Source organism: Cinclus cinclus, chromosome 3 (genome assembly GCF_963662255.1).
Source record: "Cinclus cinclus chromosome 3, bCinCin1.1, whole genome shotgun sequence".
NCBI lineage: Eukaryota > Metazoa > Chordata > Aves > Passeriformes > Cinclidae > Cinclus > Cinclus cinclus.
Window position 1 is genome coordinate 19814311 of NC_085048.1, and position 66354 is coordinate 19880664.

The following is a 66354-nucleotide window of genomic DNA, read 5'->3' on the forward strand; positions in this document are numbered from 1 at the left end:
ATATATGGATGCTTTCTCTGAGAGCTTGAAAGAAAGGGTTTAAGACGAGCATTTGGTTTAATGCTGCTGTGAGCTCTTCCCCCTTGTGCTGAAGGCCTCTGCTGAGGGACTGTGCAGACCCATCTCTGCTGCAAACAGAGAGAAGTTCTTGCACTGTGACCTGAGAGCTGCCCAGTGCTGAAAAGACAAATAAGGTGACAGCTGGGGAAAGGTATTAAGAGAGCTGAGAGGAAGCCTCTCTCCTAGCCACTGAATTGAGGCGGGAGAGAAATTACTTTAAGATCTTATAAGCCATTTTAAGGCAGGTTTGGATAAAATTGGTATCTGTAGTAACTAATTTTCTGTTAGAAATGTCAGGTGACAAAAGTCAGGCTTACTCCCCCTTTTCCTTTCACTACTTGTCTTGCTCTTTCTTCAATAGAAGAAAAGCCTTTGACAGGCTACAGGTTAAGTTCAGAAGTGTGTGGGTATCCATTTAGGATTACCAGGGTGTCCCATTGGGCTGAGGTAGCAGGAGCTAAGATGACAAGAAGCAGGACTCTGCCTTGTATTTAAGAGGCTTCATTCCATTCTCACAGGTTGGTTGAAGGTGGAAGGGATGCAGCTGAAGCAGGGTTAGCTAGAGCTGATTGTCTAGGACTTTGTCCAGAACTGTGTCCAAATGGCCTTTGGCTATCTCCAAGGAATAAGACTCCACAGCCTCTCCGGGCAACTTGTGCCGGTGTTTGGTTACCCTCACAGTAACAGAGCATTTCCTGATGTTCAGATAACACCTCCTCTGTTCCAATCTGTGCCTCTTGCCTCTGGTCCTTTCAGTGCCCACTGAGAAGAAGGAGTCTGGCTCCCTTCTCTTCAAGTATTGCTAGATGGTGAAATCCCCCTGAGCCTTATCTTCTCCAGGTTGAGCAGTTCCAGTTCAGCTTTTTCTCACGGGACAGATGCTCCAGTCATCTCCTTTTCTATGCACCTTTTATCATCTTCATGACCCTTTACTGGACTCCCTGCAGTAGTTTTATGTAGCCCACTAACCTTATTTGTGTCAAGGGCACAGGGCTTGGTTCATGTTCAGGCTGGTGCCCAAAGCCATTTTTAAATATTTCTTCTGAGGGAAAGTTTAAAAAAAAAAAGGAAGCAGGAGAAGAGATGTGCACAGATGTGCAGAGAAGCATTTCAGTTCAGGTCTCTTTTAAGAAATCTTAAATGTGCAGAAGCACATTGTCATGAGCAGTGCTATAAGCTTTTAACACTGACCAAACTGAGCCTTGGGAACATTTCCACAAACTTAGTAAGTGCTTAGACCAGGCAAATAAGAGCTTGATCAAGAGTGACTTTGCAAAGTCATTGGATGGGTAAGAAAATAACTTTCAACTGTGTTACTTAAGCAAAAAAGCTAAGGCAGTGATTTTGGCAATAGGGGTGGTGGTGGTTGGGTTTGTGTTGGTGTGTTGAGATTTTTTTATTCAATCACATAAAGAGCGGGGAAAGGATTTCATCTTTAGGATAGCAGTCCTGTTAATACCTCACCTGAAGCACAGAACATATTTTGACAGCCTGAATTACTTCAGCACATTCTCATGTAACCTAAAGCACTGTAACCATGAGAAGGGCTATGCCTTAACATGAAATCTCTGCTCTTTGGGGTCCTGTGTGCTGCTGTCCCAGGAGGAACACCTTCAGCAGAAAGGGTGCCTTGAAATGTGTTCTAAATCTCTGCAGCAGAGGTTTCTTTTGCTCCACAGCTTTTGTCCCCAAACCTGGATCTTCCTATAGACAGATTGTGCAGTGGCAATGGTAGGAAATCGTTTTAACTGTGGCCCCTCCATGATGGCTTCCCAATCCTCGGTGATTCTAGGCCTGAGAATACCAGTTCAAAGGCAATCACAACATTCTCAGCCATTGTCCACATGGAGCTTGAAATTACAATTTTGAAAAACAAGGTCTCTTCCAGCTCCCCAGTCACTGCCTCCCAAACCTGTTTCTGAGAGACTCCTGGCATTTTTTATTACATTCTCTCCCAACAGTTTTGTTCACCTATTTCTGGGAAAAGACACTCTGCCACGGACCTGAGCACTATGTCAGCCTTTCTCCTTGGATGTCAGACAGGACTGAGGCTTTTATCTGGAAGAAAGAGAGGTGTGGGACCTTCCCCCCGTTCCCCATCCCTGAGAAATGCATTAAGTTGCTTGAGGTAAGGAGGAAGCTGAATTTTAAGAAAATACCAAGCTCAAACCAAAAGTTCTCCACTAGGACTAGTGGCCTTTTTGCAGTCTAGAAGGCAGGAGCAATGAGGGCTAGCAGGAAGGAGGGGGTGGGATGGGGGACAGTAGCACAACATTTTGGATTTCATGGTGCACAAATTAGCATATTTGCAGCTCTGTCACTGGCAAAGAACTTAAAGGAAGGCTAGACCCTTAATATCCAAGTAAAGTTGCTGGAATTGGCAAATAGATAGATAACTGCATTAAGTAAATAAATAACAAATGTTTGAAGACAGTTTTTAAATTAGAGTTCATAATATTGAAACGTTAGCTAATTCTGCTATTTGCTTGTCTTGTTTTTATACTTTCATCTGCAAGGCTCAGGTCCAACTTCTCAAAGACACTGGAACATAATTCCTAGCAAATATTCCTTCAAAGTTCAGTAGGATGAGGGTTACCTTTAATGCTTAAAATGTCTCTGTTGAAGGACATGACAGATAAGTGGATCAGAACATGAGAGATGAGAGTAAGGCTGGTTTGGGTTTCTTTTTCTTGATTCCCATGGGTTGTTCTGTGCTACACACAGACCTGTCCTTTTACCTGCCAGGCATGCTGGTAATGCTTATTGCCTGCAAGGTTATGTGCACATTCTTCTACAAGTATGAATAAAACATGTTCAATTTTGGTATTTGTTGCACTTTATAGTCGTTGTGCCTTCAGCTGAAAGTTTTTCTAACAATTTTCAAGGCCTACACCAACAGCTGCCACTGAATTCTAAAGTTTACTTACTTGATTTTTATATGCTCTTCCCACTTGAGTGCTATTTTTCTGTACTAAAACAGAAAAATTTATAGCAAAACAATAATGGAAGAATAATTTGTTTGCTAAAGTCAGTTATCATTCCCACATAATGCTCAGATGTAGAATAAAGTTCTGCATGCTGAGAGCACCTCTTCCCAATATTTTGAGCCCCATTATTCTGCTAGGCAGACCCATTATTTTTAGCCCTATTCCTACTGGAAACTTTTAAAGCTACAAACCTGCACTCCCTTCTGAACTCAATGGTATCCCTTTAAACTTGGTGAATTTATAAAAGCAATACTTTGGCAACATTTTCACATTTTATGCTTAATGCATAATGCAGCAGCTTCTGCAGTTGCATGTCCCAGGTTGCAGCTCTGCTTTATTTCCTTACATGGCTGCACAGTGCACAGCCTGGTCCTGTGCCCTTCGCCTGCTCTTATGCTGAAGCCTGACCATGTTTAAGCAGCCATTGGGCAGAAGTGAGACTACCAGTAACGAGGAGAACTTGCTGTTTCTACCTGTGCATAGGGTTTTTTTTTTTTTTTTTCCAGTTGCTCATCAAAAGCCAAAACTCCTGGTCCTAAATAGGAACACCATTAAAAAACACCAGGAAAAAAGACTAGACGTGGGTTAGTTCTGATTCTCTAAGACCAAAACCCTGGCCTAACAGTAAATATCGGTACAAACAGCTATAGGAACATTCCCAGATGTTCTGGACTCTTACTTTTCTTTAGAGTGTGCTTCATTCTTCTGGATCATCAGCTCCTTCCCTAGTTTTGCAAACCCTTTCCAGGGCATCCAGTCCTCACTACACAGCTCAGGAGCTCAGATCCTGCATTGTGGCCACAGCTGCTGCTCACCCAGGCCACAATGGTTTGGCTCTTGGGCAGGGAGCAATGAGACAGCCATGCTGTGCAGATGGGTTACTGCACTTCAGGATTAGTTTATAAAATGAAAGAAAGAGCATTTATATTTTTCATTAAGTGTCTAACTTTCAAAATAACCATCTGTGCAGATTTACTCTATCTGTAGTATGACTTCTGGGAATCTTGTGCTTCATCCCATCAAACAATGGTTTACTTCCTAATAGGAAGTGATGCTTGACTTGTTTTCCTTTTTTTGTCCTATCAAATGTTGGTTGCCAAGTTTCTGTCCAAATGTTCAAAAGATAAACTGTTTATAGGCACTACCTAAACTGAAGGCATTTCAGCCTAAAAGGGGGGTGTTGGTCATGAGAGAAACACCAAAGAGTAGGTCTTCATGTCATCAGGATGTCTTTGCATGTTGTGACCCCTCCTAAAAAGCTAACAGACTACAAGTACAAACATAAAACAAATCAAAGAATAATTAATATTAATCATCTTGCATATTAGAAAGCTTAAGCAGAAACAAAAATACGCCAGGTACAGTACTTGGTGTCAGGAGACATTGGTCTCCTCTCCTTTCTCTAGCACAAACACACACACCACAGTGTTTCCTCCATCCCTCAAATATCAGAAGAATTTAGCAGTGCAACCTTGTAGAGAATCCAAGACTCCTGGACGAACAAGATCATCAAGACCACAGCATTTGAGGGTTTCAAGGAAAAAGGTACAAGATAAAAAAGGCTAAAAGACATTGGCCTTTATAGGAATATTTCTGTATCAAATCTGATGTATTTTACTATACAAACTCAATTAAACCAGCCAATTCTTTGAAAAATTACTTAAAACTCAACTGTTCAGTCTCCTCAGTACAAGGGGCTGGAGCAAAAATCAGAGAAAGCAAAATATCACAGGATTATTTTCAGAAGTGGGCAAACAAATCTCAGAAAACACAACTGTGAACTTTTCTATGCAAAGAATAATCACTTTCCTTTTCCAGTAGCGAACTCGCAGTTCAAAATGTGTTATTAAGCTTTCCAGCAGTGTTATTTCAGTCTCAAAAGCAAAAAAATTTAAATGCCACCCAAGCTTTTACCACATTGTTATGGCCTTGTAAAGACAATTTTTACTTTCTTGCATCTTTCAGTAACTGCTTGACACAGGACAGGAAAACTTTCTTCCCAGGTACAGAGCAGGTGTTTTTTTCATTACCAGTGATAACACTCAGTAGATAGCATGTGAAAAACCAGTGTCTCCCTACACTTTGTTTACTATTTTATATATATATATATATATATATATATATATGAAATATAAATTCCTAATATTCAGGTTATTTTTTATTGTTTTCATACTTTTTATTTCTTTGTAACTATAGAAGCAGCATTATTTTTGCTATGATGCTGGTGGCACTTACAATAAATATCATTATCTCCTTTTCATCTCTAAACTGGCTTTTTTGCCTATGATTCCCTGTCCTGTAAGGTACAAACCAGTCATGCTACAAGAAATTTTTGAGACTGACAGTTAACGATACACACCTTTGCCAACTGTCGCTGGTGATAAGCCTTTTAGGAAATGACTTTTCTTCTTCACAGCACTGGTTTTACTTCCCAGATACATCAGAAACAAAGTAGCAGGCATACAGGAAAAGAATCAAACAAACCAACACAAATAGCCTGGATATACAAGAAACAGCTAAATAACATGCACATTCATGGTTTCAGGTTGCACATGACCTCCAGTTCTGTTATCTAAGATTCTCATACAATAACAAGCAGTTTGAAAAGTTTCAGAAATTGAGACAGATGTCAGGCCAAATTCACCTGGACTATAGGAACACCTATGCTCAGAATTTGACAGGGTCTTTGTCTGCTCAGGGTCTGGAAATGCAGGTCCTTCCACTTCCTTTCACCTGCCTAGCTATGCATCTGACCCCCCTGTGTCTAGTTAAAGGCTTGTCAATACAGCCTGGTATTTCTCTAACTTGTATGAATGAAATTTTCTGGTTCAGCTATTTCACACACTATGGCAAGAAACATCTTGCCTAAATGTTCCCTGCTGAGTCTGCGTAGACAACCACAAAGCCAGCAGACTGGAGTGGAGGAATGAGAGACTGACAACAAACTTCCTTCTGCAGCTGCTCCACTGAAGCAGTGGCTGCTGCTCACGTCACAGAGCAGGCAGGTCTCACCTTGTTATAGGGCCAGTGTGTGCAAACGTATTTCAGGTCCTCCACTCTACACCTAGCTGGGAAACATTGCCATCACTTCCTTGGTCATGCTCTACAACGATGCAACTAACATCACAGAATCAGCTGAGTTGGAAGGGACCCACAAGGATCATCGAGTCCAACTCCTAGCCCTGCACACACCAATCCCCAAGACTCTCACGCCTGAGAGCACTGTCCAAATGCTTCTTGCACTCTGTCAGGCTGGGGCTGTGACCACTGTCCTGGGGAGCCTGTTCCAGTGCCCAGCCACCCTCTGGGTGAAGAACCTTTTCCTGATATCCAGCTAAACCTCCCCTGACACAACTTCAGGCCATTCCCTCAGGTCCTGTCACTGTCACCACAGAGAAGAGATCAGGGTCTGTCCCTCCTCTTCCCCTCACCAGAAGCTGGAACTGCAGTGAGGTCTCCCCTCAGTCTCCTCCAGGCTGAACAGACCCAGTGACCTCAGCTGCTCTTCACACTTGAGCTTCCCCTCAAGGCCCTTCACCATCTTTGTCACCCTCCTTTCGACATTTTCTAATAGCTTAATTATCTTTCTTATATTGTGGTGGCCAAAACTGTCCAAGCAAATGTAAACATATTCACATGACAAATAAAGTAGGACCAAATAAAGTCAAAGAATAAGGCATTTCAGTTCAAACTAAATCTTTATTCATATGGAAAATACTAGTTTTCTTTTTGCAAATGATGCTAATAAATAAAAATACTCAGAAAGAACTTTGCTCAGAGCTAAGTGACTAGTAACAGCCACGCAAAGCTTTTAATTCCCGTTAAAACCACGCCAACGATCATGCAGATTGGCTACGAGAAAGCAATATAAACTGTATTTTATTTTGTGCAATCTTATCATACAATCTTAATGCTACCTTCTTCTAAAACATTTCACATAGATTGAAATGCAATTTCAAAACAAATATTAAGGGACATATTCTACACTTATTCCACATATGGAGCTGTGTATAGCTTAAGCTCATGGCATTTAATGTAGTTAAGCATCTAACAAAGGTAAAAGTTGAAAAGACCCCATTCTGAAAATTCAGACACATTTATAAACATGAGAAGGAAAGCTCACACCAGTGAGTTCTCAACAGACAAACACATTATTAAAGCATAACAATAAATTATATTAAATTTAATAATGTTGATCCTTGAAACTATTTTTTCTGACGAAATATCACTTAAAAAGCGCACCAAAACTTTCATCACTAGGAGTGAAACTGGAATTTTACATATCTCAAATTCCCACTTTTGTTTTGTAATAGGCTTCAGATTTGTGAGCATATTCTTTACCATACATCTAAAAAGAAATTGAAAAAGGTTGCAGTTAAGCTGTGCATCAAACACATCATCAAGGTGAGAAACAGGCACTTGACAGTATAATGTGCAAGGCAAAACCCTTACTGGTCACAGTATGAATAGCTTCTTCAGGAGTGAAATTAGAAGTTCTCAGTCCACCTTTGAGAGCAAAATATTAAGGGCTGCTAACAGATCTTTTTCTGTTCTTTCAGATCGGCATCAACAACCAAATTAAATACTAGCTCATGCCTTACAGGGTATTCCATAAACTATAAAATGCAGCATACTTTACCCAAGAACACTAATCCTTTCTATAATTAACCTCAGCATACATACTTGCCCAAGGCAGAAACAGAGTTTACTCACAGACTAAACAATGCAATATAAATGCTAACTTTTTCTCCCCATTAATACTTTTTAATATCTAATGCAAATTTTACAAGTGTATTTGCCAGTTGCAAGGTTCTGTTTTGTACACAAAACATCACTGTTCTTTCTTGTAAACTCAAGAAAAATGTCTTTTAGCATCCTATCAATATTAGGTAAAAAAACCCCAACCAAATAAAACCATTTTGCTACAGTTTCCCTCCAGGCACATCTCAGCAGGAATCTCCAAAAAATAGTTATGCAGGAACTGCAAGCCAGAAAACTATACATGAATTGGAGGAGAGAGAAGAAACAGAGAGCTAAGGGAGGAGTAATGTGGCAGTAAGAGAAACAAGCTTAGAAAAACAATTGCATGCATCCCTTTTCATCAGCATAAGCTTCTTGCAAAAACATGTTTACAAGACATCTGTTATATAAAGGTCTATACTTTCTTGTAAAAATGCTGATTTTCATGCTAGCTTCATCTTCCAACTGCACTGGCCATATTTCTAGACAGTAAAATTTCAGTTCTATTCCACCAGTTTAACAAACGGGAGAGAAAAGGCCTACTGTTCATTTCTTTTGAAACTTTTGGTTTGATTTTTACTCATGAATGTTAAAGTAGTCTTTGTGTTGGTCATATAAACTAAACAGAAACTAACTTTGGATCTGACATCAGCTGCACCACTAGTGAGAGACAATATGCTAAAAAGAGGCACTTTTATTAGTCATATATACATTTCAATTCTCAAGTTTAACATTTCACCTTCTTTTACCAAAAAAAAAAAAAAAAATCAAAGTATCAGTAGCTAATAATATGGAACTTTTCAACAAAAATGCTTCAGAAATCACATGCATGCACATACTTGCAATGGCTCAGTTACTCTGAAAATGTCAGAGTATAATTCAATCATTGCTTATGCAGTGGGAAGGAAGGAAGGAAGGGAGGCAGGGAGGAAGGCAGGGAGGAAGGAAGGGAGGAAGGAACACAGTCAAAATCAAAAAAAGTTGGTTGTAGAACAAGGATCAGCTATTGTAAAAAAATTAAAACCTATGCCCATCCATAAAAAGCAACTTATTCCAATATCCAGATTCAATATTTCCTCAGAATACCGAGATCACTTTACACTTTACTCAGTGCTGTTTTCCAAATTTTCAATCATTTCTATTTTTGGCATAATATGCATCTTTAAAACTGAGACGCTTAGCTTTGTCAAACAAAGTTCAAAAACAAAACAACCAAATAAAACAAAAGTTAAAAAAGAAAACCCACAAAAAAAAAAAAACCACAGGAGAAAAAAATATCCAAAACACAGAAAGACCCCAGCTCTGGAAGCCCCATTTGACCTGACTATTGGTGACAATCCTGTACTGGAAGGAATTACATCAGATTAGTATTTCCTCATGTCACACAGAGTACAGCACAATGTGACAGTAAGCATCTTGTATGCACAAGCTGAAGCATATGCTGGGCTGAAGATTTGGAAAACAGTACCAAGTACAAGCATTCTCCCTGCAAGCAGCAGATTGGTATTCTTAGTTAGAAAGGGACAGAATCAAAATGAAAATTTTGAATGGCCCTCAAATACCAGAAAAGAAGCAGGACCTCAAGCTAGGGGAAGTTCCTTCATAAGGCAGTCAAATTTACAACCAGTGTATACATTCACTAAGGAATTACTTTTTTTTGGTAAAACCAATGATCTGACATACTGCAGAGTCTGAATGTGAAATATAGGCACAAAATAGATTCTCTGCTTTTTTTCAGTGTGGAAAACGTAGCTATTAACAATGTAATAAGAAAATTTACTATCAGGTGAGCAAAACTTGTAACAATTAAAACAAAGTACTGTATAAAGGTGCAATATTGAGCAGTTTTGATTTTGGTTTAAACATATGAGTAAATCATGGAACTGTTCTCTTCTTACGTATAAAGTATTTCACATTGCCAGTATCATTCTAGTTCTTCCCAGTTGTCAGTAAGGTTACCTTTGCTTTGACGTCTAATACTAACCAGCTTTCCAGCTGATTTGATACTCCACCTGGAACTGTTTCCTGAGCTGGCCAGGTTTGTGTATTTTGTGGAGCCTTTGGTTTCATCTTCCCAGCCTGACCAGGCTGTATAGTCACTTAAAGGAGTTGCTGCATCACTGGTAGAGTCAGCAGTGGTAATCTGTGGTGGTTCCCATCCCTCAATCTCATCTGGTTTCCTTGATGGAACATTCTGCTTTATCACCAAACTGTCCCAAAAACCTGGCTTCTTTTCAGACTTCATCTCTTCCTTTAATTTTAGGTTTGTTCTAGAAAACAACAATGATGTAGTGATTAATTCCTTCATTTAACAATGTATGTAGTAGTTATTAATAAACATTCAATTAAATTATGTTTTACAGTAAGGAGTACTAATCATTGTCAGCCTGTGGCAGCACATCCATTGCTGTCAACTCCAAGAAAAATACCCTCACATAAACCTAAACACAGCGGAATCTTGCAGTGATAAATCAGAAGAGGATTAAGTATGGTCATTTTCTATTACAAGAGAATTGACACAGCACTATCCCCACCCTACTCCTGTGGGATTAATTCCACAGAGCAGCCTCTGGAAGAGTATGAAGTATTTTAGGATGCATTTGAACAATTTATGACTTTAAACACACCAAACAAACAAACAAACAAACAAAACTTAAAAAAACCTAAGAGTACGATAGTAGAAGGAATATGAAAGTCTTCTGACACCAGATTAAACACTCACTATGTTACCCAGTTTCATATACCTGTTACCACCTTGCCAGTTAAACCTCATACCCTAAAATAGTTGATGTACACAGTATTCGGACTTTAAAGACAACAGGTTTTTTATTAATATTTTCATAAAGATCCAATAATGTGAAAACAGCTGTTTTGTATTTCTGGTATGAACTCTCAAAATCCCCCTCCCAAACCCAAAAAGTAACTGTAACTTCTCTCTCAGACATTTGAAAGGCTACTCATATTATTACTTTTCTTATCCCATTAACAACATTCAACCTGAAAAATTCTGCAGCATGAAATATTTAAATTAAAGAATGTCAAATGTTTATGCATAACTTTATATGCAGGATTATGTATATAATCAAATAATGGGCCACAATGAAAGGTTGAGCACCAGGGGTGAAAGACACAACATTTAGGGATTAATGAGCTAAAAAGCAAATTGAAAACATTATCTGTAGTAGTGTATCAATTCCTTAGCAACAACTAAACCCATCACTGAATCTCTTTAACACATTTGTATTACAGAAAGCTTTGTTCCATTAACAAAAGCTTAGCGCTGACATATTTAAACAGAAGCAACTCAACCAATACCTTTAAAAAGCATTTTCCCTTTACTGGATTTCAAATTTATGACTCCTCAGAATTTTCATCTTCCTAAAACCAGCCACAGACTCCAAAGACTTTTCTTGTATTTTGTTAACAGTACACTTAAAATTTGCACGTGTCTTTAAAAGCAAAGTAAAAATCATTGTATATAATTAAAGAAAAGTATCTTGAACTTAAAAACAGGCAGTTCTCATCATAATACCAAAATAGCTTTCTACATAGGTGGTAACTCTGTTACCATACTTCTGCTCGCTTCACTGTATTACTTGATTCTTATATTCAGCATCAATTGCAAAGCATTATTACAGGTACCTAGCATCTTAATTACACCCATAAAATTGCACAGGGATAGTAGCTGGGAACTTTTGGGAAGTTTTATGGAACAGGCTCCAATGGAAATAAAATATATGGATTTATATCCTAAATTGTTTATTTATAGTCATACACCCCCTACGTGTGTGTGTGTGTATATACACACATACATACACAGTTACATTCTGAAACACATTTATTTCAAAGTAAACTGGAAACAAGCCTGCTACAGCAAGTCTTATCACAGCTAATATTTGGCAGGAACAGATCTACTTCTATGTGGTATATTTGATTTGCAAACAAGGCAGTGAGGTAGCACATGTAGGTAAAGCCTACAGACACTTGTAACAGGAAGATGGTCAGTGCTGGAAGCGTGTTCTGTCCAGGGAGCTGCTCTCACAGTACCTGCACACAACTGTGCCAAAACACAGCTCAGTGCCAGGGGAACACTTGCAGATCCTAATACAACTAGTCCACCTAACCTTTCTAGGTGCAATAAGACTTCAAAAGAGAGAGTAAGGCAAGTAAAAAAGGGAATTGGTAAACTCAACTACAATTAATCCCCAAGAAGAAAGTGAAAGTATGAGAATGACCCGTTTATCCACAAGCCTTTTCTATAGTAAAAAAATTACTATGCAGTTAAATTCCTTTTTCTTCCTGGCAAACCTAAAAACATCAAAAACATCATCTGTCCTTTCCTAATACAGCAGGGCTTATTCACTGTAACCTTAATGTATATATAGCTGTGCCCATAAACCTGTGTCAATTTGACTTCCATCAGTTGGGTACTGCTATTTCTCATCGTCCAGCTCCGTTACTTTGCTCAGCTATTTTCTGTTCCAGTGAGTGTATTTTAATAGCAGATAGACCCAATGGTTTTACTCACCCTTTGGATTTTGGAGACTTGCATCCTGCTAGCAATTGCTGCTCATCATCTTTATTGAACATGGACGTCACGTCCTTCCAACCCCGGAAACTTGCACCTTGAACCTGCACAGAGAAGTAAACGTTCATCAGTGTGAGTGACAGACTTACCAGGACAGAGTGAGAGGTGGGACTGCCACTGCAGGCACTGGGGCTGATTGCTGTCTCCTGCCCTGGCAGTGAGTGACTCCACACACTGCTGAGGACAGCCGTGCTTGGGAAAAGAGCTGATTGCGTTACTGCAGCAAGAGCCCTTCCTTGCTGAGAAAACAATGCAAATCCTTGGTGGTTTTATGATGTCATTGAGTCCAGCTGGGCTCCATTTTCATGTATCACAGTAAGAAGGGAATCCAGGCTTTTCTGGGAAAGAACCTTTGCTACTGTAGGCAAAAACACAGCTACAAGCTGCACTTAAAAACTCTTTTTCCCTTTAAAATGGATGATGCAATTCATAGATAATTTGTCTTCTTTCAAAAACAATGTTCCATCAAGTCCTTTCCACCTAATGAATTTGTTGATTATAAAAAAATAGAACCACCTAGTTACTAATTTTCAGATAGCAATTTAAGACATAGAACAAGCTTAATTGAAATTATATGTTCCTTTAAAGAACAACATTGATGAAATGCTTAGAGAAAAGCATTTATACACATTCAATGTAACAAAAAGGATATACCTGTACATACACCTTCTTTAATACAGAACATCATACATACTTTGCCAATGCAATCACAACCTTTGCTGCACTGTTTGGATACCCAAGCAATCCTACAAACAAACAAAGTACTTATACCTAGCCAGAAGCTTTTCATCCTTTTAACATTAGATTTTTTAAAATTCCATTTCATTTGTCCAATTCTGATTCACAGACATCTTTAAGAACAATAATGAGAATTTTTTTATTAGCTGACAAGTAGATAGCATGTGCAGATCTTTGGATAAACTTTACAAGCTCTGCACTCTTTCTACCTGTACATAAATCACTACCTACATACACATTGTATCATTCCTTCCATACTTTCATGTCCATGGCATTTGGTAAGTACATAAAAGACTAACAACCAGATTGCAACTGATACATTCTTCTCTCAACTAGTCCTTAGGAGAAATCTACACTAAACATTTAAAGATACACTTCCACTACTTACTTATTTGGGGTTTCCAAAGGAAACACTCTCAGGATAATCTGCATAAGAACACCAATGTCCAAGTAAACCATATTTTGCCAATATGTGCTATAACTCGTTGCACAAAGCCTACTACATATTAAACAGTCTAGGCTGAAAGTAACCTGGAATTGCAATAGTAAAACCAGAACCTCTGCCTGCCACACCTAAGCCTCCTCGTCTACACCTGCCTGCACCAGCACCGACCTCCCAAAACATCTTTTCACTCCACTGACCAGGAGCAAAGAGCTCCCCCTTGACTGTCTCCTCAGTGGTAGCATACTCCAGAATTTAAACCTTAGTGAAGGAGGAGGTTAAATACATACACACATGCAAATACATACATAAATACACACTTCCAGAAAGTTTTTTGTAACTACTGAACTGTTTTTAAGACAACAATCTTGTTTTTTTGACTACTGCTGTCATGTAGCTGACACATAATAACAAAATTCCCCAGAACATCTTGCTGCATTTCCATGTTTCTTTTCAGTGTTCTTTAAACACTTTTAACCAACTGACAAATGCAGCTGGAACAGCTACAGGTAGGTACAGCTCTGGAAGATCTTGAAGTTACCATACCCTGGAATCATCACTTGACATGGAGCAGCTGCATGGCCAAAATTGCTGGGAACCATCATAAGAAGAATTAGATGAATTCAGACAGGAGATCTATAAATGAATACTTCCTATTTCAAGGGACGTACCCTCTAATAACTTCAAACAATGATTCTTGATGTTAGGGGAAGAGGCCCTAGACACCAGCCGTGTTCTCCCTGAACACCACCTCTTGTTGCTACGGTCCCAGACTGCCAGAATCTAAATCAGCTGGGAATCACTCACAATCTTACAGAGCAGCTGGAGAAAGACCCATATCCCAGAACAGTTAGCTTCCTTGCAATGCATGGCAAAGGAAGGTCAGTAAGTAAAGATGACACTTCAGTAAGCTGACTCCTCACCACACTGGAGACTTGTTTATGTAAAACTATTAAAGTTATGCAAAGTATGAAAACACAGTACTGATATGGTCTTAAAGCATCAATCCACCAGCAGAAGCTCTGTATTTTTTTATGATGTAACTCTCTACACAAAAATAGTACTCCTAAAATTTTCTAGAAGGTTTATAAATGTAACTGAGCTGATTATATTCTCAAATCTTTAAACTACTTTTTCCTGTGTAATTGGAAAAAGAAATAATTCAACATCCAGAATTACACAGCCTTTACAGCTAGAAACGACCTCTGGAGACCATCTAGTCCAACCCCACTGCTCAAAGCAGGGTCACCCTCAGCAGCTTACTAAGGATGATGGACAGCCAGGTTTCAAGTATCTGCACAGCTGGAGAATCCATGATCTCTCTAGAAACCTGTTCCCGGGCTTGACCAGCCTCATGGTGAAAACCATTGTTCTTATTTTTCAATTGTATTTCTCCTATATCAGTTTGTGTCCATTGTTTCTTGCCCATTCACTGAGCACTCTGAGAAGAGTCAGGCTCCATCTTCTTCACACTCCCTCTGCTGCTGGTGTACACCAGAGTGCTGCTAACCAGATTTCACTTTGTGTGGGTTTAATCCTTCCTAACCCCATCCCTGCATTCTCAAAGAGTGTATCTATACTCCCCTCAGGTCACTTGATCCTGCTTCCACCTCTAGTATGCCTCCCTTTAATGCTTGAGGTTTTTCAGGAACATCACATTCATGCCTCTTGCTACCTTTGCTTCTTTCTCTGCCTGATGGGTTGGGCTTGAGCTTGGAGTTGGTGATCTTTGAAAATCAAAGTTGACTGATAGAACCAGGTGTACACTCAAAACCAGTTAAAAAAAAAAATCAGCGAAATGCTCATGGGACAGCTTAAAAAAAAACCAAACGGAAACCACCATTAAGGAAGAGAGCATTATTACTGGCTACAAATGCAACATCAGATGTTAGAATTAGAGAACCACATCGGATGCTACAGTCTACTATTTTTGAAAAATGTCAATGAGGAACAAAGCATAAACTTCTCAAGATGCCATTTCAGTATTCTCTGAAGAAGAAATACAGACTGGTCTCATAGCAGTTTGACTATGACAGCACAGAGTACACCTATCAGAACAGCAATTAATAAACTTTCTTCTGAATCTTCCACTTTAGGTTGTGAAACCATGTGCAGTAATGCCCTGTGCAATCTCCTAAAAGAATCAGTAAGGAGTGAAATTAAACATACATATTAATCCATCAACTGGCAAACTATTGAAAAGCCATCATGGTCTGTTCCAACTGGTATCTTAAGAGCTCAGTTCCAGAGCATAGATTCTTTTCCTTTAGGTCCTTCTAGGTTCTGAAGTACTTTTTTTTTTTCACCATGAGAAAGCTGCCATTTAATTAGTGTATCTTCTGAAACTGGGAGTACAAGCAGTCCCTCCTAGAACACCATGCAAAGGATGTGGTCTGTATCCCTGGTTAAGCTGCCTGCTGTTTCTCCTGCTCACTCCTCTCCCCTCTGCTAGCACGTCACAATCAGTGCCCATCTGTCAGACAGATCCCCAGAGAGAGGGGATCACAAGGTGGCAGCTCTGGTTTATCAGATCCTGCTGCAGGAAAGGGTCAGTCCCAGTCCACTGCCTGGTCACTGATACTGCCTTCCTTATGCTATGGTTTTGTACCTGTCTGATGCTAGGGAAAACTGGTTCAGCTACTTAAGCCAGCAGAAATCTAACTCCCTCATTTTTTGCATTCTTTTAGGTTAGTGCTAAGAATCAATTCATTAAAGATAAAGCATGTGGACTTAAGGGACAAGAGCACCTTTTCTGTAGCAGCAACTACTACAACAGCTGAAGCACCCTCAGAAAACTGAAGTCCTCTATCAGCTTTCTTCCATAATCAGAGCTTTGTACATGCAATATGGCTCCCCACAAACCACTAAGCTTCACTCTAAACTCAACCTTCACAGCAAGACTTCACCTGTTACCTGTATGGATTCAAGTGAAATAACTGTATACAAATTGTACATGTTGACTGCAATTTTTCTTTCTTTAGATAAAACAGAGAATAAATGTTTACTGATAGTTAACTTTACAAAATGTCCCAGAATGGGTCAGGACCCCTTAAATTGGAACTCTCCTACAAAATTGATAGGTATTATTACCAAAAACTGCTTTAAGGACACTGTTTTTCACCACATAAGAAACTGATGTTTACATGACTACTATCTTCCCATAATAGGTCAACAGGCAAAAACTAATAAATGAACAATCAAATAGTCTACTGGGAAACACTAAAGCATCACTATGAAGAATTGTCAGTTAATTTTACTGTCAAAGTTAAACAGTTGATAATTAGAGCTCTGCTGGAGGGCAAGAAGATTCATGAAATATTAGGGTAAAAGGCAACAAACCCAGAATACTAACAGTTGGGTATAAACTAAAGTAGTTCAGCCCTAAAAGCAAATTTCAAAAGTTTATTGCACCCAAAAGAAGTATGCAGATAAAGATGAATATATACGAAAGAGGAAGATGGTGTAAATTTAACTGAAAACTAAACTGAAAACTAAACTTGTGCATCAGATGAATTAATACAGATTAATACAGATTAACATCTTATAATAGGAGAGATAAAAAAGCACAGAATTCAATCAAGTCAAAGAATAATAACAAGATTTGGGGCACAGAGTTAGAGGTACAAGACAAGTAGTTTACAAAACAAGAGATTCAAGTATGTTTGAGCTTTACCCCGCCTGTGTTAGGAGTGGGTGCTGGTACTTTCAATATATTCCTGTTACACTCTTCTGTTCCCTGACTGCCAGGCCAGCAGGGCTCTGGAGCACAGAAATCGCTCTCTGCGTGCTAGAACAAGCCACATGACAGAGTCTTAGCAAGCAAAATGAGCAATTACAGGGCATTCTTGCTGTACACCTGCAGTGAGAACCAGCACTTTCAATACTATTGTGTAGTTAAGCAGCTAATCCCTAAAAAGTCACTGCTCAGCATGTATGAAATGAGATTTCCATAAATTTATATTTGGACCATGCTTCAGCAGACCTTCACAATTATTTTCATAGAGGACTGACAACTGGTGAATCAAAATTCTCCAGCTAAGTAGAGGCACTTCACAAAACACTGGAATATTTTTTTTTATAAATAGAAACAAAAAGAACAGATTTTCCTCCTGACATTGACTAAGAAGAAATAATTGTTTTTCCACAGTTTCCCTTACTCCTCCCCTAAAAAAATGAAGCTAAAATATAAAGCTAGAGATAGAATTTTCCATATAAGTACCTTACAATGCAATAAAGCTACAATTAAGTGTTTAACAGTTAAAAAAACACCAATCAGGTTTAATTAAAGAAGCACTCTTCCCACATGACAGGAAACCTCTTCAAAACAAGCAAGACAGATAAGCAAAATTTAAAAACCAACTCCCCTCCAAATTTGTCTATAGATATTAAAGCATTGGTGGTGGTGGGGATTTTCTCAAGTCAGCCAGCCTCTGATGTGCAGACCAATGGTTCTTGTGTGCCAACACCCTTGAATCCTTCCCAGCAGGGCTGTTCTCAATCCATTCTCCACCCATCCTGTACTTGTTCTTGGGACTGCACGACCCAGCTGCAGGACCTAGCACTTGGCCTTGTTGAGCTTCTTAAGGTTCACACAGGCCCACCCCTGTCCTGTCAAGGTCCCTCTGGATGGCATCCCTTCCCTCCAGCTTGTTGGCAGTATCACACAATTTGGTGCCACCCAAAAACTTGCAGAGGATACACTCTCCATGTCCATGTCCCCAACAGTGATGGTAAACAGGCCTGGTCCCACCCCTGATCTCCCAGTTACCGGCCTCCACTTGGACATCAATGCACTGACCCTAATTCTTTGTTTGTGACCATCCAGCCAATTTCTTATCTACTGAATGATCCATCTGTCAAATCCACGCCTCTCCAGTTTAAAGACATGGATATAGTACAAATTCTTTGCACAAGTCCACACAGGTGACATCAGTTGCTTTTCCCTCATTCACCAATGCTGTAACACTGTCATAGAAGGTCATCAAATTTGTCAGGCATGATTTGCCCACAGTGAAGCCATGTTGGCTGTCACCATGTTGACAGACTCTTTTTTTATTAGCCTTAGTACAGTTTCCAAGGGGACTGGCTTCATGACCCTGCCTGGCAGAGATGAGATTGACCAGTCTGCAGTTCCCTGTTCTTCTTTATTTCCTTTTTTGAAAATGGGGGTCATGTTTTCAATTTTCCAGTCAGTGGGAACTCCACCAGATTGCCATAACTTCTCAAGTATGCTGGATAGTGGCTTAGCCACTTCCTCCACGATCTCCCTCAGGACCAACAAATCTATCTCATCAGGTTCCATGGATTTGCATGCATTAAGGTTCTTGATCTATTTTGTTTCTCAAAATTTTGTATCTTTTCAAAATCTGGCCTAAAAATAACTGCAGATGAAGTTTCTACTGTACTTTTAATTCAGAAACTGAGCATGGTGGTGGGACCCCCAAAGACTTAGTTTTTCAGAGGCAGAATCATAGAATCATTTAGGTTGGAAAAGACCTCTGAGATGATTGAACCCAACTTGGTGACTGAACACCAGGTGCTTAACCAGACCATGGCACTGAGAGCCACACTCAGTCGTTCCTTGAACACCTCCAGGAATGGTGACTCTACCACCTCTCTGGCTAGCCCGTTTCAATGCTTAACTACACATTCATTAACAACACACTTCACAAGAGTGAATAAATTCCTCTTGATGTCCAACTTGAACCTCCCCTGCAGTTTGAGGCCATTTCCTCTTGCTGGCTAATTGGGCGAAGAGACTGACCACTGCCTGGCTACAACCTCCATTTCAAGTAGTTGTAAAGGTCACTCCTGAGCCTCCTTTTCTCCAAGCTTTTTTTCCTCCTTTCCCCCAGCTCCCTCAGTCACTCCTTACAGGACTCACTCTAATTCACATGTCCAGGCAGAGTGTGAACACAGGATCCAGATTTCTGTATTTTGCAGAGAACCACTGCAGCATTCATGGGTCCTCACTTTGTGATGTCATGAGGCAGTTTTTTAAACACCTATACCTGCCTTTCAAGAGAGTGGTGGTTAAGAGAACTAGAAAAATTCAGCACTGCAATCAGCCTGTCCTCAGCACTCTGTAGACAGCTTCCTGCAAGGGCAGGATCTAAGACCACTTTTCAAGTTCCACCTGCAGCCTTTAGGACTAGCTCCCATTTTTAGACCTTCAAACCCAAGTCAAAGGCTTTCCTCTGCAAATGGGCATCAACATTGTCTTGAAAGTCAGGCTTTAAAGACCAGGAAGGCTATCTCCCCAAGAAGCACACACACTACTCATCCACTACCCTCTTCTTCAAGAACTTTGTTGCTCTTCACCATAGTATTTCAACATGGAGAGTATTTTACTCACATGTGTTTACTGGAAAGGCCACACATGCAATTCATCAGCCTTTTATTAACATTAAAATATTAGAACTTCTGGAATATCACTGTACTGACAGCTTCTAAGACAACAGAACAACCAAATAAAATACAGAATTGTTTCTAGAAAGAGAAGATGAGAAGGATGAAGTGCTTTTTGAGAATACATTTTTAAGACAAGAGGGTTTTACTTTAAAAGACAAAAACACTGCAAAAACTGCTCGGCAGTTTACCTGGTGACATTTCTGTTTTTTTAAGTCAGAACACACACTTGGCAAGCCTTCCTGAATGACTAAGAAAGGGGCAAAAAAACCGCTTCAATAGAAAATATATTTGTTTTAAGATTGTATCCCTAAACGTCTATCATCTGGTCTAAAATATATGGTAATTTATGTTTTCATAAAAAAGAGTATGTTTCTTCAAAAGGGTAGAAAAAGGTATAGTACAACCTGACTTCTATTTTCAAGGAAAATCATGCTGCATCTGAAGTAGAACAAAAAGAAGTAACAGTGACAGATGTTCACTTTATACATATTAATGTAAAGTATCCCATTACACTAATGAACCTATTTTAAAATAATTTTCTTTTTACCTATGGAATTTCAAAACAAGCTCTAGCTTATCATAATAATTTCCACTTCTTTCATCTTCTACTAACATATTTTAAGAACATTAAAGACAATTCTTGGACATATATCAAGGCAAAAAAATTTAACTTGCATGCCTACTTCTCTTTCCTGAAAGAGATACAAAAAAAATTCCTTAACCTCTTGTGGTCAGAGAGCCAGTGGCCTACTTTTCATGTTTTTATTGCCAGTTGCTAGTAACTAGTGCTTCTTTAGACCTCAGTTATTCCTGCTGCTTCTTATTTTCATCTTGCATTTTAATAGCCATCATTGGGAGGCGAAAAAAAATCAGGATACCTTCCCTTCCCCATTAATAAAAGCAAATAAGGGAGCTTCCCAACCAATCCTGCACTACTAATATTACTTCAATGAGAACCCCATGACCAAGGATCATATGTAATTATAAAAGCATCAGTGAACGATATAAATTCCTTTAATCAGCTGTCCATGAAAAACTGGCAACTTTCTAACATACATGGACTGAAATATATATATATATATATGATATTAAATGTTACATTTTCAAAGAACGGTTATTTACCTTTGTTGCAAGATGTGACATTGAAGATGAAACTTCATCATGAAGAAACTGGTCTTTATTCTCAAAGGAAGGATAAAGATAAAAAAGGCCCATAGTCAGTTTTGGTTTGACAATTAGCACTGACACATTTTAGACTACTGAGAAATGCTTTTACTCTATTTGGCACATTATAAAAGAAAATTGACAAAACATGATTTCAACACAAAACTATGTGAACACCACTACTAAAATAACAAATCTACACTTAGAACGATGAAAAATCAAATCCTTACAGAACTAAAAACCTCATACCACAAAGGGAGAAAGACCCTGACATCATAAAAAAATTAGTACAATTAGTCTGATTTTACCTTAATGATAGTATCTTAATTTTTTGGATCTGCACTGAGTTTCTAAATACTGTACTAGATGATGGTTTATGCACTGTCTATGGGCTGGGGGGAGAGGAATGTCCCAGGATTTTTTCCTCCTTCACATTAAAAAGCTCTACATTTCCTTAACTCAAAGAAAGAGTTTTGTCCACATTCCTTTCCCATCCATGCACAACTGTAGATTTCAGAAGAAAACCAGAGCACTAAAGATGCGAAGGTTATTCAGCAGGGAAGCATTTCTGTCCAATTAATTAAACTGAATTAAACTGCTATGTTAGTCTTGTCAGGCCCTCCTGTTACTATCAGCGCTCTCTTCAAGACATGGCAAGTAAGATCATTGCTGGAAGTACTTTAGAGGCCAAAGATAAATAAAGGAGGACAAAAAATTCAGGAAATCTGCAATTTTCAATTTCTTCACTCGGTGTTTTAATGAGAAAGATGTTACCTTTTTTTCCCCCAACATATGACTCCAAATACAAATTCTCTCAAGTACAAAACCAGAACAGCTACATATGACCAAAACTATTTAACTCCAGTTTCAGGAGAAAAACATAATTAAAACAGAAAAGTGGAAAGTGTCTTTGAAGCAGCAGTTTCATTAAATCTCCAGTATTCACTCTGGTCCATATTTTGATTAAGTCAGCCAGTTACTGTTACAAAAATCAAATTTATCAACTCCTTCCTTTTCAACTAAAGTAAATGCCAAGGAGTTGATAAGAACCCCACATGCACATGTCCCAGGACACCTAAATTACTCATTATCCTGGCTCCTATGCATTGCCAAAGGCATCCTTCACTTTGCTAATGGCATCAGAAAGAGGTGAGAAAGCCAGTACAAAAGTGTCATTTCTAGTCATGTGGGCACCCAGATGTATCAGCTCCATTTTGACAGAGCAGCTTCAAATCCCATGCATTGTTTTCACATTATTTACTTTTTAATATTTCTTTATATATACTTATTTACATACTAATGTTTCCACTTATTTACAGGCAATGCTTTATATAAGGGACAAGAATAGAGCATTTCTAGAATAGAGTATGAAGACCATTGCTCTATACTTCAATTGTATTTTTATGTTGGAATAGAATGAGCTGTAGATAGCCAGATTTACTTGCTGGGGTAGAACACAAAGTCAGGAACTCGTATTATCATTCAAAATGAGACTATTACTTCCTGTGGATTGCAGCAAGTTATTTAACTTCCGAATTCAGTTAGCTGTCTAACACAAGAGGATTGTAGATGGGATACCAAGAAATGAAAACATTAAGACTTGTGTAGTTCTCCCAAATTAAATTCATCTACTTCCACCCCTTTTGGATTTTTTTATTTCTCTACTTCTAAGAGAAACATTGGTAATGTTTTAAACAGAAACAGCTTACACATACTATTCAGAACTCTCCCTCTTTTTCCCCTCGACACTCTCAGCTCTCAAACTTTTGGATGAGGTTGCAAAGTCCTAAACTTAACATGATGGAGTCTCTGCTAGGACACAGGGTACGAGCTAGAGAATACATCACCTGTTTTATCCAAATTTTTCCCAAGAACAAAAAAACAAAATCAACAAGAACTAGGAAAGCTCTAAGGGGAAATATGGTAAGAGGAGAAATTCTCAGACATCCAGAGCTGGCAGAACTATCGGTTTCAAGAACCAACAATACTACCTCCAGAACAAACAAGGCACTGTTAGTACCTTCCAAAGAAATAACACCTCTCATTTTAATTCTTCCAGCTCTCCAAGTATCTTAGGAAGGAAAATAAAAAGATGAAAGTGCATAGAGACATGTTCTAGAAGAGAAAAGATGGAGTGTGAAGGCATACAGCCTCTAGCAAGGCTAAGCACAAGGAAGTGAGAGTGCAAGGCATTTTCAAAGTGAAAACCACGAGATGCAAAGAGCACCTTATAGGGCTAGGGAGCTAGCATAATAAAATGTGAATACCATTGTCAACAAAAGATGCAATTAACAATAAATAGTAGACAAGAAGGGCTATTTATTTGCTTCTTTTAAAAAGGGACAACGGAGACTGTGTTGCTGTATTAATACAGTGCTACTACTCATGGTTATACAGACTGGTACCTCCTAAGGAATAAGACACGTTTGCAGCAACTGTACCCATTCAACCCAGACTGATGGTAAGTGGACAACACAAAGTTTAAAGAGATGAAATACAAAGACTGAAATGCATTAAACCCTAGAGAAAAAAAATATTGTGAGAATTCAATCGCTAAAATACATTTCTTGGGGCAGACGACTGATCAAGTATTCATAGTATCTTTTTAAATACACTGCTGAAGAAAAAGGAGACTTGGTTAATGGCAGAGTGCTTGTGATGTCCATCCATACATCCCAAGCATTACTTGAAAATAGCCTGTAGGTTTGAAGTCAGCTGTCTCCAACATTTCAACAGACTAGATTTGAAAATATTTTGTGGAAAATCAATCCTTAGGGAAAGTAGGGAGAAGCAGACTAATGCCACACAGCAAGAACAGAGTGCGAGGAGCAAGTACAGAGGTTCAGAGCCAGCCATGGCCCATATGGGAGGGGAAGGAGGGACCTGTGCACCCTGCAGGAGGGATGGGCTTGGCATTAAAAAAAAAAAAAAAAAATACAGAGGGAAAGAGCAGAGGGAGGGAAGGGACCTGTGCCACCACTGTGAAGAACCCAGGAGGAAAGATGAGAGATCACTACAACCCATCTTCCCTAGTTACCCACAGAATAATTGGTATTTTTAAGTGATACACATTAGTACATCCTTCTCCTGATACATATTCCCTACTTTTGTTACCATTCTGACATAAGGGAGCCTATGATTTAGTTTGTTAGTTTTCTTTAGAGGACAATCTACTGCACAGCTATGTGCAAAAAAAAGCTCATCTTCACCTTTTATCATAACTGTATAACACATAGTGATGCTGAACACTTATAAATTATTTTGGTATGTTTTAGTCTGGTCAGTTTACAGTTATGACAATTCACAGTTTTACTTATTTAAAAGAAATTTAACAGAAAAACCTGCGCCACATTACAGTATTTAGATATTTCTAGGTGAAAATGCTAACGCTAGTGGGAAATGCTGAGCAGCAACTTGAATAGCCCTCCAGTTCTGGCAGGGGAAGGTTGGTATGCACAGTGTGTTTTCATAAGGAAACAAGTGCCCTTTTGTTGGACATACTGCAAACCATACGGTACTCAAGGGACTAATTCAACTAGCACACAAACCTTTTTGTACAGAGATCAAAATTGTAATCTGCTTCCCTCAACTTCCTTTGTGGTAAAGTAATTAATTAGTCTCTTTAGATCATTCACTTTCATAATTCAGGCCAAGATGAAGAATGCTGAACATCAAAGAGTTAAGGGAAATAATAGCATCATTTTGTCCTGCATGCCCTTCTTGTGCTCTAGTAAGTAAAATGGTATATTATTGATTTTCTCTACCCAGTTGTGGGAGCTTCCTATCACACACACACACACAGACACACAAATTAGCTGTTCAAACATAAGAGTAAACAAGCTATTGTTAAAAGAGTAGGTCCTTTTGGAACCAATTCTCACCCTTCTACTGACTTATTGCATCCCCTTCACCTATCATCACATCTCATCAAGGACTGAGAGTAATATAAAGTCCAGGTTGTCATGCCTGAGCATGCAAATTAGATTATGCACCACAAATGTATCATTTAAGTGGAAAAAAATTCCCAAAACTAACAGCACCTGAAGAGACACACTCCAGGGAAGAATTTAACACTTTCCAGTACTCCAAAACCTTACTAAATAATTTAGTGATCAGAGAGGGGAAGGTAAAAAAAATTAAAAAAATTAAAAATCACTCAGGAAATCACAAACCTGAAAGTCAGCCTCTGAAGTTGGAAAGATTCCCAAAACACTGATTACAAACCAAACAGTAGAACAACTACATATACATAGCCTGACCACAAACAACACAGATTGGGAAGAGGAGATCAGACAGACAGATCACCATCTTAAAATACTGCTAACAAAAGAAAATATTTCCTTGGGTTTGAGAAGGATCTTAAAATAATGCAAAATGAAATAAACAAGACTAAAGCTGATTATTAATGCAAAAGTCACTCTGCTTATCTAAGTCTAGAACTGAATCAAAACCAACAGAAAATACACTCAAACATTGAGTAAGAAGAAAGTTATCAGTAGAAGAACAGTGGCATTTGGCCTCTTTTTTTTTTTTTTGCTGCACCTGTAATACGCACCTGGAAAAATTCAATGCATGGATATATGCTTTGTGAGTCAGTAAATTGATGCAACAGTAATCAAATGTAAATGGGCACTGAAATAACTCTACTACTTTAACACAGCTGAAAAACAAAGCTGAACTGTACCTGAACACCCACACAAAACTGAACATGCCTTTAAGGAAAAACAAGGCTTTCAATTTTAACAAATAAAGGCTGCATTACTCAGTCACACATGGCTTTCTTCTTGGACATGAGGCTATGTGTTCAGCAGAAAAACTCCAGTGCTGAACTGTGAATTGTGTCGGCTCCCTTCTGGCAGAGATAGCCTAGACTGAGATCAAGATAATGAGATCAGTCCATATTTCATCTACTCCTAGATCTCAATCTTCCATTCGTATGTCCCTAAAGCAATGACTGAATCAAACCAGCCATCTGGGCAGGTGGTGCAAATTGAAAATTTCCTTTTAATGTCACCAATGGAAAGTATTAACCTAGGCATTTCTAAAGTCTTGCTGAAGAGTAATTTGGTATTTAAAATTCATTTTTTTCTCTTCTATGAACAATACTCTTCCACACTAGATTGCCCCCTACACTTAGAAAAAACATCTTTATTATGACAATAAACTATCTAAATAGTGACAGTGACTCCTATGCTGCAAGTTTCCTCTGCCAGTCTTCAGCAAAACTGAAAATACTTTTGTTGATAAAGAAAACGTAAAATATAAGTGTGTTGAAGATACACTTTAATTTTGGCATATATTTCATAGACAACACTAATTTGGAAAAATACTTTTAAAATGTAATTCATCAGATAATTTCTAAAAGAACCTATTTCACTCCACTAACTTTAAAAGGTCTGGGTGACTACCTCAGATACAGGAGAAAAAGATACAGGAGAAAACCCATCCAATATAATTAAAAATGCTTCCATCTTCTAGACTCCAGTCTCTCATAACTGCCTACTGTTCACCAGATCAGCTGAGAGATGAAAACATATGGAAACTGGTTTTTATCTTTAAAATAATTTTAATTTATTCAATATTAATAATAAAGATGATGCTCTTTTCTTTAGCGTCTACAACTGTTAAAAACTTGCTTAGCATTTTCAGACTCAGTTTCATTCAATCACTTCAGTTATTTTAACATTTCATTTCACATTCCTTTACATTTTAAAACAGAATATCCAAATTATTTCCATATTTTTACTGTCAATTGATATAAATGGCCAAGTGTACCAGAGAAGATTAATTTCAGCATGTAAGTATTTACACAAGAATACTTCTGTAGTTCTGAATTGTATTGGCATTACAAAGAGAAACATTGGAACACCAGATTCCTATGCTCTCTGTTTTTACATCAATACACAAGATTACACTATTAAGTGTTCACATGACTGTGCATCTCTGTAGTTATAATACATCTTACTCAGACTTTGCTTTTCTGAAATATTTTTGGAAGAATATTAAAGATATATCATTAAGAATTCAGTTTTACCTAATTGATAATTTTTCAAATATGCTTCATTAAATGGAAACAGGTTTATTAAGATAAAAAAAATCAGTGACAAAGTTGAAACAAATAAGGTCTGATAATCCATTTTAATTCAATTTTTGTAACAATTCAACTATTCCAGTGAAGTTTTCAATTTTGATAAAATTTCTAGTTGAAAATCCATCAATTATTTTTAATAACTTAGCCATAGCATAAATTCTTCTTTGCTCTTTCCTTATCCAGCAGCACACATACAAGTCTTATTCAGCCATGGAATTTGCCATTAAACTACATGTCTCCAATAAAGGTCTTGGATGACTAATGGCCATATTTTTCTAGTACAGTTTCTGCAAAACGGGATGAATGCATCATTTTTTGCTGCAGTATTCAGCAACACACATACAGCTTCCTTTTGATACGTGGCTTTTATCACACCTGCAGTGATCACACAGACATTTTCCTGGAGCTCCTCACAGTGAACCAGCAGCCAAACTTGTTGGAAATGCACCTTTGATGATGACAAAGCTGAAAGAAAATCTACCCAGTAAAGTGTTCAGCAACTTCTAGTAACTCTACTTGCATTATGGATGTCCTCACATAATCTGGCAAACGGTTTCTATAAAAGTGAGGAAAACATAATAAACCTACTTTAACAGTAACAAATTAAAATTATTCATTTGTTCTCAAAACCCATTACATTTTACTTTGTATATTGATGGTAGGAAGTCCAGCAGAGGAAGGAGAGTATGGCTCCAGAAACGTCACAAAACCCCAAGAAGGTGCAACAGATAACTTAGGGAAAGCAGATCTCAAGCAAAGCTGTAGGGGGGAAGATGATGGTGTGTTTGTGGATGGGCGGGAGTGGATAATTCTGTGTTAGGCTGGAGGGGAGGAGGGCAAACACGCCTGCTGCTGGCAAACCCAGGCAATTAGACCCAGTAAAGCAGAACTGGCTGGAGGAAAGATACAAGTGATAAAAGTGACAAATGGGGGAGAGGAAGGGGATGTACTAGAAAAACCTTGAAAGCAAGGACAGAGATTTAAATGCAAATTTTCTGAAACAAAGGGAGGTGAGCTTGAAGAAATGGAATCTGAAGGATGAGGAGGATTTAAACTTTATGCCATAAGCAACAACTTTAATATCAGCAATGGAATTTGCAGGAACTAGGGGATGGGAAACCACAGCATAGGTATTAGAATCTGCAGAGGAAGTAATCACCATCAGTATGGGAAGAGAGGGTCTGCAGAAGAATTTCAGCTGTCTAGACAGCAAGGGAGAAGAAAAAAAAAAAAAAGAGAGAGAGAAAGCAGACTTGACCTGGAATTCATGGAGGAAAAAACAATAAAGTCTAGGACACAAATTCTCAGGTCACAGGCTTGGCTGAAAGAAAAAAATATATACTGATGGTGTCTGTCATAGGAGACCAATCAGACAATACATGCTTTGTGGACTTTTAAAGAGTCAGAATAAGCCAACAGAGAGGGGATAAGAAGTGAGAAACAGATCTGATCTCAGTCACCTGTGTAAAAAAGTCACAGTATAAATTGAGAAGTAAAGCACCTCAAAAATGAAAAGTATTTAAAACTTAGAAAGCCTAAAGCCCCAAAAGACACTGTCAGCTCTGTAGAGCTCCAGAAAGACCGTGAGAAAGAAAGAGGACTCACTCAAGCAGCTGCTGAAAGATTGTATGTGACAAGAAGGAGGAAAAGAAATAAAGGCAGGCCAAGGAAGGCTCAGGGAAGTCTTTGCTGACAGTAACACAATCTAATGTTTAAGAATGATGACGGAATATAGGTGATGGATTTTACCCAGGAAAATGCCACTGAAATGTCACAAGAAAACTCCAATGAAGAGGAAAAAAATAGGCTAGCAGAGGAGAAGGTATGATGAGATTACTGGAATACCGAAGACAAAGCCTGAGACACACAGAAATGGCTAGAAAGCGAAGGACAGGCATTAGCTGGATTAACATTTTCTACTTCATATTTTTAATTAAAAAATACCCTTATTCAATGTATTAGTAAAACATAAATGCTGCTCAGTTCCCATCCATTTCTGCAGGGCTTGTCTGAGTTCAACTCATTCCACCATGAAAGCCAGTAGTCAAATTGTACCAGACACTTAAATATCTTCATTTAAAAAGATAACTAAAATTCTGTATAGCCAACTTTCAAACATCCTAAGCAAGTCTAAACAAAACTCAGCATAAAGCATGTTTTTGCACACATTCTCTTTGAACATAACAAAAAATACAACTGGGGAGAATAGATCAAGGCTAGAGTTCTGAAATATTTTTACATGAAAGACAGAGTTTCATTAGATAATATAGGTCAGCCTGACACTCATTCCCCCCCCTAATATATAGATGTATTTTAATGTGGAGTGCCATTATAGATCAGAGTTCCAAGTGATATTGACACAGCATTGACATCTCTGAGAACTGATTAGATGGTAGGATGGCATCAAGAAGAACTTAGTACAACTGCCAAAACAATGCCTTCCAGAAATCAAAACCCAGCAGTTTTCCCTTTCTAAAAACACAACTCCAGTTTGAAACATAATGACTATATTCCAAACTGAATGCAAGTTTGGCATGCACCACTGTACATTTCTAGCATATTTTCAGAGAGATACACAAAAAGCATATTAATTTTATCTCATATGTGTGTACTATTTATGCATGTCAAGTTAACTTCACGCATTAATTATAATTTAAGTCAATAAAGCACCTTCACTGCATAAATTAAAAATACTTATGCTTCAAAGCATACATTAAAATTAACTTCTAAGATACAGTCTAAAACTGTCTGATCTAAAAAACCCTCATAATAATCCACACATTTATTTACACAAGTACTGTTTCAAAATTTACTTGACTTTCTTATCTCAGGAAACACCTTACTATTTTTAAAAAGTGTTAACAATTCAAAGTACTTGAATGTATGCAGAAACTTACTAAAGAGTGGCCAGAGGCTGACAGTTCCCTCCCCTGCAATTTTCATTTTCTAAAATTTGTTTTTGTTCTCCCCTGGAACAAAATCAAACCATTCTGTATAACACAAAACCAGAACTGTCAAAACTTTTTTTAAGATCAAACTAGGCTTTGCTATTTAAGAACTATGAATGTCTACAAATTCAAATGTCTACTTAAGCCCAGATCAGGCTTCCATATCTAAATAGGATGATTAAAATTGCTCTAGAGTAACAAAGGAGTTTTTTGTGTTGAGCTTTTTTTTTTTTTAACTTATAGTAGACTAATTCTTTGTTGCTGTCTGCTGCTGCAATGTCCTAATTATTAGGTTGCACAGTGAGAACTCTTTCACTCTTTCTCAGCTTTGAAGAAACAATATACAGCACCAACATTTCATTATACTGGAATACTTTCAACGTGGTTTGCTTTAATGACATAGACGTGACTACCAATTTCTTTCCTTTGAAGCAAAAAGTTTAAGCCTTATTTATAGCATGAATGGTAGAAGCTTAAGGATTTTCTTCCCTCTTGCTTATTAAAAATGAAAATAAAGACAAAAGATGGTTGTTGGGAAAACAACATACCATAAATCCAAGTCAAAATATTGTGACTGGTTCATCCTCTCTTTTACCAAATGATGTATCAGAAAAGGAAATTAAATCTAACAGTCAACTTCTGCATGAGATCTAAAGCTGGGCTTCTTAATTGACTGAAAAGCACTCACACTAATTACCTGGATTTTGGCTCTAATGATAAAATATTAGGGAAGTCCTGGATTCTTCTCATCTTGACGAAGTAATCCTTCATTCACAGCAGGCTGTACCGTAACAACTTACACATATACTGAGGCATCTTCATGCACAGCTAAGCTACCACAAGAACTGCCCCCATAACTCCTCCAAGCTCGCATGGTGCTGCCGTCCTCCAGAGCCAGGGGGTTGGCTGATGCAGGTCAGGATGCAGCACCAGAGTGTACAGATCATTACCAAATCCCTCTACACATTACTGGATTTCACTCCCTTACAATCATATTACTGGGAGAAGAAAACAAAAATCAAAACAGAAATCAAAATTTCAAATACTAAAAGCAAGGAACATGGACCAGGTCAGCTAGAACAAGCTGAACAAGTGCTTTTTGTTCCCTTGACACCTGTCCCAGCCATGGTTTAAATACATTGTACCTATGGCTCACCTAAAAGCTGCCCTGATCATGACAATGTCAATCAAGTGCTCAGAGCTTTCTACATAGTCTGCTCTTCCTTAAAGTGTACATAAACTCTAAAATGACTACTGCTAAATATTTTGGGCAGGGTGCTGCATTCCTTTCAAAATATTTTGATTTAAACTGGCAAAATAACTAATAGTTTACAATCTTCACTCCAGCCCCTGTGCCAAGCTACACTACAGTTGTGCTAACCTTACTAAATCCTTTATGTTCAAGAATATTTTATTTAGTGACTTAGAATGATTTATTTTTCTCCTGCCACCCCCAACACTAAAATCAGCATCCCCGTTCCACTGGGAGTTGAAAAAGAGTTTTCTTAAAATTCATAAAAATACAAGCCTTTTGCACAAGAAATCATTGTCATCACCATTATATCTTGAGACTTCAACTAATGGAACAGAGGCCCAGGACAGTAAAAGACAATTGGACTAGAAAAAACAAAATAAACAAACTCCAGCCTCTGTTGCTAAAGTAGAGAGCTGGGAGAACTGTCTGGACAGAAGCCTGAAGAATCCTCTCCTGACTGGGAGGCTATGGTCAGGAGCCTCAAAGGGGGCTTGGACCATTAGTGGTAGAGAAGAGGAGCAGTGAAGAGTCAGTGGGATTTACTGGAAGCTTTCAGTAACCTTTGGTGTTCAAGGAGGGTTTCTGCAGGTGAGCAAGTCCACGAGGGCTATGACAGTATAAACCAATAGCTTAACAGAAACTGCAGAAGCTTACAAGCACCTGAGGATAGGAACTGTAGGAGGCAGAGGTTAGATGTTGTACGAGAGGTTGGAGGAGATACTTCAGGTCATCTCAAAGCCTACAGTTCTCCTTCCTCTTCTGAAGGGGATCTCCAAAATGACTGTCCATTCTTCTTCTGAAGGAGGAGATCCTTGTCATCCATATGACTCCTCACAGCTGTTGCCAAAGACGTAGCAAGGCCTATGGCTCTACTGTTCACTGTGCAGGGGTAAGGGCAAGGCAAGGCTAAACTGGTGGTTGTGGCTACTGGAAGATGGAGAGAGTAACTGCTGTGACTGGGAGGGGCTGCTTTTCAGCAGTTGCCACACATGCTGACAACCCACAGCACCTGTCAACCAGAAACTCAAGGTGAGAATAATTTATCCAGACACACTCCAGCTCTTTCAGCATGACAGGCAAGAAAAACATGGGGTAGAAAGCTGGGAAGGCTTTAGTACAGTCTTTTGGAAAGAAACCTCACTACTTTGCAACCCGGGGCAACTGCTTACTTCACAACCTCTCATTCAGTATCAAAGTAACTCTGTGGCAACAGAAGATGATAGACGAAGCTGCGCTGGGCAGACTAACAGGCTTCTGAGCTGGATGGATAGATACCTAATTGTTACCAAGTTTTTGAAAGCAAGTCAACAAACATTTTGTTAGTTATTTTCCCTGATACTCAACTGATACCCCTCCTTTCGGGTTATATTTGCTGAGAAAGTCACCGTTGGTATTTAAGTTAACACATAAAAACAAAAGCTTTCAGACAATACTGCAGCTATTTAAAGATCGTGAACTACCATTACTGAAACCATAGAAAAAAAGCAAAACATCGGTGCTCTACACAAACGCACAAATAAAGTAACGTTCTTAAACATCCCTGTTTAATGTATTGCGCTTAACAGATGGGTTGCAGTGCTTCTGCCTAGGGTTGGGAGAGAGTACCGTGCGGTGTGAAGCCACTGGAATGAAGGACAGCAAGTCCCAGGAACGCCGAGGCCGGCTGCGGGAAGGAAACAGGGCTGGGTAGGCCAGTCAGCACCCCAAAAAACCGGGTGACAGTCGCACGATCCGCTCGAACACTCACAGATCAGAACAGGGCCAGCCTGCCGGCACATCAGGGTGGGAAAAGTGATTACTCATGCCGCCGGAGAGCGGGGCAGCGGGAGCGGGGCCGAGCCCCACGACCCCTCCGAACCGGGCTCCGCGCTCCTACCTGAGGGGCCGCGAAGGCGGCGGCGGGCGGCGGCCCGCGGGGACGCGTCTCCTCCTCCTCGGGCGAGTCGTCCAGCAGAACTTTGCTGCTCTTGTTGAGCTTCCACATGGCGGGCGCGGGGGCGGCCCCGCTGCGTCCCGGCAGCGAGCGGGCCGAAGCGGGAGCGGGCGCTGCTCCGCAGCCCCGGCCGGGGCGGCTGCGCTCGGCAGGGTTGTCACCCCGCCGGGGGCTCCCGGCCGGCAGGCAGGGAGGGAGCGAGGGAGGGAGGGAGCAAGGGAGGAGCTGCCTGGAGCCGCCGGGAGCCCGCCCCCCGCCACCGCCTCGCCCACCGGCCTGCGGATGGAGCCGGGGACGGATGGCTCCCGGGGCGGGCCGGGGAGGATCGGGGAGGGCCGGGCCGGGCCGGGCCGGGCCGGGCAGCGCAGGGCGCCGCCGCCTCCCGCCGCTACTCACCTGCCGCCGCTGCCATGTTTGCGGGGCAGGGGCCGGGGCTGGGGCTGCCCGGCATCACCGCGGTAACAGCGCCGGGCCCGCCGGCAGCACCCCGCGCTCGGCCCGCAGCCTTCCCGGGCACGGGAAGGGCTGCCGAGGATAAGGACCCGCCGAGCGCCGGCCGGTGCTGTGGAGGGTGCGGATGGCGCTGCCCGGACAGCGGTGGCAGCAGGATGTCTGTGAGGGTAACGCGGGGCATTCGGAGGTGAAGCTGGACCCGTCTAGGTAGCGGGAGTAGCGGCACCCGCAGAGCGCCACAGATAGCCTGACAACTCTGCAGTGGTCCTGGCAGTGCACCCACCCGTGTAACCTACCCGTGTGCCACTAGCACCCACTCGTGCATCCATCCACCGTATACCTGCAGCTTTACCCACCCGTCTGTGTACGCACCCACCCGTGTACCCCACGGGTCCCCGGGGGTGGCTCTGAGGAAGGGCAGGCTGCACAGCCAGCCCCCCAGCCTGGCCCTGCTCCCCTCGACCCGTGGAGCTCTGCAGCCAGGGTGGAAAAGTCCGGAGTATCCAGCTGGAGTCCAGTGAGTGCCAGTTTGATGGCTGAATGATCCAGATTTAATGCCCTGTGTCCTAGCTGATTCTGAGCTCTCAGACAGATTTGCTAGGATACTTTCCCATTAAAATCCCCACCGAAGCACTCCTTTATGCATTAGTTTGATCTGTGAATTAGGGTCAGATGTCCCAAGAACTGGGAAACTATGATTTTTGTTTCTCTTGCTTAATGTTGCTGTGATTTCACTAGTGAAAGGCCATTATACTCAAGGATCCCTCATGACAGACTTGCAAGTCTTGTGGCTGCCTGATGCCTTGGGGGCTGAGCAGCAGCAATCAGGGAGCAGCAGTGCTTTGCTGAGGGTGCTTTTGGCTGCAATGTGCACCTACCTGTTTAACCGGAGAAGGGTTCACCCCGGGGCAGGAACACAGCTCCGTGTGCTGCCTGCTGCTTTTAGCTCCCATCAGTGGCAGAAGGACACCCACGAACTCGAGTTTTGCAAATCAATGAGAAAAGGACTTTCTTCTGTCATAAAATGTCCTATATACTAAGCTGACCTCAGAGGCATCACAGTTTTAATTGTAAGTTCTCTTTTGTCATGATTCAAGATTTCTGTAATATGACTTAGGAATGTTGTGTAGCTGACTCCACAAAACCAGTGCAGTTTTAACCCTCTGTCTTGAAAATGAACTTCACAAAATTATAGCAATGAGCATAAAGCAAGTGCACAAATGTTTGAAGGACTCTAAAAGCCTTTAGTTTTGCAATAAGTTTTCAAAGTCTTCTTTTCCTCATTTTCAATTCCTTCTCTTGCAAGACTAAAAGCTACTAAAAAGTGAAGTACAGAATTTCACATCTTGTTTGCATTAATATTAACTGAATCTCAAGAGGGTAGGAGACAAAACACATTCACGGTTATTAGAGACAGATCAGGTTTAGCATAGATTTCCTCTAGAAGGCCAAGTCAATTTATAACTTGTTCTTTAACCTCACATTCCTTCAAATTTGTAAACAAAAATATTTCTAAGTTATATTGGCACATGTATGTGTAACTCTAAGTAGAAAACAACCATTTCATTTGATTTGAATTGTGCATTTAGACCTTGAAAAGGTCTAAAGTTATTTGTCACCACGTGACCCTCCTGTTTTAATCCAATGCCTTCCTTATGCTATTTTTCTTATGGCTGCCTGAAACACCAACCTCTACTATTAGGATTGAATCCTGCAAATACTTATGATTCTGCTTAGTTTTGGTCTCACTAAGAAATTCACTCAGCCTTCCCAATACACACAAAATTAACTCCATGCCTTTGGTCTTTTTTATTTTTATTAATTTTAATTTTTCCCCCTTAGGTCTTCTTCTAAGAGCTTAAACTTCAGTGTTGAAAACTTGGCTTTACTTTGGTCACTGAAAATCAATCCAGTCGACTTTAGAGAGGTAAGAATTTCAGTTCACATTTTCTATTTACCTTCAAGACCCCAGGGCATGGTTTAGCACTATCTCATTTTCTTGTGAGAAGAACATTATTTTCTTCTGATTTGTTCTACAGATTTGGGCTTATAAATTTATTATTTCCTTTTAAAATTAATTATATATAACTAATCAAATTTGGATTTCCAGAATAAGAAGCTGGCATCTGCCAACTGGATCTGCCTAGAATGAAAAAGAATACAAAACAGTTAAATACAAGTTTCTTCCTCTATGAAACTATATTGTTGTGTGTCCCTAAGTTGTATTCAGGGGAAAGCTGTGGAATCATGTTTGAGAAACTTCCTGCATGGTGTTTAAAATGCCATGAACATCTTTACAAATATCATTATGAGAAAAAATTGATGATTCCTCTTCTGAACTCTGATCCTATCTGCCTTAAGGGAGCACATATCTGGGGGCAAAAAAAGGGAGAGAAGTAACAGAAAATGCAGCCTTTGTCTCTGACTCCCAAGGAGTACAGAGCTGTTTCAAAAGCAAAGCCAGACAACATGGTTTTAGCAACCACTTCATGACCTGGCAAAACATGCTACTGAAAAATATGTTTCTCCTTTCCTATTTTACTCCAGGCTATGACCCAGGAGAGAAAAGGATGGAGCTCTTTTGCTGGCCTAAGCCAGGCTCTCAGGACACAGAGAGCAAAAATGTGAAAAGCGAGGAGCAGGAAGGAAGTGATCCCCTGTATCATACCAAGTAACTCCATGATACTTAGTGGCTTTAGTGTATACTTCAGTGACTCCAGGCTGCAGGACCTTTGGATATTACCAGACTTTCATGTACATGCACAATGGTTTCAGGTAATGGATCCTTCCCAACAGCTCTCAGCATTTGCCTTTCAAATCCCAGTTACTATCCATGACATCTCTCATTCATCTGTGCCACAATCAGTATCTCATGTGAGGGGTCTGTCACCCTTCCTGACAGACTGACTTTGCTGTGGCTGCCTGAACACAGCTGCAGTGCTGCTGTTCCAAGCAAGATGCAAAACCAAATCCATGTCGTGCTAGAGATGACATATCCACCACTGCTGCCACCACTGCCAACCTTTCAGCTGCACTTGGTAGTCAGACCTTAGCCAGGCTGTTGGAGATCACTCTAGCAAGATGAGATTTGCCACTTCCCAGCATTAGGCACACACCACAAGCATTAAGGAGACATCCTTCTTCCCCTGCAGGGGCCCATTGTTGGCCATTTCATGGTGAAAACTGTCTTTATAGCACTGTGCCAGAATACAGCATAGGCACTGGAATATCTGTATATCTTTTCCTGGATTGCTACTCCCATGTGTTTTTCACTTTCTGGACACTGGTATTGTCTGAGTCCCAGCCTTGAATTTATTTCGTGAAAGTTTAGTGACTAGATGTCATATCTTGGTTATTATCCCTTTCTAACTTGTGGAAAGCAACAGTGTGTTGTTTTGACTTTTTCATCTTCACTTTCTGGAGTGTTTACTGTGGACATCTACCTACATCTGTACCAAAGTTCAAAAAAATAAGCAATAACAAGGCTGTATCTTTTGAACTACAGAAAGGGAGGAAGGTTCAGCAACTAGTAATGGAGTTCAGGGCAAAACTTTCTTCTTCATGTTTTCCCCCATGCTTCCTAGCAGTTCCCTAGCCAGCTTCAAGCTGAAACATATGTGATATGTATGAGAAAATACATACTGTGTAATACAATACACAATTTTTAGGAATGTGATTTCTGGATGACTGCAGTACATGAGTTCTGCAAGTCATCACGAAGTCCAAGCTTATTCAAATACAATACTTACATTTCACTTATATGTGTATAGGTGTGTAAGTCACATTTATTGCAGAAAAGCTGTTCTAGACAATTTGAAAAAGGTTTCATGCTACTCTTTTGGGATTATAGTATAATTCTCATTTAAAACAAAACATAAATATAGCTGGTTTGGGAGCCAGAAAACACCCCAAGATGGTCTAACCTTCCTTTCTAAACTCTCAAGGCTTACCAATCAAAAGGTGAGGGCCAACCCTACAAGGGAAAGAAAATATTCTGTCTCTAGCCAAACTCTATTCTTATTGATTACAAACCCACTTTGATTTGAAATACTGACATGTATAGGAAGGCTTGTGGCTTAGTATGTAAGTTAGTCAATGTAGATCTTTGTCCAAGGAAAATGTGTAAGAGAGAAAAGCAAACTACTTTTGGAAAACAGACTTATTTTAAAAATTGATAGCTGGTTGAATGAACTGTAAGTCAGTTCAAGAAATACCTCGTCCTAGAGGAAGCAGATTATTGCGTGCAAATGCATGGTAAATTAATTTATACTTTGTCATTATGATTTATTATAAAGATTTTATGTCCCCAGGGATGACATAGCAAAAATAGAAGAAGGCCAGAACTGATGACAAAGATTCTTAGACATGGAAAAATACTGTTATGAAGATAGTTGAACACTGTGCTTTGAACCAGAAATAAATATGAGGAAATGGAATAAATGTACACAGAAGAACAGACTGGAAAGGTGGATAGAACTAATAGAATTGCTTCTCATCAGATATAAACAAGGAAGCATCCATTTAGACAAAAGATAATGCATTTATAACTGAAAAAGGAAATAGATTATTTTCAACAGTGTAATTGCACACTGTGCAAAATCTTTTCCAAAGAATGTTATTGAAGTTGTATTCAAGAAATAGGAACTTTATGAGGATAACAAGAACATCATGTAGCACAAGTAAGCCCAAAAAAGCTAACAGTATTAGACTCAGATTTCAAGTGTTACGCTAATTTTCACAAGCTAGATTTTAATAAAATTAAAATAAATTCCATTATTTTCCACTACAGGATTTCTTGTCATAATGTACATCAAATTTGCAGTGACCTCTATGGAAAATACAATATTGCATAAAGCATACCACTACCTAACCTGTCTTATCTTACATTCCTTTTCTTTTTCATAAGCATTTTCAAAAATTTTCATAGGCACAAAAGAGTTAAAATAAAATGACCTGAAACAGTGCTGTTCTCTGCAATATCTACACTGGACAGAAGTGCACTCAGAAGATTGCAAGTATTAAGATTTCATTGTCTGCAGGAAACAAATGTCATAATATGAGGTGGATTAAATTCTCCGTTCTTTGAGGTATGCTGTATTTTGTATTATTTCAATCACAAACTATTCTTTAAGATATCTAGTGTATTTCCAACTTTTAATTACCAAAATCTAATAAAAATGAAAAACTGGGAGGTTAACTTATGAGTATTTAAGCCACAGGGTATGTGGTTCAACTCATAAGAGTACTCTCATGAGCTTGTCCAGACTCACTCAAGAAGATTAAATGTAATTAAATGTGGATCATCCTCTAGAATACTCAGTGATCTGTTTTGCAGTAGTTAAGAGTTAGACCTAATGAAACCTCCCAGCATTTTAAGTCAACAGTAAAACTTTGATTGCAGATTCAGGCCTTCTCTGCCTGGTGAACTGGTGATCTCAGCCGGAGATATTTTCATGGATATACCAGCACTCCGAACAGGCAAAGATCTCCAGGTAGGACCTTTTGTTTTGTAGTTCCACAATCATCTGAGGAAAACAAAGTGTGCTGGGGGAAAAAAGGGGGACTGATTTGCCCCCACATAGCTATCTACAAGAGCAGCAGCTCTGACCACAAGTCACATCTCTCCACTCCAGGAGTCTGCCAGGTTATGGGAGACATGGCCTCAGTTTTCCTTGGTGATCCAATTCTTACCTGTAGTTTTGATCCAAATTTACAGCACAAGGACACTGAAGAGTACAAAGCTCACCTCCAAGTTCTCTTCTTGCTCAGAGCATTGTGAGGCCATTAGACACAAAAAAAAAATAAAATCTCCAAAAAGATGGACAGAAAAAGGAGATTTTTGTCTGAGAAAGAAAAATATGACAGAAACATTCCAGTTCAGTGCTTATTCTGCTGGTTAACATCAGCAGTGGGAAGATAACAAAGGAAACTGCTCAGTGTGAAAGGGGAATCTCAAGACACCGGCATATGACTCTCCTGGGACCAATTATTCCTCGAGTATTTCTCAGTGATGCAGTGAATGCATAAGCTCTCACTAGACCCTGCAGAAAGGAGAAAAAAAAAAAAAGTCCAGTTTAAACCATGCTAGCTGTCTTTCTCCCTTTTAGAGCCAGGTGCTAGCCTAACCCTAACCACCCCTTCAAGCCCTTTGAGCAGAAGGGGCTAGAGGAAAAAAGGAAGTACAAGAAAAAGAAGTGATTCCAGAGGACAAAAAAGATTAAAAGGAAAATGTGTGAATATGTCAGACTCAAAAGTAGATTGATGGACACTGGAGGAGGACAGCCCCCAACATCAGTCACTCCTGGAATGTGTCCAGGGAAGCCATGGTTGCTGCCCACCAATGCTCTCTTTGTCAGCATGAGAAGATGAGGGACTGGAAGCAGATGATGCAGTTGGCAGGATTTGTGTCTCATGTTGGTGTAACCAGGAGGAGACTGATGAATAGGTCTTGTGTTTACTGCCTATTGTGTTATAAACATCTCAAGTGATCATTAATGAAAATGCATTGGAAGAATAAATACTGTTTAATTTAGGCAAAAATGAAATACTGTTCTGCAGTGAGCAAGCCCGCTTTTTTATATGTCATGTATGATTTAAGACAGAATTTTGTTTATTTGTAACTTCTCTTCTTCCCTGACATTTAAAATGTTCTTTATTTGTTGCACTATTAATGGGCTTCAGATGTGAAAAAACAAATTACATACTTCCTTTGTAGTGCAACTTCAGTGCAATGATCTGAAAGTACTCACTTACATATTAGTGAATTAATCCTGACAGCATTAGTAAAAAAAAAATCATAGCTGAAAACTCCAGCTTACCTTTTTTGCTTCTTTTTCAAAGTTGCTATTACTAGAAGAAAACAACAAATCAGGATTAATAATAAAGCATTATATATGCTTGAAGCCAAAATACACAGACTTTCTAGCAAGCACTGTTAGATCTTTTACTAAACAAGCAGCAACATCCTGAATTCACGTTCTTGCTGTTTATCCACTATCCCACTTTCTTTTCCAATTCCACATCTACACTAACAAGAACTATTGCAGAACTGTCATGAAGTAGTCATGGATTGTGTATCTACAAATACATTTTGTAAGTGATCAAAACCTCAAAATATTTTCATCCGAGTGATACAACCTTCCCAAAGCTACAGAATCTTTTATCAAGCCTACAGAAGAATAGGAACATAGATGTTTCCTCATTTATATATTTTTAACAATTTTCCAGTTCCACAATGCCCTGTTCCCTCAAAGCAATTGTCCCATTGTGGTTTTGTTTTCTATTGCTTTGCATCGATCAATGTGGTATGAAAACCTCACATCTGAGAGACACTTTATTTTCTCCACTGCTAGCCCAAATCGCAGGCAGGCAGTCATTGCCTCACATAAATTGTGAAGACACCTAAATACCATGCTCCTTCTGCAGAGAAAGAGTGTGAATATCCTTATGCTGGAGAGAAGGTGTAAGGCTGTTTATCATGCAGCTGCAGCAATAGTCTGGTTTGTGAGGAATACAGAAGTGATGCAAACCAAGGAATGAGAAGCACTATTGCTGAAAGACAAACATCCTTCTGGAACAGTAAAGGGATATTTGTTTCAGTATGGCTGAATCAGACCACAAGTCCTTTTGCCCTAGCATCCTGTCTCTGAGACTGATATTTAAGAAAATAAACAAGGCATGGAGTAAGTCCAGTGTGGTACTTCCCATGACATGTCCTGCCAGCATCAGCTTCCTATTCTAGAGACTCTGTCAGCATCTTTGCTTTTGAAAAGCCTGAGGGACTTCTATTCCATGAGTTTTCACTATGGATTCAACTTTTCTCTGGAAAATGTATTTTCTTTTCTTTTTTTCTTTTCAAAATGTAATGAGAAAGAAAACCACACAGAAAACTTTGCTTTTATGCAACAGAAGTTAGCAGTGTTAATAGCATGATAGGAAACCTTATGCGGGTCACTTGGTCATATTCTTATTGTGGAACAGTGCCATCCACTGCAAAACGTCCCCCTGTATGTCACTGCAGGACAGCCCTGTGCCCATCTGAGCAGCCCCTTGCTTTCCACCCATCTCTGCCCACAGCCAGAGTGCCCAGCACTCAGGTGTGCTTTTGCTCAAGCATAGACCTTCAGGGAATGATGGAATTTACAGTAATTTAACTTTCTCTTGCTGGCAAAGGATAAAGGTCAAGTCCAAACCGTCCATTAAGCATCTCAAGTGTTACTGCTATTATATGATACAGACACATAATCTCCTGCCCTTTTAAACATTTGGCAATCTATAATCTGTGACTATGAGAATGCCAGTGGAGTCTTGAATCTGAGAAATATACTTGGTTTCTGTTGTAAGAAAACATGCAGTTATACATAGTATGGAAGCATACTATGGATAATGCAATCAAAGGCACTGGGAAAAATTAAAGATTGAACGGCATTGGAAATTGTATAAATGCTAGCTAAGCAACAAAACTGTCCCAAATGCCTAACAGATGGAGTTAGACTTATGGCTCATGAAATTGTGACTATGTATCTTCCACAGAATTATGTAGAAAAAAACTAGTTACTCAGGAGAGTTGAAAATTTAAAATAATTTTAATGCAAGTTATTGTCATCTCAATAAAACTGCAAGTGAATCTCATTCAGAGCAAAACATTTTGCAGTTAAGAATTTTGCTTACTGTACTTTGGAAGTCTTTAAAATGTGGATTAAATTATGTTTAGTCCTTACATATATGGTTTTACTGTTGATTTTGCCTTGACTTCAGTTTGCTTACTTTGCTTCTGATACATGCAAAATTAAATTAAAAGTGCTTTTATTCTGAAGCTGTGTCCACACAGGTTTAAAGGCAGTTTTACTAATACACTTCCAAGTGACACCTGTAGTTGGTTCAGATAATTTTCTGGAATGCTTCTGCATAATCAAGGCTGGTATGACATGGTAATATGGGAGACTGCTGTATTCCTGGATAATGAGAGTCAGGAAGAAACCTATAAATATTTCTACAGAAGTTATTATCCAGTTTTGATTATTAATTAGTTTTGTAATAAAGTATGCAGGAGTCAGTGGCATTTGCCCAAATTTGCCTAGAGTATTTGCCATTCCTATTAATTTTCTTTAGCATGAAGAAAAAAGTTCCCATGCAAGGGCTAATGATGCAAGATGGAGTTGTGTTTTTCTTTCTATGCTTAGACTAAGTTGTTGAAACTTTGACCTCTTTGATGTCATTGATAAAGTTTTCCCTCACTTTAGCAGAGGTGTATTTTATTTCAAAATAACTTCATACAGAAGGGATAGTAAAAAATCTGTGTACGTGCAGTGTAGAAATATCAGTGTAATCTAAAGAGGTATTTTATCAGATTAGTTCTTGGTTTCTCTCTTATACCTTTGAGATCAGTAAAAAGAGATTTTGTTATCCAGTTAAATTTCACAAGAGAAAGATTCACTTCAGTTGGTTCAAAACCTAGTTAAAGGAGTGATTTTTTTTCATGTCTTTTTCCTCTTGATCATAGCAATACCTAACCTGAAAGGAGACCTTGGGTTAGCCCCATTTCTTCTGACAGAGACTTATCTAAAATGTTCCTGAACAATTATTTGAAATTAAGGGCATAAAAAATCTAGTGAATTTTGGAGCAGGGTGTTAAATTCTGTTTTAATATTATTTATCCAGTTGTGTAGATTATTTAAATTTAGAAAAACTGTTTACAGAAATTTAGAAAACAGTTTACATGGCTGAGTCTTTTCTGTTTTCATAGAATCATAGAATCATTAAGGTTTTCTTGTCTCTAATCTCGGCTTCAATGGCAATAGTTTTCTCAGCATTTGGCTGTTCCAAAAGCAGAACTCAAAACCAAAGTGCTTCCAAAATCATCAGGTTTGCACCAATCAGTTGCTGCTTTTTGCTGTTCTCAAGGCACTAGCAGGTAAAGCCAGTGAGGTTCCCCAAAGAAACAGGTACCTTGCTACTTTACAATTTCCTTCATGTATCCCCAGTGAGATGTAAATCTACAGTAATCTAGATTTCCCACCTTTTTTACAGCACCTTAAATTTTAGATCCAAATAAAGTTTTGTCTAGGTGTTCACTAACAGTATGCTCAGTTTTACTTAACAGAAAGGTCTGCTGTAGAGCAGATACAGGTGAGGGTTACTTTCTGAAAGCTTACGTTGCTTTTTGTGTGTTATGCTTAGTGCAGGCCAGGTAACAGAGACTGTCCCTTATGTTTGGCAGTAAGGGAATATGAAGCTTGCTTTAGCCACAAGAGGTTTATGCCAGTACAGGAATTCAGTTTAGCCTAAAGCTGGAGAGATTTGTACTGGCTGAGAATTTGCTTATGTTTTAAGAAGCTTACTTTTATTTAGAGAGTTCAGAGATTTTAGGAAAGGCTTCAATTAGAAGAGTTTATCTTCAGTAGATATATTTGCATACCAGTACTTATTTCTCATAAGAATTTTGTAACTTGAATTTGCATAGCTTTTATTTAGATTTAAAATAATGTAATTAAATTTTTTCCATAGATTTCCCTGCCTTTATTTAATCCACTGTTGATAAGTTCACATGTTCATATATTACAGTTATACTTTAAAATCACTAACTTCTTTGAAATTCCACTGTATCTTCCTCCTGACTTTAGTAGGGTCAATACGTACTTTACATAAATCCTTTTGCTTTTAATACCATAAGAGTTTACTATATAGTTGTCCATTTGGCCAGGAATTTATATCTATTGTGAACAACAAAAAGAAAAAAAAAATCAGTTCCTTGGAACCAAGAAATTCATATGCTTCAGGAAAGGTAAGGATCGATATCAAAAAGAATAAGCTTGCATTTCCTATGAGGAAAATGTTTCGATTCTGAAATAGCATTGCCTGCTGTGTCTTTTATTGTGTCTGTTGTGCTGTTGTATAGTGGTGTAATCTCATCATTCTGCTTCTGCAAAACTGTTTTTAAAACTTCATCTTTGACATTTCCACATTGACCTCAATACTGATATTGAAGGTAAGTAGCTATTAAGTGTGCATGCAAAGTCAGTCATCCTGTATTTTGCTTAAGAACTACCTAGTAAAATTTCCTTTGAATTTCAGAGCAAATAACATCTGGTTTAGCTGTCCTGTGGAAGGTTTCTGGGTGAGTTCAGTAGCATAGGAGCCTGCAGTTGATCAGTTTGCCACTGCCTTCAAAGGCAGTGAATACTGAACTCATCATGTCTCAGATGGTACATGATAACTCAGCTAAGCCACCAAATTAATCTATTTGTACATGATAAATTTTAATGGTCCTCTTTTATGTTCTTTGCAAAGAAAGGGTTGGCATTTTGATGTAGTATTGCACACCTTTCTTGTGTACACTGATGAAAACCTATCAGTGAGGTAATTTCAGAGGGAAGGCAGCACATCCCATTAACCTGTGCTGGGATCTGGGTACCCGGTGTTCTGTTAAATCCTAGTTTCCAATCCAGAAAGACTGCTCTCATCACAGTTTAAACTAAACCACCAGTTCCCTAAGTACAGAGTCTGCAAGTTCACTGCTCTGCAGCATCCCTAGGTGTTGCAGTGCCTGGTTACTGGGAGATGGGAAGCTGCCACTTACCCCTTCATCGGCTCAGTATTAAGAAGAAAATAATCTCATTTTTGCTAGTCTCCTTCAAAGAGCTTTTGACTGCCTGTCCCTCAGTTAGTCTTCTCAGTCTGCACAGATGCAGCAAGGGTGATGCCCTCTGATGGGTGACTAAGCACAGAGATCCAACGCTGGCACATCAATTCCAGTTTTTTCAGTGGCCTGTGTGCCCATCTTACAAGTATTCATGATGCTACTGAGAAGAGTTCCACAACAGGCAGGACCTGAGCCCACAAAAATGAGGAATTCCTTTCATGATGCTTCTATAAGCATCTGGTTTCTGTCTAGCAGAGGTCATGTGCCTCTTCACCACCACTGCAAGAAAGAATGAGTATTTTTTAGGTGGCAGGTACTTGAATGTATAAAATGTTACATGTTTTTCTTCAATTACTTGATCCTTGTGTTCTTTAGAGATTTGGGGGCATAATTTTACTGTGCAATTTTTGAAGACTTGGACATTACAGTATCTCTAACAATAAGTGTAACAACAATTAGGCAAAAAAAAAAGAAAGTTTTTAACCTAATTACATAAAAGTCCAAAGAAATTCTGCAAATCATACAGATATGCATGTTTTCTCCATTAAACAAGCCTGCAGGGAAATGCCTAAGCAAAGCTGTGAATTACACTAGCCTAAGAATCAATTGATTTGCTCAATAAAAATATCAATCCTAGTGCTGACCCCCTTCTATGAAAAAAACCACTGGCATTTCTCCTGAGGGCCTGTGGAAACATTAATGTAACATTAATAAAACCTAGGGTTTTTTTTCTTTCAGTGCTATCCCAAGCAGGGGTTTTGATGCATATTAGTCAGGGAATAGCTTACAGAAACCTCATGCCCAAAAGAGATTTGAGTTTTTTTGTTTGTTGTTGGGGGTTTAAATTGCTTTCTGAAAGCAGAAGTTAATAATGTTGCATAATCTTAGATGAGAAGCACCATGTCTAAATTGTACAAACACAGCTGGAGAGTGACTTAGATGGTGACTGCTCCTTATCCACCCATATTGGTGGGGCAGCTGTACTTCCCATGGGTAATTCCTAGGTATGCTTACTAGGAAGATGCAGATTATGATCAATTGCCCTCCAGAAATCCAGCATAGCCTAACTGAATATGAGTTCCTCTTAGTTCCACAGCCCACATTTTTGTATGGAGGATGTCACTATTCCTGTGGAATTACATCTTTCCAGGTATACTGGCTTTTCTCTGCAAGCAGATATTGCTCACAGTTAGGTCAGCGACAGAAAATATCTTGAATCTCTTGATAGCAGAGTAAGTGGTCATTTTTACCAGTTTCACTGGTAAAAAACCAGTGACTTTGCCAGTAAATTTGCTCACCTTGAGAAAGTAACACATGGCAGGGCAGCCCAGTGCAGTGGTTAACAGCATGAGTGCCACCTGTAGCTACCAGGAGAAGATAATTCAGTTTCACTTCCTAACCCAACTCTTCAATGAAGGAGATCCATGATTGCAGTGATCTGTAATTCCAACCATAGAATTAACAAAACTATAATCGAGTGTAAAAGAAAAGTAGTGGCATATTCTATTTAATTGAAGATTTATTATTTTTTATACATTTGTCAAAATGACTGTTAGTGTGATATTTTGCTATAAATCTGTATGCTATTAAGTTTAAAATAATCTGTAAGAAATTTTTCATGCTTATTACTATCACCCTTTTTGTTATCTGTTATTTTATATTTCCCACCTGTGAATAACCAAGATATCCATGAGTAAGCAGTGTTATATATGCAGAAATATTCAAAGAAGATGGTTTTGTGCTGTCTTACAGTAATATTTGTCAGATAGAAAGTGCAGTTTTTAACTCTGATATAGAAGAATGATTTACGCTGCATGAAAAAATGCAGAATGAAGATGTTCTTCATCACAGAAAAACACTGGTATTCAAAACTTCCTTGCTGACTCCCTCAGCCATGTCTCATAGTACATTTCATTGTAAGCTATTGTACAGAAATCTAAAGCTCATGACTTAGCAGTGCCAGTACCTATGCTTGTGTTACCAGACTGCTGCAACACAGCATTTGAGTCCTTTAGGGAGGTTTGCAAGTTGTGGCTTGAAGATATTACATTGTGGATGAAAACTGAATTGTATTTTAGTGAGCTTTTATTGAAGTGGCATTGCTGAAAAGATTGTGGCTGATAAGAATTTAACCTATGACACAGTGAAACAAAAGAAATAAATGCATTACTAAGGTTGTAACATGACCTATAGAAAGCAAAAAAAGTTAAAAGGTAAGTTTTATATTCATTCCAAAATTGCACCTGTGTATGGAGTAAAACATGACATCCAAAGTAGTCAGATTTACTAAATAAGCTAAAAATTTCGTTATATCCAAGTGCAGTGTAACAAAGCAAGGTGGAAATGTTAGAATTGTAGATCCCAGAGCTTTGTGCAGCCCCATTTTTCCTTAAATGTTGTTGTTGTGGAATGGCACAGGATTATATGGAGGGAAAGAAAACCTCATTAAAAACCCCCACATGGATGAGCCATTCTTCTGTACATATTTTTTCTGAAGGATCACTCAATTAGTAAAAATACATTTATTTCTGGTGATACAAGCTACTTCATTAGTCTTTTTTATTTGTTTATTTGTTTGTTTGGTTTTTCATCCTTGTAAATACTAAAAGGAAGGGGAATCTGTTTTTTTAAAGGTCTGCAGGTGTAAGTTTGCAAAGCAGAGCTCCTGACCACCAAGATTTTGTAGTGGACCTGAGCTACTCATTGCAGAATTGTGCTCTGGACACACCTTCCCCATACTTCAGTTTGGACAGAAAGCACCCCAATCCCACAGTCTGTAAGACAGTCACAGCACAGCCCAGGAGAGTTCCCCACACTGTACCCCTCAGCATGGGTGCACCTGGCAGCACAGGGAGACAGCCTTCCAGAGGCTAAGCACAAGTGAGAAGAGTTAAAAAGAAGCTGAAAAAAAAACGGGCAGTTGAAACCAAGGCTGGAGAAAAGCAGTGCAATCAGATCCTGAGTATTATAAAGCACCTCATTTTGTTTCCTTACAAAGCTGGAACAAGAGAGAGATATAAATCTAATCAAATCTAGAAGAATGCTTGCCTTAGTCCTGGGAAGAAAGCAAATCAAATGAACAAACATCAGAGATTGAAAATTTCAGATGACAAAAACAAAATACAAAGTATTTGTTTATTTATTTATTTATTACTGCAGTAATTGATTTCCATTTTAAATTTTGGTTTTGTTTTGTGACTCTTCCCAAACCTCAGTTCAGTCACTTGCACAACTGGTATACTACTTACCTAGCAGAAGCCTTCCAAATATGAATAGATGTGTTACATTCTTTACTTGACTCAATGTTTCAGAAATACTTTTTGAGATTCCTGAGTAACAGGCACAAACTATAAAGTATTGTTACTATTACTCTGAGCTTTATATTAGGGACCTGACATAATGAAAATAATGACAGTGACCCACTTCAATCAAAGTGTATTTCTTCTGAAAACTTGCTGGGTTTATCTATAAATACGAGCACAAAGGAGGACTGTTTTAGCATATTTAAGGAAGGAAAAAGATGTGATCAGAGGTACATACTATTTATTTTTAATCCATGTTTAGACACCTAAAGGGGATGGAATTAAAAGCTGCTGAACAATTCCAGATGTCACCATTTTGAAGGAGTGCTGGGAAGACTTCTGTCCCTCAGCGCCAGGAGAGATCTGGCCTGATTCTTAACTATTGATTCAAGTAATCCCAGTTATTCAGTATTGAAGATGCTGTCTGAAACCTCTGGGTATCTGAAACACCCAAATCCTCTATTAGTAGCAGTTAGCCTTTTCTATACCTTGGAAGATCCATGGGACAGCTTTCAGTAAATAGTAGTAAAACCACGTTTTCTTTATATTTTTTTTTCCTGCATGGAGAAATAACTCCTTGAATCTCATTATTTTGAAACAACTGTAGGCAACACTCTGGCAGAAATACTGACTGCCAATGTAAAAATGTTGAGTTGCAATCAGCAGACTCATTACACTCTAAATATTGTAGCTTGTGGAAAGAAATGTAGTGTGGGAGTAACCTTTCACTCCCTTCTACATACTTGTGGGGGCTTTCTGGCCTTTTGCACAGTTACAAATGTTTGAACATAAAGCAAAACGCAACTGGGGGCTGTGGAGCACTGCTACAAGCAGAGCAGAGCAGGTGACTCCATTTGCCTTCCTGCCAAATAGTTTAAAGGGTACCTTTAGCCCCAGTGCATGGGGTGGGCATTAAATAAGGTCTCTGTCTGCCCTGCCCAGGGTATGGCAGAGTGAGGATGCTCAGTGACTAATGATTCATGGAGGATAATTTTCTGCCCTCAAGGGACCCCATACCACCCTTTAACCAGAGCTGGGACTGCCTGGGTTAGGGCACACAATCCATGGCTGTGTCAGGCAGAGGCACTCAAATTAGCTTTCAGAAAATCATGTGTATGGGAGGCATCCAGCTAGTGCAGACATCAGAACAGACACTTCCTGGGAATTATGTACCAATAAACAGAAAATACTCTCCTGCCTCACAGGTATGTCTGAGGTTTTGTCCTTCCCTTCAAGGCTTAATAGTCTATGGAGAACAAAAGAGCCAGTGAAGTGCTTACTACTTTCTAGTGCTTGATAGCTGGTGAGTGAAGAGGATGAGACCACTTAAGTGAACCCATTTTATCTCCATTTACAGACTGAGTTAACAGCAGTAATAATATATCACATACATTCATTTCCTGCTTGCTCAATGAGGAAATTATATGCATTTGTTGTAGGTTAAAATACCACAGCAAGCCACGCCAAGGGGATCACCAAATTATCCCAGTATAATATTTCCTCCTTGTCCTGTAAGATCCCCCTGGGCTTAGCCTTTCCATTTTGGGGGGATTTATTGGTAGAGCTTAATATTATTTCCCAAACTACAAAAAGGTGGGGGAAAAGTATCACTTTTTTGTTAGTATAATTTGTTAATGTAACTGTGTTAAGTCATCAAAACACTCCTAGCCAATATTACCAGAGCAGTGTTTTCTAAGCTAATATTTAGCCTTTTTGTTGGCAATGGAGAAACAACAGCAGTTTTGGTCACCCTGGAATTTCTGTTGCTCCATATTGGGTATTCCTGCAGGAATAGGACATTCATCCTCTTGCAGTGCCAGTCAATTGATCCATTCTGGTGTGTTTGAACATATGCCAAGAGAGGATTGAAACTTCCAAAATGAGTAAGTTTGATGACACAAACCAACAAGGTAGGTTACTTTGCATGAAGCTAGCAAAAGTTTCAGTGGAGGTATAGAAGTACTTTGTAGATATGTAGATTAAAAAAAAAACAAAAAAAAACCCCAGAAAACAAACAAAAAAACCCCCAACAGCTTTATAAGAATTTGTATTGGCTTTGCATTTCCAGATTTTGGTAGTTGAGGGCTACAGGGGTGGCTTCTGGGAGCTGCTGCCAGAAGCTCAAAAGCTTCCTCCATGTCCAGAAAAGCCAGTGCCAGACAGCTCCAGGATGGATGTGCTGGGCCAATCAGAAATGGTAACACCTATGGGATAACACAGCTGAAAAGGGAAAAGTTACTGCACAGTTGCAATTGCAGCCAGAGAAGAGCTGGTGAGAACATGTGAAAAGAACAGCTCTGCAGACACCCAGGTCAGTGCAGAAGGAGGGCAGGAAGTGCTCCAGGCACCAGAGCTGAGATTCCCCTGCAGCCCCTGGTGCAGCCCATGCAGAGATCCACCTGCAGCCCATGGAGAACCACAGGGATGCAGAGATCCACCTGCAGCCCACGGAGAACCACAGGGATGCAGAGATCCACCTGCAGCCCATGGAGAACCACAGGGATGCAGAGATCCACCTGCAGCCCCTGGAGGAGACCCATGCTGGAGCAGGTGGATGCCTGAGAGGAGGCTGTGACCCCATGGGAGGCCTGTGCTGGAGCAGAGTCCTGGCAGGGACCTGCAAACCTGTGGAGAAAGGAGCCCACACTGGAGCAGGTTTGCTGTAGGAACATAAAGTTACTTATATATATACTTACTTGTTAACATTTGTCTGCAATAAGAAAATAATAGGAACAGTTAGAGCAAGGCATGCTGTTGACTTGCTAGCAAAAAGGAAGACTATGATTGTATATGTAAATAGGCTGCAATGCAATAGAGGGGAAATTGTGTTTCCATAAAAGAAACTAGGAAAAAGAATATGCACATATTTTATATTCTCATTTGTACATTCATTATATAGTAAATATAACTTGAAAAAATATCTCACTGTTCAGTGTAAGAAAACTTGTTTCACATGAAAGTTTTATTTCAGTCTTTCTTGAATAGTGAGGAGAAGTTCCCAAACTGAATTTTAGCCTTCATAAAAGGGATACAGAAGAGTTCTTTATATGTAAGACATTGTAGGGCAAATGTGAAGCAGAAATTGAAATATGCATTTTCAGTATGTTCAGTATGTATTTGGGCTAACTATATAAAAATAACTGCAGGTCTGCCAAAATCCAAGAGAGACAGAGAGAGAGGTCAAGCTAAAATATCCTGGCAGGACTGATGGACATAGGCCTGTTTGGCATCATGTGTACTCACATCTGTGAGCTGAGGATGTCTGTTCAAGGACAGGATCTGTTTCTCTGCAAGAAATCCTGCACACCAAACTTCTTCAGGACTGGTAGTGGCAGCTTTTCCCGCTCCACCCAAGATTTCACAGCAGTCCAAACTTGGCCACCCTGATGCTGCTGGAAGACCTTAGATTGCCTGCCCTTAGGGCTCCTCAGTGCTTGGAAAGTTTCTGAAATAGCTATTACAGAAGGTTATTTGGGCGTACATCTTCTCTGGATTCTCCTATTTCAGAGTACAAGTGCTTTTTTTTTTTTTGGTCTGACTCTAATCATTATTCAGAGCTAATTCAGAAACTGGGTGGCTGCATAGAAAATAGGTATTAAAAAATTATTTGGGAATAATAGTCACAGCTCTCAGTTCTGCATCAGATACAGTTATTGGGGAATGCCTCTTCCACATGGAGGTGAGCCCTGAGTATTCCACCACCTGTGTTTTTCCCAGTCAGCTAAAGTGAAATCCATATGCCACAGTCCTGAGAAATAAATTAAAACCCTTTGAAGTTAAATGCTGTTTTAAACTGAAGTTATTTTGACAATAGATCAATCAAAGGTATCACACTTTAGTTATGATGCCTGAGAGTTGAATTCTGAGCTGTAGTTTCTGTTGCATCACTGAGTTACTCATTGTCTTAAACTTAACTTAAGATGATTCATGGGCAATTATAAAATGGAAAGGAAGAGAAATGGCACCCTGGTGTGATCCAGCAGGTAGGTGTTGTCAGGTGGAGAAACTCAGGCAGCAGGTAGGTGTTGTATCAAGCCCAGTCTCACCAGCAAGGCAGCACGGATGCAACCTGTTTAAACCACAGGAAACAGCTCTTGTCCCCATGCTTGGGAACAATGTACTGAATCTCTGTAGCAGTCTCCAGGCAGTGGAAAGCAGATAGAGTCAGCTCTGTACCCTTGTGCCTGAAGGACACTGCCCAGGAGGCCCTTTATAGCCTTTGTTCATCGTGTTTGCCTCACACAGCTCCACAGTGAGATGTCAACTGGAACAGAAATGCTGCTGGACTGAAGGAGCTAACCAGTTTTTTGCTGTATATATTACAGTAAGAACCACTATCAATTTAATAGCTTTTCTAGTAACAAAACAGATTTAGATTGGATATTAGGAGAAATTCCTTCACTGAAAGGGTGGTCAAACTTGGAACAGGCTTCCCAGGGAAATAGTGGAGTCACCACCCCTGGAAGTGTTCAAAAACCATGTAGATGCAGTGCTTAGAGACATGCTTTTGTGGTGGCCTTAGCAGTGTAAGGCTATTGATTGGATTCAATGACCTTAGAGGCCTTTCCCAACTTTAATCATTGTATGATTCCAGGTTCCAAAAAAGTGGAAGGAAAGGCATTGATGCTGTGAACTTGGGCAGCTGCCCTTGCTCCAGTCAGCAGTCTCATGAAGGACAAGTGAGATCAAAACCTGAGCTGAGGTGGTCTGAAGTGCTTTCTAGAAGACACTTTCTCTCCACTGCCCTCACAGGGAGACACCACTGGCTCTCAAACAGGTGCTCTTACAGCGTGTGATGTTAGCAGCTCTATGAACACTTAGGTCTGTAGTAAAATGACAGTATAGAGCAACAATGGCAAGGCTGAGCTTTCTCTAAATCTGAGCTCAAGATGAAAAAGGGAAGATCTACACCTGTCACAAGACAGATGTCAGGCTGTTGGGACTCTCACAGTTACTGGTAGAAGGCCAACAAATAATAAATAACCACAAAGTCAGTCTATTAATTTCTTTGCTAGGGCTGGCTAAAAATAAGCCACTGCTATTTGTAGCAGAGAGTTAAATACTGGATGGGTACAGAGGAATAAATTGCTGTTATGAATTATAAGTTAATAGCCATTGAAAATGCTAAATTATAGATATTAAGTAATTATGCAAATTATATTCCTTCATCTAATCATTTATTTAGATGAAGCACTTATATAGTATTTTCACAGAGTGACTGCAGTGGCAGAAAATGTCCTATTGATGTATAACCTGAAGTATTAGAAGTAAACAAACTTCTGTTATAAATGATATTGTCTTCTTTTCAGGAACCTCAGAGTTTTTCATAATGTTTAACAATGTCTTGAGGTGATCCTCAGAAATATAGGGATGGGCAATCGGAGGCACAAAACTGGTAAGGGAAGTAAGATCCTCTTCTTAAATTTCGTGTACCAGTTCCACTGCAGATGGCAAGACTTGGCTTAACATGTTCCCATGCTCATCACCCAAGCCTAGGCTAATCAGTGCCCCCAGCCTGGCTGTGCTCCTCAGATATATCTGCATGATTGCTCACTGGACTACTTCCACATGGAAGATTATCCCATTAAAATTAAAAAAAAAGAGCTTGAAATAGTGTTTTAAAAATATATATTTTTTTAATCACATGGTTGCATTGGCAGGAACACATGGTGGTGGGAAGCTGGGGACAATGTCAGCCCCTAGGTGGGGCAGGGGATCTGTGCTCTCCACTGGACAGACTCATGGAGCCTCCCCCTTAGCCTGTGAAGATGGCAATTTGCCTTCATGCACTGCTGAAGCATTGTTTTCCAGGAGGTTGGGTGAAATCCAGCAAATACATCTTTGTTTTTCAATCTGGTCACACACAATTCTCTCTGGGTTTTATGGTTATGCTGGCTGCTGTCTCTTCAGACTAAATGAGCAAACAATTAAGTGTCCCACTGCTCAGCCAGACCTAAAGCAATGGTAGTGACTGCCAAGGACTAGACTGACTATAAACACTAACACTGGGAATTAATTAATTCAGGGTTTATATGTGTATGCAACTTATAGAACAGGCAGAATTTCAGCAGAAAGCCATGCAAACAGGAAAAGTCATGTTTGTAAGTCAGAAAGAATACCAGAAAACCACTTTTTGGGCAGAATGCTAGCTGAATGCCAGAGTTGAAATATGAAAAGGGAAATCGGCACTGTATGATTTTCATGCTTAGGAGAACATTATTTGCCAACGAACATAGTCATATCCAAGAAATAGCTGACTCATAATTTTCTCCTATGGAGTAGGGTGCACAGATCACTGCACACAAGGCAAATTCTTGTGATGAAAAGAATGAAAATATGAGATCTGATCTGATGTATTTGAGGCCTCTACTTGGGTATTTCAAAGTTGCTCATTAATTTGAAATTGGAGAACCTTGTTATCAAAACTGTGAGTTCTGCTAAAGCTGCCTGTAGCCTTGCCAAAGCCTGGCAGTGGTGACACAGCCCCCACAGCCCCCCACAGCCCAGGCCAAGGCACAAACTTACTCCTCATGTGTCCAACAGAAACTGTTAAACTCATCTTTTGCTGGGAGATTCAGCATGAAGAGTCTGTGGCCACTACATGAGATTTTTAGGTTTATTTCTTGCTTGATGAAATGAAACCATAGTTCATACCAAAAGCTTTCATTAGAAACTGGGATGAGACAAGTTGAAAATAAGATGATTTCACTGTCTTACCACATATCCTGCCAACACCTGTTAGGGACTGGCCATGCACTAGCACATACTACAACCTATGTAAATGTTAATGGGGATGGACATGTAGGTAACATAGGACTTCACCAGCTGTAAGGGACAGGAGCACCCCCACAACCTGAAGGAAAGTAAAGATTATGTGCCCAGATCCTATCTCATCACCAGTACAAATGATACCCAACTCTTGGCTTTTTTGATCCATTTAAAATCTTAAATGTGGTAAATATGCAGTAAATCATATAGTAATCCCTGGAGCAAGATTGGCATGCAAAGGCTTTTCCATACTCCCAAATCTAATTATTTTTCTAATTTTCCTGCCTGCTTTTTCTGAATTCCTGCTCTGTTTCCTCTCTACCATTCTCATTCCTGTTTAAAACATTCTGCTTCTTTACACTTTTCCTTCCAACAAATGGGAAAAAAATCATGTGGACCTTCATTTTACTACCCCTTTGTAGCACAGTCAGAAGGAGAAAATACAGCAGAGAAGGGAAGAGAAGCAAATTTACATTTTTGCTAACTATTGCTGTTGCTGACATTTATATTTATTTGATTTACACACATTCTAATTAATACAAGTCATAAAGGGGAGAGCTCAGTGGTGAATCTACAAAAGTTTACAAGTTGCTTTCACCTGTTTATTGCTTTGCTAAACCCCAGATCCCTAATCAGTTTAACAGATTATTCCCTGCATTCATAATCTCTGCTGACAATGAAATGTAAACAATCTGTTGCAATGAGAGAGGTAAAATCTATAGAGAAGATCTCAGCGTTAATTTATGTCTCTGTTTCTGGTGTCAGAAAAGAAAAAAAAAAGCAGTAAGACTAGCCTCAAGTGAGTAGTTTTTCTGCAAGTAAAAACAATCTCACTGATCAAAAATTGTATGAGTACATATCCAAGGAACATGTTATCCCACGGTTATTAATTGTTGAATACAGTAACCAGCAGTATCAATCACTCAAGTGAATGCAAACAATTTCTCCAGAAAGAAAAAAAGAGAACTTATAAAGTTATTCAGAAACAGAATGCCCAAAACCAAACATTGTAGTTTGAGGAAAAATAAATATCAAAGCACTAAAAAGTATAAAAATATATGAGCATAAGGAGTAGCAGTCCAGAAGAGCTCTTTACTGCCCTTTGCATGGTCTGGCAGATTTTAGGGAGGTACACTCATAATATAGGGAAGAAGGAACTTCACTACATGACATTTCCTTTCTGTGATTAGAAATGGGGATTCTTTTTCCTTTTACTCCAAGAAAGATGGGATTCAGAAAAGTTGGCTATTTTTGCAGCTTTTAATCTAAATTACTTGTTTTTTTCCTATCCTCTACTCATGATGAGCTCACGGTATTTTTGTGTCTCTGCATAATACACTGGATCTTCAGCTGAGCACCACAGGGAGGATGATCCTACTTTCACCTGGACAGTGTGCAGGTTAAAGGTAGACCTTACCTCAAATAACATCCTATACTCCTGTGAGTGGGCCCCACTATGAGTTGGTTTTGGGTGGCATTCACCCATAGAAACTTGATGTTCTAGCCTAGAGCTAGAAAATCTCTAGCTCTAGGCTAGAAAAAAGCTCTTCGGACAGCATCTGTAGGAATCAAACCAAACCTGTCAGATAGACTGCAGGGCTTCCAGGCAAATGAGTTCACACCAGTTGGCCAGGCTACACCTACATGTGCTCTGCTGTGTATTCAATTAAACACACACACACACACACACACACACACACACACACACACACACACACACACACACACACACACACACACACACACACACACACACACAGCATTTTTCTCTCCTCTTACTAGTTCATACCACAATCACAAATTTTTAAATAAGTAGGCACCCCTCAATAACTTCCAGCTGTAAGAAATGGGTCTCAGAAGGACAGGATCATCTATTCTAAGCTCTTGAGCCCTGAGCAACAAGTTTAATTTATTACATGTCACATTAGACTGCAAGGCAATCCAGGTTGCTATAGGCAATTCCATAACAAAAATAATTGATACATATTCAAATAAAACCATCTTTAGTCTACTGTGCAGTCAAGAAAGGCAAAGCCTGTGCATAGTCTCCTAACCCTAGTTAAAAAAAAAAATCACTTTATAGACAGAAACATACAGCCTATTTTCTCATTACCACCTGTCAGCAGCAATGACAGCCTGACTGACAGACAATTTCAGTGTTCTCCTAAGCCCTCCATCCTCAAACCAGTATTTCACAGGTTCAGCATATCTATTACAGCAGGAAATACCCAGTTTATTCAAGAGCATTTGCAATATTAACCATTTTGTTAAAAAAATGGTTGCAGCACAGGATGTTTTACAGCAGCTTTCCCATCATGTGGGAGCAGTGAAGCCTTCAGCTTTTCATGGACCTTTTCCCCCAAAGGCATGTGAGCAATCAGGGAGATGCAGCCCATCTGATCTCTGTAGCTCCTTGTCAGAGGAGGTGACAGTGGTTAACACAGCTCTTCTAGGTGTCTAACCTAACCTGTGATTAGATACAATTGATCTAATGTGATTGGTAAAATTAGATAAGATTAGATCACTCCTGCACTCTCAAGGAACTGTGCTGCAGAAGGAGAGCCAGAGTGTTCATCTGGATCTGATGATCTTCCAGCAGATAGCACAACGCTGGCTCAGGGAAGCACTCCCACAGGAATTTTAAGACATATATTGCAAGATGGGAATTGTGACTTTGGGCTCTAATTGGAAGAGAATCTCAGCTTTGGCCACTCAGCGGAAAGTTTCATGTGCCAAATATCCTGTGTTATGTTCTGATCTTAGAATTTTCTTGGAGTGTATGTAGGCCTATAGTTGCAGGTACTTTCTGAAATTGTCCTCCAGTGTGACACTTCTTTATGGAGTACAACAACTAAATAGCAGAGTGCAGGCCAAACCACTGGGCCACATAGGAAGGCTTAAGCAGGAATTAATTTAGAGTACTATTTGGATCTAATCCCAAATGCAGGAGTTCAGGTATTTAATTGCAGTGCAGATGTTCACGCCACTGTGCCAAAAGAAAAAAAGCATCAAGAAGGCTGGGAAAGCAAGGGCAGTGCAGCCTCATGGGGTAGCACAAGGAAGACAGGGCTGTATCTGGAAACCATTTGTATATTCCTTCTCTAATTAGAAAAAAAAGAGCTTGTAATGGTCACTCCTGCGCTAAATCACTTTTTCCTTCTTCACTGCGAAAGTCAAGGAAAGGGACCCCTCGTGCAGGGAGTGTACATCCCTCCTCTTGTGTCTGCTTGCTGGAAACAAGAACAGCACTGAAGCAGCTTCCAATTCACATCCTGGCAACAGGAAGGCTTGCCTGAATACGTCAGCTCAAGGCAAACACGACAGGATGCTTTAGGCAGCAAGACACAAGTGCTTCTCTTCAGAACAGACTGTGCTCTTGAGAGGTGGATTTCACCCATCATCCTCAGGGGAACCAGTCCTGAATCACATCGATGTAGCTGAGCACATCAAGACCCCAGGGACAGACAAGCTACTTCCATTCAACTGCTTAACAGTAATTGGCCGAGCATGCATCTCTTACCCATGGGAAACACAGGGTAGCTCCTGATGAGCTGCTGCTCTCTGCTGAGAGTTGGACAGTTTTGTATTTCCCATGGCGTAAAACTTTTCAGGGTATCTGTTCCTAGGCTGTAGCTAACACATAATAAATTCAGAGGATATTGTGCCTACAGGTCCATAATCCTGAAAGCAGCATCAAACTCAAAGGCCTGAGAAAACAATAGGAATAACTTACTCATTAATTAATTTTAATTGGTATTCCAAGATAAGTGGACAAAGGAAATAATCAACTAACAATCTTATCCTAAAGAATCAGGATAATTGCATTTGCATTTGTTTATATTTGTTTAGAAGACCTCTGCAGCTGTGTCCAATTAGCATGCTCTCTTGCATGAACTCATTAATTTAAGAAAAGCCACACCTTGAAATAATATTTTACCGGATAGGTGTATAAATTGCTGATGGATCCAGATGGCTCTGTGATGCAGCTGTTCTGCTGAAAGCAAGAGTAATAGAAAAGACAGGAAAGGTTCCCAGATTCCTTCCCTGCTGGGCTGTGCCTAAAAGTTTCTTTTATTTCTTCCTCTCAAGTCTTGCTCTAGTTCCTGTTTTGACTTCAGTTTCTCCAGGCTCTGTGTGCTGGTGTTTTTTCCTGTTTCCCTTTGGAAAGGAGCAGTTCACTGACTGCCCCCATAAGTCACAGCCCTGCCTGTGCCTTGGTGTTGTGGGCTCCACTGAGGGTGATCTCATTTCTGCCACACCAGCCCATAAAATACACTTGTCTGTCTCACAACGACTTTAAGCACAAGAGAGCTGCAGCTCTAGCACATCTGGAGTGTTGGGAAGTTTCATGGCCTTTTGAAGGGGTTGCTTTTCTGTTTTTAATGGTAGCTCCAAATCCCCGTCACATGGCATCTCACTTGCATATTTGGAGACAGTCTTAGCAAGAAACCAGGCTCACGTTTTGAGGTTTTATCTATAGATATATAGATAAAACACCAAATAATTATCTGTTCACATGTGTTTCTCAGGAGCTGTATGTCAGAGCTGTTGTTGTTGTCCTGAGGTTCTGGGTAAGTAGCACATGAATAATGCATATGTATTATCAGGTAAATAATACATTTATATAACAACAGTTAGATAATGACATATTCATATATAAAGATATACTGTAGTATATGGTATACAATATATATGCAATGTAAGTTTATATAACATAAGTAACATATGTTTTATTTTTATATAATAGATATGTAATATATGTCTATCACTGTTTTATATTACTATATTTTATATTTATACATTTTACATTGTCACATATGCATATAATATATAGGACGTGCATTACATGCACTGTATGTACATAATGCAGTATTTGTATTTTTATTTTTAGACAAAATGTTATATGTGTACATAAACCCCTCAGCTGAAATACATGAGTGGATTCTTGTGCCTTTGCAGTGCCAGGCAGTTACTGCGTGGAAAACCTACAGAGTGGCTCCTGAAGAAGAGGCACAAGGAGAGCAGAGGTGCCCTAATGTGCCTTTTCATAAAACTTCACGAGGAGGATTACCACTGTGGTGTCCAGCTCTTGCATGTCTTCATTTTAGTACTGGTTTTACATAAATTGTATTTTCAACCTAAATATATAGGTGGCAATGACAGCATTATGTAGCAGCTCTTTTAATGTTACACCACTTCTTCAGGACAACCCTGCCTGACATATTTGCCCAGATGCTTATTTTTTTTCTTTTTATGAATTGTGTTTAATTCCCAGGAAATAGTTCAGACAAAAATGAAATACTGAGTAAAGGTTTTCTGAATATGGCTCCTTCCTTGAGAGTGCTGGCTGGTAGGAGACTTCCCAGAGAGTGGTGAGATTTATGTCCTGAGATAAAGATGAGGCACATCATCCTCAGAGCTGAGAGGCTGCCTTGAAACAAACATCTGAAAAACTGATTATCTGAAGTGCTCAGAAAGTATTTCTCGTGCAAATGTGCTCTTTCAGACTTTCAAGATAGCACCTACCACTGCAGTTGCCTCTTACAGGAAGAAATTATTGAGAATTCTCTAGGAAAAAGAAAGTGATAGTTATTATGCAAAGGATGGTATAAGGGTGGCAGAGACTTTGGTTGGGAGTTTGAGAAATAGCTTTGGGCATCTGGGCATGGGAAGAAATGTGTAGAGACAGCCAAGAGCAGTGATTGATTTCCCAGTCTCTAACCGCACCAACATTCATCTGATTGCACTGGTCTTTTTTTATTCTGATTTATTTATTTATTTAGGGTGTGTATTTTCCACTCTGCTGTTCCACAGAACTGCTTTTAGGTGAATTTATGACAGGACTTTCAGTTTCTTCATTTAAATTGACAAGAGTATTTTTATTTTATTTTTTTTTTAGTGTTTCCAAAGTTCATACTCTTAGAAGGGTCAGGAAACTGGAGAATACAAGAGTTAAACACAAAATTATGGGGTTTGTAATGTTCATTTGATGGTAGATTTGCATGAATTTAGACCCTAATCCAAACCAAATAAGGTCAATACCAGGACAGACATGGTCAGCAGATCTTCTCTGCTGCCTCTGGAGTGATGAGGTGCAAGTGAGGAAGAATTTTATATCAGTTTTGATGCTGCAGGACTGCCATGTCTAATCATTCCCTCTGGTACCTCTGCAGGGTGCTGCCAAATTCAGTGGGGTTGAATCACTGTGAGTAACATTTGATTATTTCAAAACTGATAGAGCAGTGCTAGAGCTATTTAGGTTTGGGATATTTTGAGATGCCTTGTAGTGTTCATCTGACAAACTGAACTGCCTCCTGCTTTGGATTCTGTGACATCAGTCAGCTATTCCTTTGAATAAGATCCTTTGAAGGGATCTTATTAACAGACTCCCCACCCCCAAATTGTGATGTCTTACAGAGTCACACTTCATTTCAGTGCTCTTCTCTGACAATCTGCCACTAAAGAGAGTTATCATATGCTTATAGACTAATTACAATGCATTCCCATATATCCCCCTACCCTACCCTGAAGGGTATACAGCTGAGTGTAAATAATGCCCTTCTTAATGGGTCATATATAGAGTTATATGTTTACTGCAGCGCTGAGTATATAGAAAAACTTGCTGATGGGTTTTTGTTACCTTGAATCCTTCCTATATAACCACCCATCCATATGCTGCCAGTAGATTTGGTTTATTACATGGGGTGCATCTTGGCTCACAGTGCTGCTCTGGGACCACCTCAGAGGGGTGTTGTTACAGCTCTGGGGTGGTGGTGGGTGCCATGGTGGCTCTTCTCCCTGAGCACACCCCAAACCTCACAGTGATGTTGTAGTGTGTCTGTGAAAGGAGGACACTTCTCTGAAAGCAGGACCAGCCCAAGAGAGCATATGGTCAGCCCCGTGGTGGGGCTGTAGCACCCAGGACACACAGAGAGGGTGTGGGTGGATTTACAGGCAGTCCCAGCCATAATACAGCAGGAAACATCTCTCACCTGGTGTTTCAACAGCATGGGTTTGGCACACATTGGTGCCACTGAGTCTTACAGGGGACTGTCATTCTAATGGATGGTGCACAGTGTGTTTCTAACAAGAGAAGGCTCCTTGTAGGGAAAACTTCACTGCAGATATTGTGTCTCACTGCAGGACCTGAGACTTTTTATGTTATCCCAATTGATTTCTTTTTAGTTCATGGGCTTTTTCAACACAGAGGAATTTCATAAGACTTGTGCTTCCATGGGGGATGCTACAGAGGAAGATACCTGAACTGTTAGAAATATTAAAGCACCTGAAGAACTATATGGTGACATAAGGATATGCACTTAAATCAGAACTTAGCTAGATATACTAAATCCAAATGTCCAAAATTGGAATGAAGGCCAAGAGTGAAGAAATAAACCAGCACACACCCTCTCATTTTGTACACAGAAGTACTTCAAGCACAAATCCAGCACAGAAATCCCCTATCCCACCCACTATATGGAGCAGCTGTTGGTCTATGGCACTTGTGTATGGATGGGATATGCAAAGCTGCTCCCCACACCTCTAGCCTTGCTGCAATTTCTGATTCTGTATATTGTAAAGGAGCAAACAGGGGCACCACAAAAAGCCTGGCCCTCGTATTTGTCCCCAGTATTTCCTAGGGCTGCAGAACTCCACGTGTTCCTCTGTACACTCTCCACAGGCACGTCAGCCGCAGGATGTGCTACATGCAGAATTGCAGTGGGAGAGCACACCAGAAGGCCTCACCCAGCAGCTTTTGCATCAATTTGATACTTCTTTAAAGACATTTAGAGTTGTTTCAAAGTGACAAATATTACCTTATTCCCCATAAGGTGTTCCACAGATGAGGCAGTTTTTTGGCATTGATAGAAAGATGATTCATTTGTCTAAACCACTCAGCCTCGTTGTGTGATCAGCTGGTAAATGGGAGTCACACCCAGGCAGGCTCCCAAAGAAGAACATACCTCATCCCTTGTCAAAAGGAGGAAAAGTTAAATTTGCTAACGCTACAATTTTCATGGCACTTAAAAGGACAAGCAGCTGGGGCTAAGAGGTGATTTATTCGCATTTGCAGGACTCTGCTCTCTTCCACTTCTTTGTTTATCTTACAAGAACAGATGCAAGGAGTTGACCAAATCCTTACTTGTTCTTGCCTTGGGAAAGATTCCTGGTTTGGCAAAAGTAATCATGCATTAAAAATAAAATAAGTTTTTTTAATGCAGGAATTTGCACAGTTGGATTTGTGAACACATGCATTTTACAGGGATGGTTTAGGGCCTTGTCTTGAAACCTGCCCTCAAATACCTTTCAGTGATAGATATTCAGATTGAGCTGTTCCAAAGAACAAGGTTATGAGGCACCAGAGATTACTTAAAATGAACCATGAACATCATTTTTCAGAAGAGCCTCACTGGAGAAACATGGAAAAATTATGTACAGGGAATCAAAATAGATCCTAAGGACATGCCAAGCTCTAGACCCTTTTGTTTCCCTAGCATGCTGCTGGCTGCAGGGTGGCTGTGCTCACTCAGAGAGCTCATTTATACTGATTTTATATTTTGGTGAGGGCTTGCACAGAGCAAATTACATTCACCAGGGCAAGGGCATTGACTGGATTTTGCAGATACGATAAAATCATGCCAGTCTGACAGCAACTGCTTAAACCCCTCCAGCATGTCCAACTGCAAAAGCTGGCCAATATTTTCAGAATTATGTCAAAAATAGTTTTGGTCTGATGTTAACCCAATCCATTGAGTTTTTCTAGAGCTGGTCAAAAGAAGAGCTATATTTCAACAGGAGATAAACAGAAAAATTGAACCTTTCACTAAGTATACTTATCCTCTTTTTGCTTGCATGTAAATTTGTGAAAGAAATATAATTTTTCTTCTATATTCATCTTTACACTTCCCCCACACCGGTGTAATAGAACAGTTCAGAGGAAACCTGCATTAACATTGTGGCTGTTGATGATCAATAGGATATAAAATAAAAGCTCCAGTCCTAAAAAGAAACCTGGCATTTATGCCATTGAATTAACTTTACCTTAGGCATATAAACTATTATTTGGGTTGCATGATATTGAATAATTGATATAGAAGAATAAATCAGGCTACTGAATTGGACCATGTACAACAATGAGAATAACAGAAGAAATCACATGTATTTCCAAACACCAGAACTGGGCATAAGATGGACAAGATGGTAAAAGTGAAAACTCCAGAATGGAAAGCAAAACAGTACTGAAAAGAACAGATATTTACATAAAATTATTATGCTTTTACCTAAAAACTAACATCTGGGTGCACACTTAATGGAGTTTCAGGGCACAGCGGTCATGCTACAAATCAGAAACAGCTTTCCTTCTCCCGCTTGGTGTGTTAAATGTCAGAAGTATGAATATCCTATGTACCCAAAGCTGGGCTCCTGCACCAAAATTGGGCCATCTTCACCTTCCATCAACAAGCAAAGCAGGGCTCATAGCATGGAGATCTACCTGAAGTGTTTCAGGGGAAGCTTGCTGTGTGAATAGGCAGCTGTGATCTCTGAGACATCTGCCTCCTTCCACCTGCATGTGTGGTGGCAGACTTGCCAAGCTGAGCAATCCTGCTGCGTGAGATTTGCTTGGCTATGTGACAGGGTACGGCACTGGAGTGAATGGAGGTTGTTTACCACTTGCAAACAATTTTCTACAGAGCACAGACAAGATCACGGCTCTGTCACAGAAACTATAATGGAAAGGAGGATTGAAGACATTTGATACAGTATTTATGCTTAAGTTCAGTCAGTGATTAATTAGACTTGGTTAGGGAGCCATGGGAAGAGCAGGGCAGATGCTAGGAGGTCTGTGATTTAAAGATTTTGTCCTCCTTTCCCATGCTACCTGTTCACCTAGAGCTGCGCTCCTGGTTCTGCTCCTGCTCCTTCAGTGTCCTGCAGCAGGGACCTGCCTCATCCCCAGGCCTAGGTCCCCCTTCTGGGGACACCTCTTGGGGCTGGGAGGTATCCAGGGCTGGGGATACAGCATTCCTGGTGATGAGTTTGGTGCTATATCCAAGAGACACAGCTGAGACAGGTTTGATTACTGGACTTTTGGGGATGAACAAATGGCATCATCTGCTCCCCTCCAGCTGTGCATCCAGAGGCACCAGCTGTTGAAGGATGCATGTGTTGGGAAGAGGTTTCCACTGGCTGGTCGGTCCTGAGTGACCAGGACTGTCCAAGTGCTGATGGAAGCTCAGATATTTTGGAATAGCTGCCTCAGCTGGAGATGGCATCATGCAGACCCACTGGGCTGCTCTGCAGTCTCTTTTCTTCCCCCTGGCACTGTGGGGAGCAGAGGTTACTCTCCCGGCAGGGTACAGGGTACAGCTCATTTGCATGAGGTCAGGCTTTGTGGTACCTGAAGAAAGCAGTAAGTTACAACTTTGGCCTCAGTGCCTTTACAAATACAAGCCAAGCTTTGTTTTCCACACATCTTCCCCTGCCCCTCTGCTCCCTGCTCCCTCCCTCCTCCCCTCCAATATTATGGACTCTCTCCTACTCAGAGAGGGCAGAACAGCAAGAAATAAACTTCGCTGGAACATCTTTTACTAAATAAAACTGAAAACAAAATATCCATTTCCAGACAACCCTTGAAAGCACTTGGCAGTGCAACCATGCACATCTATGTTCCTGGATACCAACCTGTGGGGCAGAAAACTTCTGGGGTGGTTCATCCCTACATGCTTATTTGGTAGCATGCTCCCTCTGGTGATCCTGCAGTATCAAGTGCTGGTTTCTGTGTTGGCGGGTTCCAGGATAACAGAGCACCCCTGAACTTCCTGTCCAAAGCAG

General features: G+C 39.8%; 1 protein-coding gene across 1 annotated transcript; it reads right to left on the reverse strand.

Annotated features, from left to right (window-relative positions):
* Positions 1 to 9711: 9711 nt before the first annotated feature.
* Positions 9712 to 33408, reverse strand: TDRP (testis development related protein). Its single transcript, XM_062488529.1, has 4 exons — positions 33301 to 33408; positions 21089 to 21148; positions 12316 to 12419; positions 9712 to 10057 (listed from the first exon to the last, which is right to left on the reverse strand). Exons 1-4 carry the CDS (start codon positions 33406 to 33408, stop codon positions 9712 to 9714), a joined length of 618 nt encoding a protein of 205 aa, XP_062344513.1.
* Positions 33409 to 66354: the final 32946 nt, after the last annotated feature.

Excerpts from the sequence above, each read along its gene's own strand:
- TDRP (XM_062488529.1), bottom strand. The coding sequence starts at position 33,408 with ATGTGGAAGCTCAACAAGAGCAGCAAAGTTCTGCTGGACGACTCGCCC. Across the intron at positions 12,420-21,088 it reads TGTCACATCTTGCAACAAAG|GTTCAAGGTGCAAGTTTCCG; the intron begins GTAAATAACCGT and ends TTCTCTGTGCAG. Across the intron at positions 10,058-12,315 it reads AAGTCTCCAAAATCCAAAGG|AACAAACCTAAAATTAAAGG; the intron begins GTGAGTAAAACC and ends GTTGTTTTCTAG.